This window comes from Vigna angularis, chromosome 8, assembly GCF_016808095.1.
Source record: "Vigna angularis cultivar LongXiaoDou No.4 chromosome 8, ASM1680809v1, whole genome shotgun sequence".
Taxonomy (NCBI): Eukaryota; Viridiplantae; Streptophyta; class Magnoliopsida; order Fabales; family Fabaceae; genus Vigna; species Vigna angularis.
In genome coordinates this window covers 33941552-34006643 of record NC_068977.1, presented here as the reverse complement: position 1 = coordinate 34006643, position 65092 = coordinate 33941552, and the positions used below count along the sequence as shown (strand labels likewise).

General features: G+C 37.1%; 2 protein-coding genes across 4 annotated transcripts; both read left to right on the top strand.

The window, feature by feature from the left end:
* Window positions 1–18294: 18294 nt before the first annotated feature.
* On the top strand, window positions 18295–28921 carry LOC108319535 (LEAF RUST 10 DISEASE-RESISTANCE LOCUS RECEPTOR-LIKE PROTEIN KINASE-like 2.1). Of its 3 annotated transcripts, none has more exons than XM_017550693.2 (3): window positions 18295–19258; window positions 25699–25731; window positions 27069–28921. In XM_017550693.2, the coding sequence occupies exons 1-3, from the start codon at window positions 18442–18444 to the stop codon at window positions 28178–28180; spliced, it is 1962 nt and encodes a 653-aa protein (XP_017406182.1). In that variant the 5' UTR covers window positions 18295–18441; the 3' UTR covers window positions 28181–28921. The 3 variants fall into 3 exon arrangements, with proteins under 3 accessions (XP_017406182.1, XP_052723160.1, XP_017406184.1); XM_052867200.1 differs by lacking the exon at window positions 18295–19258 and adding an exon at window positions 20510–21805; XM_017550695.2 differs by lacking the exon at window positions 18295–19258 and adding an exon at window positions 23761–24936.
* Window positions 28922–32322: 3401 nt separating this feature from the next.
* On the top strand, window positions 32323–34567 carry LOC108319528 (LEAF RUST 10 DISEASE-RESISTANCE LOCUS RECEPTOR-LIKE PROTEIN KINASE-like 2.5). Its single transcript, XM_052867198.1, has 2 exons — window positions 32323–32451; window positions 33359–34567. The coding sequence occupies exons 1-2, from the start codon at window positions 32361–32363 to the stop codon at window positions 34441–34443; spliced, it is 1176 nt and encodes a 391-aa protein (XP_052723158.1). The 5' UTR covers window positions 32323–32360; the 3' UTR covers window positions 34444–34567.
* Window positions 34568–65092: the final 30525 nt, after the last annotated feature.

Genomic DNA, 65092 nt, shown 5'->3' with positions numbered 1-65092 from the left:
ACGTCACTAGCTTGACCCAGACAATTCATGGTTAAGTTGGATTCTTGATGTTAGTGTTCTTTTTCCTTTCATGACACCAACATTTTCTGAGTAACTTTCTTGTCACCAACTTAATTCTTCTTGAATATGGAGCCTCAATTTCGAGTACTCCATTTGCCTTTATGTCCTTGATGACCCATAACCTGTTCTTAAGATTCACAGGTATTCCAGGTTTGAGTTCATCACTTTTCACTTCAATTTGTTGGTGAACTCTTTGCTTCTCCTTATCCTCATCTCTTTCCTTCACTTTTGGATTGAAACAAGTAAGATTCTTCTTGGCCAACTTGGCAACTTGCCTTGGAAGACTAGTAATTGCTAAAACTTCATCTTTTACTTTGGAACTAGTCTTTTCCTCTTGATTTTGCTTCACATCTTCAAAGACATTAAATATCACCTCTTCATCTTGGTCTTTTAATTTCACAGTTCCATCATCAACATGAATGACAACCTTAGCTATCTTCATGAAAGGTCTTCCAAGAATGAGAGGTATATCTACACCTTCCTCCATTTCCATTACTACAAAATCAACAGGGAATTTTAATTTATCAACTTTAATCACCACATCTTCCACTACACCGTAAGGATGCTTAATGGACCTATCTGCCATTTGCAAGATCATTCTGGTTGACTTGACTTCAAGGTCACCAATCTTTTTGAGCATCGATAGGGGCATCAAATTGATGCTAGCCCCTAAGTCAACAAGAGCCTTCCCTATATCATGATTTCCAATGGTGCAAGGGATAGTGAAACTCCCTGGATCTTTGACTTTTGGAGGTAGAGATTTCTGCATAATTGCACTGCAATTTCCCTGCACTTCTATTGTTTCCTCATCTAAATACTTCTTCTTCTTTTTACTGAGGAATTGCTTCACATATTTTGCATAAGCAGGAATTTGTTGCTGTGCTTCAGTCAAGGGCAAAGTAATCTCAGGTTGATTAAATATCTTCTTGAACCGATCCATTTGTCTTTCCTTATCCTTCTGTGAAGTATTTTTAGGATAAGGAAGTTGCTCCACCAACTCTTTCTCTTTTTGTTTTCCATCTTCATTCCTGTTTCTACTTTCTTCTTCTTCAATCACCTCCATTTGATCATCCTCTATGTGTGCTTCAACCTCTTTATTTGTCGGCTTCTCCTTGGAATCAAACCCCACTTCTTTTCCACTTCTGTTTATTATGACATTACATTCCTCCCTGGAGTGAACTTCATTCTTAGCCACAAATTTCTTTTCAGATGTCTCATCCAGCTTCTTTGCAAGTTGACTCACTTGTGTCTCCAAGTTTCTATTAGAAGCTTCAGTGCTTTTATGGTTGGGGATGGATACTTGCATAAATTGTTGCAAAGTTTCTTCAAGCTTGGATGTTCTATCAGAAAGAGTAGGTTGTTGTTGAAACTGTTGTTGTGGTGGTCTACTAGAACTAGCCTGACCCATGCTAGGATGAGGTCTCCATCCTTGATTATAATTTCCATAATTACCCGAACAGCCTTGATTTCCCATGTAATTGACCTCTTCCTTTGCATTAGACTGAATAGCACACTATCCATTTTGGTGCTCTCCACCACACAGTTCACACCCTTGCACAGTATGTTGTGCCTGTGATACATTTTGAATCTGTAATTGTGATACCTTTTTCATCAGAGACTCAAGCTGTTGAGTCATAATTTTATTTTGGGCTAATAAGGCATCTTGGGATTGCAACTCAAACATTCCCTTCTTTTGATTTTGTCCTCTCTCACCCTGAACATCATTGTCGCTTGATGCCATATTTTCAATAATTTCATGAGCTTCATCAGGTGTCTTCCACCTAATGTTACCTCCTGCTGAGGCATCTAGCATCAATTTTGTGTGAGATTTTAAACCTCCTAAGAACAGGTTCAATTGAGTGGGGACATCAAATCCATGTATGGGAGTCTTTCTTAACAATCCCTTAAACCTATCCCATGTCTGACTCAAAGTCTCTTCAGGTTCCTGTTGAAAAAAGGATATCTCTTGCTTGCCTTTGTTTATTTTTGATTGAGGGAAATACTTCTGCAAAAACTTTGACACAACGTCATCCCAACCTGTCAGACTTCTCTCAGGAAAAGAATTTAACCATTTCTTGGCATTGCCTGCCAAGGAAAATGGAAAAAGACTAAGTCTGATTGCCTCCTCTGACACATTCAACATTTTCACAGTGTTGCAATATTCATTAAAAGTTGCCAGATGATCATAGGGATTTTCGTGTGACAATCCTGAAAACTGATTACTTTGAACAAGATGTATCAATGCTGGCTTCATTTCCATGTTAGCCGCAATTATCACAGGTTTGGCTATACTGTTGAAAGATGTAGGTACAGTCACTGAAGCATAATCTTCCAACGTACGCCTTCTTTGTTCATTTTCCTCGTTTTCCTCCATCTTTTTACCCTCTCGGTCAGATGAAGAATAAGCGTTTGAGGATAAGCTGGATTCTCTAGCTTCTTTTTTTCTATTTTCTTTTCTACGCCTACTATTATTTCTACGGGCTGTCCTTTCAATCTCAGAATCAAACAATAAATCCTCAGATTTTGTTCTGCGTGGCATACAGAACAAAAATCTCCAATGACCAACCCAAGAAATAACAACAGGAACAAAACACAATATATACAGATACACAGAAAACTAAAACAATGAATTTACGGAGATGAGAACAAAATTGAAATTGATAAACAACTAATTAAAATAACAAAACAATCAAATTCCCCGGCAACGGCGCCAAAAACTTGATAACTTTTTGGCAAGTATACCAAATCGTTACAAGTAATACAGTGATAAGTAAAGTATCGTTCTCCTCAGGGAATTTGTGTTACGTTATTCAATTAAAATTTATTTATCAAAATCAATTGAACAACAAAATATAAGTGAATTAATAGTCGCAAACTAGATGACAATTTAAAATTTAAAGTAAAGTTTAAAGAAAGCTTCATTGGAATTGACTTCATGACCACATTACAGTAACTCTTCTGAGCAATATAACTTGCGTTCAAACATCAACATCACAGTATCTTGGTTTAATTCCTTAAAACAAGTTCTAAAGAATTATGTTCAATTATTAATTCCTTAAGTAATTAAACATAAACTTTGCATTAAGAACGATGTTATTGATGACCAGGAGAATTGAAACTATTCCTAGCATCTTTCCTTCTGGTTGCTTTTCTTGCGTTAATACTCAAATTTACTTCCCAGTACAATTTGAATATAAAAACAAGTATATTTTACTTCCGTAAAATAAAATAAGAAGTAAACAAGAAAAGCATACGAACACAATTTATATTGAACAGGAAAGATTACATCAAATGTCAGCCATTACAGTCAATTCCAACGAATAAAAGTTTAGCCTATCCTAGACATCACAAACATACTCATTTCTGCAATTCCTTGCATGATGTGCAGTCTTGATGTCTTCAGAGAGATCTCCTGATGGTCTCCTTCTCCAGAGCAGTTCTCCAAACTATTATTCTTTCTCCCCGTCTCAGTCTGCTCTCCTTCTATCCTCCAAAGCACGTCTTTTAAGAGACAGTTTATTTCTCATAAAACTGCTCCATTCGCTCAGCGCACAGAAGCAGATTCGCTGTGCGAATTAAAATTAATTCAGCAATCAACTGCACCAACTCGCTAAGCGCACAGCCTCTGGTGCACTGTACGAATTCAAGACTTGAAATCTCCAAACTGGCATGATTCGCTCAGCGAACCAATGGTGGTGCGCTGTGCGAATGTATTCTCCTGGCTCTGCGAATTTTGCTCCTGCTATGCGAGAATTGGCTGACAAATTCACTTTTGTACAACTTTTCCTGAACAATATTTTACAACACAATCTACTTCCTATTACGACTTTTCACTGGGTAATAACATGAATAATTACAAAATTGAGATCCTTTATAAGTGTCAAAACATCTGTTTTTCACACTTATCAGACGTTGGATGATGCACTGGAAGAAGAGAACCTGGTCGAGGTAGAAGTGAAGACCGAAGAGTAGGACGTTCGATCAGTAGTCTAGTTATAGTAAGGTGGTCGTTCAATCACCTTCCCTTTTGTTAGGTATGACCGTTCGGTATTTTTCTTCTGTAAACTGTTCGATCAGTTTCGTTTATCCTGTACAGTTTAAATTTATAACTCTTTCTGTAAGGTCGTTCGGCTGTGAGCGTACGCTCTACTTTAGTGTAATACTGATCTGGATATTATTAAATGTGAGTATTTTATTATATAGTTTTAGACTATATTTTTGAGATGTTACATTAGGTACCCATTTTGGAGTAAGGAGCAGCGAGGCTACTGTGGGCATCCAAAGTTCAAGCTTGATTGCCAACAAGACAACGCGACAATTGACATCATGTCACAGACATTCCAAGTCATTGACATGAATAAAAAATCCAAGGTTTTGACGATTGCAAGGTTGGATTTATTGGCCGACCCTTGTACTAATGATTATGTGAATGTGAAGTTGGATCCTGAGTTCTTTAACTACACTTCTAATGATGATGAGTACACTTTGTTATATGACTGCCCTTCTCATGGATATAAATCTAGAACTACGAATAGTGGAGGAGCATACCATTTAATTGCTCCATAGATGGTGGTCTTCGAGCTGCATACTTTGTGTTAAGTACTGAAGTGGTTAATTTCAATAGTCTGGGGTGCAAGAACAACATCAATGTTTCTGTTCTAATAGAGGCTGTGAAGAGTGATTAGGTTGTGGGAAATGTTTTAGCAAGTGGATTTGAGGTTGGATGGAGTGGTGTGAACGAAGATGAATGTGATAGTTGCACAAGATCTAGTGGAAGATGTGGATATACAGTTCATCTACGAGTGGATTTATCTGTCTCTGCCCAAATCAGCAATCAGATGCTGAGATTTGTAAACAAATCATAGCAAAGTCTCCAGAACAAACACCCAGAGTAACACCAGCAAAGTCACAGTCATCCCCTTGCTCTCAAACCTTTTCCAAGTCATGCTGATATGGAGTTCCTTCTTCACACCTTCATTTCCATCCTTCGGCTTTGACTCGGTTAATAACCAAATTAAAATCATCTCTCTATTTTCTCTCCACCTATTTATTACTTTCTTTCTCCATTCTCATTTTTTCTTCTTTTTCCCATAAGCGTCAATTCAATCACCTCTCTCAATATATGTATCAACTTTGACTTTTAGTACCATTTTCCTGAAATTTTCCTTTTCAACCATTGAATAATCTTATCAAGCAGTTTCTCTATGAATTACAATCCCTGTTTGGCTCCATTTGTATGCCTAAATTTGTTTTTAACTGTAATTTTGATTGTTCGTGTATCTAGAAAATTGTTTGCCAAATAATTTCAAACATATTATATATAATACCATGCATTTTCCGACCATGCCATCATTAGATTTCCAACTGACACATACCGAGTCGCAGATATAAACTATGATGATGGTTCAATTACACTTCTTGACATAGATGTATTGGACCAACCATGTCCTAGAGCACAACACAATGTTTCCCTACAAAACCTTCCTTTGTCTTTCAGCTCTCTAGATTTGAATCTGAGTTTCTATTTCAACTGCAGCTCTTATCCTGCATCTGTTGAGCACATAGGGTGCATGCAGCAACATGATCATAAGAATCAGTCTTATGTGTTTCTGGCTGGGGATGAAGTTGAAAATGGATACGATTGGGTGAGGCAGTGCGATGAGCATGTTGTGGTGATAGTGAAGCAAGAAGAGATCGATGGTACTAATTTGATCACTGGTTTTGGTGATGCCATTAAGAAAGGGTTTGTGCTTGATTGGGTGAGTGCTAAGGATTGTGCAGCGTGTGAGGATTCTGATGGCTATTGCAGATACAATCATACCACCAAGCAATCAAGTTGCTTATGCAGAGATGGCTGAACTGTTGCCAAAAGTTGCAAAAAAGGTACACTTTAAGCTTCTTGAAACAAATTGCACATTCTTTTATTCATCAAATTCACATGAAAATCAGCTTGCTTAATAGATTTAAAACAATATTATACTTACAACTTGTTGGTTATATTGCGTGCTTTATCTGATATATTTTTGATTGTATTAATTCAGTGTAACGTTGAATACATATGCAATTGTGCTTCTACTACTTCATCTCTTTAAAATATTATTAAAAAGTTTACACCTCATTTATATATTATAAATTTGTCTTATCTTTAGTCGATGTGGGACTTCCAATACACCCTCTTCACGTCGAGGTATAGACATCTCGTGTGTGATGATAAAAATTTGGTGATCCGATAACGGCTCGATAACGGATAGAATAGAAGAATAGAATATCCACTTAGAAGTCGCTAGGATAGACTCTAACCATGGGCTCTGATACTAGTAAATCCACCTTCTAACAAATATTTCATGATTTTATATTTTATTCTGGTTACTCGGCCCATCTTATTGTAACTTTATCGACCACAGATTGAGTATAAAATTTGTGAATTCAAAATGATATTATAATGGAAAAAGTATGTGTTTGTAGGGTAAATAAAAGAGTTCTTTTTCCATCAAAATTCTCATTCCCTTTGTCATCACTACTCCAAGAGTGTTCCTCAACAACTCTCTCATGTCAACTCTCACCATTGCCACCTTAACTTAACAATATATCTCTTTCTTTTTCTTTCCTTTCATTTCATTTATTAACAAATATGATTTACAACAAAGTAATGCCAAGATTCAAAGATACCACGATTTCGTTTATATGACTATGATACATATATCTACAACTACGTGATGATATTTTATTTTCTTTAATTTATGTGACAATTCTGTTGTTATATATATATATATATATATATATATATATATATATGAAGTTTGAGATATTTGATGAAATTGTTGGGAACAAGGGCAATAAAGGAGAGAAGAGAGATTTAAACAACACTAAGAAGTATTTGTTTTGGTGCATTTGTAAACCTTACATAAGCTTTCTTATATAACAAAATGAAGAACACCATCTCACAATACTAAGCAATGTGGGACTAAAACACACTACAAAAAACTAACAATTCTCCCACTTGGAGTTTGATTAACACATAGTGTAATTGCCTTCATCATTAGTTATTCTTGAAGGCCAATTGAGGTACTGCAAAGCCTCAATTTTTCTGTTGTGACAACCTTTGTCAACATATCCGTTGGGTTCTTACTTCCCAGTATCTTCCTCAACGTTAGTGTCAACACTCAATTTCGTCCGGATTGACTAAATAATTTTGTTTTATTGTATTCTCCTCATAAAAAGAAAAATTGAAAAAAAATGTATATATAAAAAAAAAAAAAAAGATGAAAACGTTCGTCCTTCCCCACTGTTACTGTGGCCGCTCGTCCAAACAGTGACCGTTCGTCCTTCCCCATTGTTGCTGTGGCCGCTCGTCCACACAGTGACCGTTCGTCCTTCCCCATTGTTGCTGTGACCGTTCGTCCTCACCCACTGTTTCTGCGACCGTTCGCCCAGAAGCGACTGCTTGAGCGTTCGGTCTTTCACTATTCGGCCGTTCGGCAATGTGTTAATTTAGCACGTTCGTCCTCTGTTTGCAACCGTTCGTCCTATGCCTATTGCGAACGTTCGTCCTCATCTTAAAACGTTCGTCTCGGTCTGTTCAACCGTTCGGCATTTCGTTTCCTCTGGACGTTCGTCATCAACCGTTCGGCCTGACAAGTTTACCGTTCGGTCGTGTTTTGTGTTAGTGAACGTTCGGTCTTGTTTTGTGTTAGTGAACGTTCGGTTTTGAAGTTATTTATTCTCATTTGAACGTTCGGTCTTGATGTATGACTGATGAGCGTTCGGTTTTGGGCGTTCGTTATTGGTGTATGATTGATTTTGAGCGTTCGGTTTATATTGCTTAATGAGCGTTCGGTCTTCTCTTGAACGTTCGGTCTTTCATTTCATGTTTGTTTTCAGCGTTCGTATTTCCTGCGTTTGGTTTTGAACGCTCGTCCTGTGCCTTTCTACCGATCGTCCACTATCCCCTTTTCTACCACTCGTCTAGGGAAATTATTGGTTGGTGTGCGTGGTAATTCATTCGCGTGGAAGCACATGGTTCAACTTTGGGCTGCTGCCACGTCCATAGGAAACGCCATATTCATTCTGTTCTTGGCTTGGAACGTGGTTTTCAATGGAGGAATGAAAAGAATGTTCGCTGATTTTTCATGGCAGAAGCACAAGGCCTTGTTGGAATAGGAAGCATTGATCACGGCCTTGCAGTAGCATGTCATGACCTATACCATTCTAAAGCTGCATGCACAAGGCATGTACATTCAGGAAAATCCAGCAAAGAGTGCACACGGTGATGAGGAAATGGAGAGTTCTATTCTTCATAAAGTGAAGCAAGCATGGCACGGCAAAATGGCTGGAAGTAAAGAAGGAAGACTGTCACGGCCTGCACCAGCTCGGGACAGCAGCAGCTCACTCATTCCGTTCAGCAGCTGTGAAACGTCCGGCCTACACAGCAGCTGCCACCGTCCACCACTCCTCACCGTCTGGCTAGAAGAAGCACTTCACGCTCCAACTCTTTCACGTCCAGAACAGCAACTCCGACCAGCAGCTGTCTTCAACGTCCAACTCCAGCAGAAACCACACCTTAAGATGAGAAGCAACAACTCCCATCTTCCAACACAACAACTGGTTCAGTTTGAAGAAGTGGAAGTGGAAGAGGAGAAGCACGTTGGAGAGATCTCACGGCTTGTATCCAGCAAAGGGTTGCACTTCATGCATCTACCAGCAAAGAGGAAGGTGCTCCATGGTCCAGCGCATCCAGGGGAAGTGTCTCGGCCTAAGTTGATGCAGCTGCCACCTTGATTGAAGTGTGTAAGATGAAGCATCCAGCAAGTCCAGCAGTATGGAGCCCGACATGAATAAGAAGTGGGCAGCCGTCCCCACATTGTCCACCACCATTTAAGAGTAACACGTGAAAGGGTACTAAGCTTTGATGGAAGAAAACTGATCACCACCACTAAAAACCACACGGCTTCTACCAAAGGGACCACCACTTAATTCATGGAAGGCCACGGTTTTTGGATGCAGTAAACAAGGTTTTGGTTTTTAAAATTGTAACACCTGAGAAGCAGCTGCATGTCCAGCTAAAGGAAGCTCATGTCCCACAAAGAAAAATAAATGCTTCATCATGATACATCAAACAAGCAACCTGCACAGTCCGAGAGAAGCTTGGTGAAGCTTGGTCCAGCAGCTTGGAAGGTGTCTCAGATGGAAGGAAGTAGCACATTGAGTAAAGAAGTCACGGCCTCTTTGGGGCAGCCCACGGTCCAGCATCAACAAATCACATGGCAGTCACCGAGAGCAAGGAAAGAAACAGTAGTAGCTCGTCCAGAAACAACCCAAGTCCAGCATCTTGACTTTGGATGGAGAGTGGTGGGGTCATTTGCATTTAACTTTCAGTGCTTCAGTCATTACCGTGAGTGCTCCTCCCATTACAGTGAGTGCTCCACTCACCACCAACCAACCTTCCCGTAATCTTCATCCATTTCCACTATTCCCCACCATCACCAACCTCACACGAATGAGTGCTCCACTCACCATCACCAACCTCCCACTTCTATGAGTGCTCCACTCACCACCACCTTAACAAACTTCCACTACTGTTTCCCACTCATCACCACCAACAGCTTCCACCATCCCACTTCGGACCCACTATTGATTCCCACCAAAATCTCCACTTTCAAGAGGTACCTCGGGAGGGGAGGGCTTCTTTATTTTTTTTCATCACCAACACTTACCATCATTTGGGGGAGACCAGGGCCGAACTCCAGACTCTGGACAGATATCATCTCCAAACACCTACATGCTACTAGTAACTGCCCATCCTCCATATCCACGACCTTCAACTACTAACACCTAAAGGCCACCACCTATCCTCACCCAGATCACCTCCATCCGTATGCACCAGTTGCCATAACTATACTCACTTCATCAGCCCCAACACCCGTAACCGCAGTAAACCACTTCCCTTTTCACTTCCATTTCCTCACCTCCAACATGCACCTACAACAACAACAAAAAAGGGAAAGAAATTGAATCTAGGAGCATCATTTCAAGAACTGGGGAAGGGACGCTTTGTTGCAAAGGAAAGCCAACCAGGAAGAGGAGGAGGAGATCGGAAGCAGGAGGCTAGCAAAGAGTGAACCAAACTTTAAGAGGTAAGTAATGCCTTCCACTCCATTTTTTTTCTGAGTTTGGTTAATTGGCCTTGAATGTGCATCTGTTACTTTGTCCTTGAACATGTCTCTATGGTTGTTGAGTTTGCATGTTGCTGTTGAATAGATGCCTTGTGTTGTAAATATTTGTACATGTCTGTTCTTACTGCACGATTATCTTGACACCCATGGCTATGAGGGCCAACATCCATCTTCATCGTTGCCACACGGCCAACATCATCACTTCCGTTTCCAATACTGTTCCAACACTGAACCTTTAACCCATATACACAGCCAACTCCATCACCTTTATCCCTACACCTCACGACGATCCCTTCATGGCATCACTGATCCCTCTCTGATCATCTTCATCCTTACACATAGCCCATATCATCATCATCAACGGATATACCTTCCAGACGGCCTCCAACACACCATCTTCCACCCCTCGGCTCATCACTCCCGACACACTTCCATTACATTCATCTCTTCCATCTCAACCCATCCCCAAATCACCATCAGCAGCCGCCGCCACCACTATCGTCATCGGTGACTCCTCCATTTCGAAGTGGCAACACCTGGAACAAGTCGCGGAAAAGAAGCCTCCACTAGATGACTCGCGGTGACTGTTCCAGCGGCTGTGGAACGACAAGGATGAGATCGAGCTCCTCCAAGGGTTCATGGACTACAACTCTTAGATGATCCTTTCACCACTTTCGACACCCATCACGCGAGAACAGAAGAGAGGGAGAGAGATCAGAAGCAACTTGCGGCGGTCTGCTTGGAGAAGACGGCGGCCAGGACTGCTCCGACGGGCGTGAGCGACATCGCCGGCAACGGTCCTGGTAGCGCTTGACGTCGCCCGCAAAGCTTCAGACGAGGTAGAGGATCTTCCCGCAGCGGCTGGAACGTGGTTGGCGTAGGTAGTTGTCTCTAGGGTCTCTCGTTCAGAGGAGAAGATGGAATGCTGGTACAAATGAATTGAACTTGGAGGGACCCCTAATGGGTTTTCTGAATCGGGAATAAAGGCTGCGGACCGCATCCCCTTTCTGGCACACACAAATTTCATTTGTATACCTCCATTCTGTTAGGGCTTGAGCCCATGTGTTTTCTCCAAATAAAAATAAAGGGAACTGGACCTGACAAGCAAATATTCAATGACACCTCCAAATTTCATCTTGACACCCCTGACGGATACAAAGACAAAAAAGAGGGGATTTTGGCCCAAACAAAGGAGCTTCAATTTCACTCATCACTCCTGGTTTTATCCATGTACCCTTAATTTTGTTAAGTTTTTCTTCTCTTGTTTTATTTTTTACGCTTTCTTCCTTTCTTTTATTGTTTTTTTATTGTGTAATTCCCTTGTAAGATACCTCCACCCCTTTGTTTTAGTGAATTTGTTCATTTCGTTTTATTTCAAAAAAAGAAAAAAATGATAAATAATAAAAAATATATAAAACTTTAAAAAAAACATTTAATGTAATAAATCTCGGTATGAGTACTCGTGCGATCGTACGCATCAGCCTAGTACTTATTGCCCAAATATAAAATAAATAAAAAGCCGTGTGAGTGCTCGTGCGATCGTACGCATCAGCCTAGTACTCATTACGCAAAACAAAAGAAATAAAAAGTCGTGTGAGTGCTCGTGCGATCGTACGCATCAGCCTAGTACTCATTACGCAAAACAATAAAAGGAAAAAAAAGCCGTGTGAGTGCTCGTGCGATCGTACGCATCAGCCTAGTACTCATTACGCAAAAAATATGTTTCAAAGGTTTAGGCACATGTGTGATCGCACGCATCGTCCTTGTGCTAAAAACCTTTTCTCTTTTCTAAAATTAAAAATCCAAAAAAATATGTTTTAAAGGTTTAGGCACATGTGTGATCGCACGCATCGTCCTTGTGCTAAAAATCTCTTCATTCTCCTAAATAAAAAATATCAAAAAAACATATAAAATCTTCAAAAACTAAAAAACATCTACTTTTCGAACTACAAACAATATCGCCTTGCAGAACTACGTGATCCTTGATTCTCCATCAAAAGTGGAGATACGTAGGAGCAAGGCCAGTCCTTGTCAGGTTCATTTCCCCAAAAATCCAAAATCAATTTCTTCAAGCAAATTTCTCAAACAATTTCTAAACAAATTTCTCAAACAGTTTCAAAAGAACTACGTAACCCTGATTTCTCACATGAGAATACGTAGGAGCAAGGTCAATCCTTGTCGGGCCAAAAAAGCTAAAAAATATTGTTTGTTTCTTTAAAGTTTTATTTTAAGGGAAAGTTAAACGCTTTGAAAACCACATCCACATTCGCGCATTTAGTTAAAGGTACTGCCTTAGGGCAGGCGTTGTAGGGTGCTAATACCTTCCCTACACGTAACCGACTCCCGAACCAAGAATCTGGTTCAATTTGACCATGCCTTATCATTTTATGGTTTTTCCGTAGTTTTCCAGAATAAACTATGGTGGCGACTCCAAAATCTCTTTTTTCAAAATAATAATCGTTCTTTTATTGGATCGTCGTCCCGTCGCGATCCCGGTTGCGACAGTAAGTACTTCATCCTCAAGCAGAAATATGATGAAGTGATAACGGAGATCAATATGCTTCGTTCTGGAGTGAAAGGTTGAATTCTTAGCCAGATGTATTGCACTTTGACTATCACTGTGCAAAACAGTCCTTTCTTGGATGAATCCCAACTCTGTCAACAATCCTTGAAGCCATATCAATTCTTTGCTAGCTTCTGTTACTGCTACATATTCAACCTCTATAGTGGATAGAGTAACGATCTTTTGTATTTGTGACATCCAACTAACAGCTATAGTTCCAACAGTAAATATGTAGCCAGTGGTACTTCTTCGATAATCAATTTCTCCAGCAAAGTCTGCATCTACGTAACCTTGTACTTTTAGTTCACCTTTACTAAAGCACAAACACTTCTCCTTAGTTTTTCGTAGATATCGCAAAATCCATTTCACAGCTTCCCAGTGAGCTTTTCCTGGATTTGACATAAACCTCCTTACAACTCCCACTGCATAGCCAATGTCTGGCCTTATGCATACCATCGCGTACATCAGACTTCCAATGGCTGAAGCATACGGAATCTTATCCATAATCTCTTCTTCTTCTTTTGTCTGAGGAGACTGATCCTTGGATAGACGAAAATGATTGGCCAAAGGAGTACTGACTAGTTTGGCCTTGTCCACGTTAAATCTTTGCAAAACACGGTTGATGTACTCTGCCTGAGATAACTGCAAAACTCCTTTTTGCTTATCTCTCATGATTTGCATTCCAAGAATCTTCTTTGCTGGGCATAAGTCCTTCATGTCAAATTCTTTTGACAATTGCATCTTCAAATTTCTGATGTTTGTTATATCTGATCCTACTACTAACATGTCATCAACATAAAGTAGCAAAATGACATAGCTGGACTTGTACCTTTTGAAGAAACAACAATGATCAGCATTGCACTTCTGGAAACCTTCCTTCTGCATGAAGCTTTCAAACTTTTTATACCATTGTCTTGGAGCTTGTTTCAGGCCATACAGGCTCTTCTTCAATTTGCACACCATGTTTTTCTTCTTTCCTTCTGAAAAACCTTCAGGCTGGTGCATGTAAATCTCCTAATCTAGATCTCCATGAAGAAATGCAGTCTTCACATCTAATTGCTCTAGGTAGAGCTCCTCACTAGCCACAATACTTAGCACAGTCCTGATAGTATTGAGCTTGACAACTGGAGCAAAGATTTCAGTGTAGTCAACTCCTTCTTTCTGCTGAAATTCTTTGACAACCAGTCGGGCCTTGTATCGCTTGAAACCATCATGGTCTTCCTTCACTCGATACACCCATTTGTTGTGAAGTGCTTTCTTTCCCATAGGTAACTCAACTAGTTCCCATGTCTGATTTGAGATCAAAGACTTTATCTCGTCTTTCATAGCAAGCTCCCACTTGTCGGCATCCGTGGTTTGACAAGCTTCCATATAATCTTCAGGCTCCCCTCCATCAGTTAGTAACATGTAGTCTATATATCTCCTGTTAGGCACATGGGGCCGAGAGGATCTTCTTAATACAGGAGTTGGAGTAGGAGGTTCTAATTGCTCATTGTTTTCTTCATTTGATTCCTCTGGCTGAGGACTCCTCAATATAGGACTTTCTGGGATATCTTCCACCTCTGCATAAACTGGTCCACTCGTTTATGAGTTTCTGGTGTCAGTATTATGCATGTCCTTGTACATCACTTTTTCATTGAAGATTACATCTCTGCTGCGGATCATCCTTTTGTTTTCATCATCGCATATGCGGTAGCCAAACTCATCTTCACCATAACCAAGAAAAGTACACTTCTTTGATCTTGGATCAAGTTTGTTTCTAACTTGATCGCTGATATGCACATATGCTACACAGCCGAAAACTCTAAGATGTGAGAGTTTTACCTCCTTTCCGCTCCATACCTCTTCCGATATCTTGTGCTCCAATAGTACCGATGGACTTCGGTTGATCAAGTAAGCTGCTGTGTTGACTGCTTCTGCCCAAAACTGTTTTGGTAAGCCTGACTGTACACGCATGCTTCTGGCTCTTTCAGTCAACGTTCGATTCATACGCTCAGCTACACCATTGTGTTGAGGCGTACCGGGCACGGTTCTCTCCATTCTAATTCCATGCTCATAGCAAAACTTCTTGAATCTGGTGTCTACATACTCACCACCATTGTCGGATCTGAGCTTCTTAATCTTCAATCCTGTCTCATTCTCCACCATAGCTTTCCAAATCTTGAAAGCTTCAAATACTTCAGACTTGTGTTTCAGAAAGTAAACCCATACCTTTCTGGAGTGATCATCGATAAAAGTCACGAAGTATTGCTTCCCACCAACGAATGGGACAATCGTTGGTCCCCAAACATCGAAGTGGATGAGCTCAATCCTTTCTTTCTTTGGGGTTCTTCTACTTGTCTGAAAGCTCACTCTCTTCTGCTTTCCAAGTATACAGTCTTCACACATGTCAATTTTTACTGACTGAAGACCTGGTAGTTTTCCTTTTGAGTGCATGACCTTCATCCCCTTCTCACTTATATGCCCAAGTCTTTGGTGCCATAGATTAGGACTTTCATTTGTTGCAACTGCAATCAAATGACATGCTCCTGCTGTCTTGTAAAGAGTACCACTCTTTTTGCCTCGAGCAATTGTCATCGCACCTTTTGAAATCTTCCAATCATCACTTTGGAAGATTGTCGTGTAGCCTTCACTAGCTAGCTGACCCACTGAGATTAAGTTCTTCGTCAGGTCGGGAATATGTCTTAAATTTTTCAATTCCCATACAGACCCGCTCAACTTAATCTTTACTGCACTTTTTCCTACAATCTCACATGACTGTTCATTACCAAGGTAAACCTTACCAAGATTTCCAGGAACATAATTCTCGAATAGTTCTTTCTGTGAGGTTGCATGGAAGGATCCTCCAGAGTCTAACACCCAAGACTCTTCCTTGTTTTCCAACGAACATATCAGCGCATCACCTCCTCCTGAGGTCATAGCAATGTTTGCTTCATCTTTCACCTCCTGTTTCTTCGAGGCATTCCTGCATTGATTTTTGTAGTGACCAGTCTTCCCACAATTCCAACATTCGATAGTTTTCGATTTGTTAGAGCTTTGATGATTTCTAGATTTGGACTGTCTCTCCTTTGATTTGCCACATCCAGTTTCTCTGGTTGAACTTCTACCTCTTGACTCTGTATGCAATACTGAAGAGGTTGAGGGTTCACCCGACTCTCTCCGTCGAATCTCTTCACTGAGAACTAAGTCACGAACATCATCAAACTTTAACTTGTTGCTTCCTGAGGAGCTACTCACAGCTGTGACAGTAGCATTCCAACTTTCTGGTAGGGAAGAAAGAAGTATTAGAGCTCGTACTTCTTCATCGAAATTGATGCCAACTGAACTCAACTGGATTGTAATTGTGTTGAGTTCGTTTATATGTTGCGCTGTTGATGTGCCTTCTGTCATCCGTAGGTTGAACAACCGCCTCATCAAATGAACTTTGTTTGCGGCCGACGGCTTTTCATACATGCTGGAAAGGGCCGCCATAAGACTAACTGTAGTCTTTTCTTTTGCAATGTTGAAAGCAACATTACGAGATAACGTCAAACGGATGGCTCCGAGAGCTTTTCTATCTAGAAAGCTCCACTCATCTTCCTTCATAACTTCTGGTTTCCTGCCTGTGAGAGGTTCTTGCATGCCTTTCTGATACAGGTAGTCCTCTATTTGCATCTTCCAAAAGCCAAAGTCCACACCATCGATCTTTTCAATCTTCATCTTGCCTTCGTCCATTGCCATTGCTCCTACTGTTTTTGAAGAAAAGCCCCCACTAGTTCTCTAAACTGAGATCCCAAGAACAAGAGAAAAAATATTTTCTGATGTGGAAGATCAGACACAACTGCAGCCACAGAGCATACTAAGAAAAATTACTCTGACCAAATCTTTTCTGATGTGGAAGATCAAACGTTGTTGCAACCATAGAGCATACTAAGAAATGGGCTCTTGATACCAATTGTTGGGAACAAGGGCAATAAAGGAGAGAAGAGAGATTTAAACAACACTAAGAAGTATTTGTTTTGGTGCATTTGTAAACCTTACATAAGTTTTCTTATATAACAAAATGAAGAACATCATCTCACAATACTAAGCAATGTGAGACTAAAACACACTACAAAAACTTAATCAAACTACACAAAAAAACTAACAGAAATATCTATGAAAAACATAAGAAGCAACACAGTGAGAAAAAATTACTATTTTAGATTTTAATAGCTCGCAAAACAATTCTCCTTAATTAACGTCTGTTGTAAAACTACGTATAATAAGTCCAAAGTAATCAACATAAACAAAGTTCTACACAACAATAATCGTTTATTTTAAATTAGTATACTTTTTTTTATATTGTTATTCAATTCAAGAAGATTGCAGATTTTTATAATAATTATTCTAAAGATAGTTCTATTATTGATTGTATAATTTTTTTTAATGACACTATGAGACCATTACACAAAATAATGTTTACATATTTTTTAAAATTATAATATTAATTATTCCAAAACTGATATTTGGGGTATATTCTAACCTTTGAATTTGAGTTCAAAACTGACTCCAAACCGACTAAACTTTTTTGCCCCATCGACATTATTAAAATTAGTTATGATATTTAAAATATGGTACATAATTTATCGTGTTATTTAAAAATTATCAGCCAAGAAAATTGTTTAATTTGATTTATTAATTGAGTGATAAATTATTTTTAAATTGACTTTTTTATCATCAATAGTTAAACCCTGTATTATAAATTACTAATCTTATAGCTAGTAAGAAAATGGACTGATTAGGTATATGGGTTGGGAACATGGAACTATATTTGGGCTTGGGCTCAATAGTTTTCAGAACTATTGGGCTGTCCATCTACTATGGCCGACTAGTTTGAATTCATAAGCCATTGATATTCCATCATTACAACTTGCAATGTAAAATACTATAAAAAAAAGTTTTTAATTTTTGTGGTTTGACTAGACTGAGGACAACCATATCTTAAAATCAGAACTATAGAATAATTATTTAGTTTAAAGATTTTGGTTCTTCCTCTGACATCGTAATAGAAATTGTGTAGACATAAACCCTGCTATATTTTAATCTCCTTTACCTAACTCTGTATTAATATTTCTAAAATCCTTTCTATAATAAAAACATGTTCTTTCAGAAGAGCATACTATGAACATAAATTAAATAAACTCTTAACATCAAAAGGAAAAAGGTAGAAAAGTAGAGAGACTCATTCGCTTATAACATTATCCCAAATGGTTTTCTTTTAATAAAGGGGAAAGATTAAAATATTTAAATAATATTTTCTAGATAGATACACAAACCATTTTACAGACATGGATCCATTGTTTTATTCTGATCTTGTACTTTTCTTCTAGTTTATCATTCCCCTGTGTGAAGTTAGTCTTATTCATTGAATAAACTTCATAAACAAAAATAAATAAATCTAATCATGACATCACTTACGTGAGAAAGAAACCGCATCCGGTGAATAAATCACTTTTCTTTTAATGTTTTACCGACTTGTCAACACCATTTTTATTAAAGACACCATGCTAGTTATACGTCATTTAGTTTGACTAAGATATATAGATTGTTGTTGTGTAGTTGATCATTAAACAAGGCCTCTGACATTGTTCTCCGGCAAATTAAGGCCCCTCTCAGATTTCTGTCATGCCTCTTTCTCTTGTTCCTCTTTCTCTTGTTCCACTTTCTTCTTCTCTCATAAACACCCTTTTCTTCTTCTCGCTCTTATTCCCAACTTATGCATCTAGTGATGCTGAACAGTACGCAGCATGTGAGCCTTTTAGCTGTGGGAAATTCAACAATATTAGTTACCCATTTTGGAGTAAGGACCAGCCAGGCTACTGTGGGCATCCAAAGTTCAAGCTTGATTGCCAGCAAGACAACGCGACAATTGACATCATGTCACAGACATTCCAAGTCATTGACATGAATAAAAAATCCAACAAGGTTTTGACGATTGCAAGGTTGGATTTATTGGCCGACCCTTGTACTAAAGATTATGTGAATGTGAAGTTGGATCCTGAGTTCTTTATCTACACTTCTAACGATGATGAGTACACTTTGTTATATGACTGCGGTTCTCTTGGATATACGTCTGGTAGTGTGAATTTTGGAGGAGCAATAGCATTTAATTGCCCCATTGGTGGTCAAGATGCATTTTTTGTGAAGAATACCGAAGGGGTTAATCTCATTAGTCTGGGGTGCAAGAACAGCATCAATGTTTCTGTTCTAAGAGAGGCTGTGAAGAATGATTCGGTTGTGGGAAATGTTTTAGCAAGGGGATTTGAGGTTGGATGGAGTGGTGTGAATGAAGATGAATGTGATGGTTGCACAAAAACTAGTGGGAGATGTGGATACAATTCATCTACGAGTGGATTTATCTGTCTCTGCCCAAATCACCAATCAGATGCTGAGATTTGTAAACAAATCATAGCAAGGTCTCCAGAGTCTCCACATGCTCCGAGTATGCTTTCTTCCATCTCTTGTTTAGATTAAATTCTCCAACTATATAATCTTATTCTTTTGGATGGTGGCATTCAACTTTTTCTGAGCATCCAAATACCTTACATGCTTGTTTAGAACACGAGTTGACAAGTTAAAAATCACGTTTAGGGTATGAAAGGCCGCAAAGTTATAAATACCAGCTTCTTAATAAGCGTAATAAGATCATATCTGAAACGTGAATCAAACAAGTTACTATAATCCCCTCTGGTTTAGGCAGGTTGAACTTCACATTATAAACTAGGAATGGATATGTTTATTTGATATACGTGTTAGAAAGAGATCTTGATTTTTTTCCCCCTCCATTGTGTTCACAATTTTTATCATATAGATCGAACTATTGTAGAACGCGTTCTGAGATAACGTGTAAAATTTTATAATGTCCTATTTCTGCTTCCTAGGGGAGTGTTTTGCTTTCGTTGACTTATAAATATTTACAAGTGATAATAATGAGTATAAGTTTTTAAAAGTCTGCATATAACAACAATATGGTAATGGACATTGCCATTTTGGTGATTATATGTCAAAATTTATTATTTTCGTGGAAAGATGACAGCACCAGTTACCTAACAAGCTGTAATATTTTTTTATTACAATTTTCCGAATGAACCAATTCTTCTCAGCTGATTGATTGCCTTGATTCCAAATAAGTGACTTCATTGCTTTGTCCCTGCTCAGCTCTTTATGATAAATGTTCCAATTGAATCTCAAAATTTCACAGTGAAGGATATCGACAACACCACTTACACCATGAAACTGATGCTAAGAACCCCTGTCAACCATGTCTGTTCTCCTCACTTTTTTCACAGTTATTAGGTGTTTGCTTCTATCTTGTTTCACTTGACAAGTCAACTATCAAATTATCAAATTACCAAATTTTCGTTCTAGTTTTAGTTAATTGTACAATTCGTTTACTATATTTGTTTTGAGCAGATTTTAATCAAAGTAAATTTATTTCTGTTCTGGTAATTCAAAACTTGATTGGATTGAACATTTTTTCCTTTCTAGATTCAAAATTTATATATTTTACAGGTACAACTCTTTACTTATTTCAGTGTCTATTCTCTAATTACCACTATAGGTTTTATCTTAATATCTCAAATAAGCCTTTTTAATTATAAACTAGGTTAATCAGGTGGAACTTTCATTTTTAAGATTTTGCTTCTACATTTACACTATTTTATATATTTTATTTGAAATTTAAGAGTCAGAATTTTCAAAGTTTACTACCATATCCTCAACACCATTTATTTTAATAGCCGTGAATGTAGTTAGGAACTTGTGTTAGTTTGACTTATAAAGAGATAGTCGTTGTGTAGTTGATCATTTTCCTCACTGACAAACAAGGACTCTGACATTGTTCTCCTGCAAATTAAGACCACTCTCAGATTTCGACCATGCCTCTTCCTCTTGTTTCACCTCCTTCTGCCAGCACCCTTTTTTTCTTACCACTCCTCTTCCCAACTTATTTATCTACTGATGCTGAAGGGTACACAGCATGTGAGCCTTTTATCTGTGGGAGACTGGGTCGTGTTTGGGGAATGTTGAAATGTAAATGGTTTGGGAGTGAAGAAAGTAAGAGGAAAGAAGGAGGTAGCTTCGTGGGAGAAGTGAGAAGAACTGCTTCCATAGCTTTCTTTTATGAGAGAGAGGCTTGTGAGGGAACTGAGAAAAATTGTGAGCATGGATGATAAACATAGTCACGTCTACACCTCGCCCCTTGCCTTCGCACTCACCGTCTCTTGCTTCCTCTGCATCGCTTTGCCACGTTCCCACTCTCAACCATCTCCACCGTCACCGCCACTTCCACCTCCACCGCCCCAGCTTTGTTCTCATCAGTTATACCGGTGCAACATAAGTGTCTCCGCCATCTTCGATCCTCCCTGGGAAAAGATTCCACCCTCTCAATGTAACGGCGCCGACCCATCATCCCTGCTCAGCTGCCATAGTGGCTATGGATTTCAAAATTTCACAGTGAAGGATATCGACAACACCACTCACACCATGAAACTGATGCCAAGACCCCCTGTCGACCATGTCTGTTCTTCTCAATTTTTTGACGGCTACCAGAACTTCGATTACGACAGCTTCAACTATTCTCTGCTCCCGTATAAGGCGTCAGTGCATAAAATCATCATATACGAAGATTGTCATACAATCCCAAATTTCCCTTCAAAACGAAACTTTACGTGCGGGGATGTTCTGTATTATTTTGAAGAGGGGTACACGGAAAAGGAGATGCTCGACAGATACCCAAAGCTACAAAATTGCAAGAATCATTGGGACGTGCATGCTGCCCGTCCTCTGGATCGTTACGAGGATACTGATGACGGTGCTGGAGTTCTGGAAGAAGCTCTCAATGATGCGTTTGAGGTCAACTACAGTATTCCTGATGGTTGCACAAGATGCAGTGAAAGTGACGAAAGTTGCTCGCCATATGTTTATGACTATGATAAACATGTTTTATGCAACTACTATTGCCTAAATGAACAGTGTTCTCCCAAAAAAAGTAAGTCTTCTCTCTGTTTTTTCAATTTTCCCTCAATCGCCTCTCATGTCTTACATATCAATGCCACAAAATCCTCTTTTTAGGTACCCACTTCCCATCCTCGCTCTGTAATCTATTACTATCGTTTATTCAGCACACATTTTTCATTCGACAATTACGTCAAAATTAGTACAACAAAAACTGCAATTCGACCAACCCACTCTTACTCTCATCCTCAAATTTTCAATCTCCACCACCCACTCACCGATCATCACTTCCTTTTTATTTTTATAAAAAATTCCTTTTTTTCTTCACAAATTATCATCTTTCTTTTACAATGACTTATATCCTTTCTCCCCGCTTTCTTTCCCCACCAATTCCCATAAAGCAGGGCTTTGCATTCTTCGTATATCAATTGTTCTAACTCGGCTTCATCAACCCAAAAATAAAAACAGAGTGGAATTACATCAATTTCGATTGGATTCTTCTTTATCAGTATTCTGTGACACTTGTGAAAATAATTTCAAAGAGTTCTTTTTAATTAAACATTACAAGAAAGAGTATTTTACATACATTATTTTAAATTTTGACTGACAAGATTCTGTCTAGCAGTGTTTGTTTAGAAGAAAAAAAAATATGTGATGCATCATAGCGATAGCCAGTTGGTATATGTAGTATGTTTCTAATTATGGTCAAGTTAAGTTTTGTATTTTAAAGACCTTGATGATTTTTTTAATAAAAGAAGTACTTTGATAAACAAAAACAAAACACGTGTTGCTTCATAGATATGAATTAATAATAAACAGTACTGGTAAAGATTGAAGTTAGCCATTGTATTCATGATGAAAATAATTATTAATAATTCAAATTTACTGAATAGTATATGGAGGTTTCGATGAGAACTAAGTTGTTGACCCGATGAGCATGAGAAAAACAAGTGTTACTGACTGCACCTTTTCCAAGTCATGCCGAGATGTCGTTCCTTCTTCACACCTTCATTTCCATCCTTCAGCTTTGACTCGGTCAATAACCAAATTAAAATCATCTCTCTATTTTCTCTCCAACTATTTATTACTTTCTTTCTCCTTTCTCATTTTTTCTTCCTTTTCCCATACGCGTCAATTCAATCACCTCTCAAAATATGCATCAACTTTGACTTTTAGTACCATTTTCCTGAAATTTTTCCTTTGTAACCATTGAATAATGTTATCAAGTTGTTTCTCTATGAATTACAATCCCTGTTTGGCTCTATTTGTATGCCTAAATTTGTTTTTAACTGTAATTCTGATTGCTCGTGTTTCTAAATATTGTTTGCCGAATAATATTATAAATATATAATTATTAAGAAAAGACATGGAAAATAGAATAAATCAAGACAAAATTTCCTGTATATCCTTTTAAGAGGGGCAAATTTGATCTATTATGAAATTATTATTTATATATAAGTCACAGTCTAAGCATAAATGATGTATATTTGTCTTGTTTTTTTGGCTGTAAAACACTTGGCAGTCACATTTGCTATTTTTTGTGGTCTAAAATTATTGCGACCTCCTTAACATCATACACGACAACAAAGTATGATCCATCCTTTTTCTACTTTTCCTTCTTTTACTTTGATTTTACGGATGCATGTGCATGTAACCCCAATCATTCACAAGAGGAACACTTTTTCATTAATAATATACTTTCTAATTTAGCAGCTCATTTCGGATAAGTGATCATTTAAAAATTAAATCAACAATGATATTTTGACAATTTTTATTTCATATATAACTATTTGGCACATTTATTATTATAATAATTTCATAATATAATATTTAAAAATTATTTATTAACTTAGATATCTATATTGTTATAATTAGTTATGAAGAAATTCTATATATATATATATATATATATATATGTATATGTATATATATTAAGGGTATAATTGTGATTTTAGTTTTGAACAGAGTTGTTGATTGCATTTGTAAATATAGATGTTTTCCTTCTTTTGTGATCCAACACGTTTTTCACCGTCATGGACATCATTTTCTGCTTTCATCACTTCTTTTGTTGATTTATTTATCCACCTGCAATGTCATAGTGATTTCACCATTACTGGAGATGATGTGGTTTTCATCCTTATTGGTATTCCATTTGTGTTGATGGTTGTTATATAACTACAAAAAATGAAGCCTGCAATCTGTTGCTTGAACTTTTATTTTGTTTTCATCTATATTTTCAAGCTTCAATCATAAACCCCATTATAAAATAGTAGCATGTTTTTGTGTAAGAATTTCCACACTACACACCTACCGACTACTTTGAAGTTTCTCCTAAATGTCAGCCTTACATTCCACACTAATACTCTTCTCTTCTCTCTTCTTCATTCTTTTCAAATCCCCAGAACCAAATGATCCTTCCAATCTCCTTCCATTACCTGAAGCCTCAGCTATGTATTATTACCACAATCTTCTTCTTTGCTACCACTGTTCTATCTTCTAATCCAAAATTTAAGGTCTGCACACCTAAAAGTTGTGGAAATGGCCCGTCCATTAAGTACCCTTTCTGGATTTCTTATGAACAGGAATCTTTTTGTGGCTATCCCCACTTTGAGATCACTTGTATGGATAAAAATCCAATTCTCAGTACTCCTAGTTATGATTTTCTAGTGAAAGATATCTCTTATTCTAACTCCTCATTTACTGTGGCCAACATGGCTGCCTACGAGGACAATTGTCCTGTTCCTTTATCTAATTACAGCTTTGATCAAACTCCCTTTACCTACAGTTCAGAAAATTGGAATCTCTCTTTCTTCTACAACTGTACCACAGAACCCATAGATTACCCCACTTACCAAGTAGATTGTGCTAAAAATGCTTCACTTTATTCTTTTGCGGTTTTTCATAAGGAGAAACTAGAGAACAAAAACTATTCCTTGAATGAGTGTCAGCTTATGGTTAATGCGCCATTTATCATGAATGCTTCTGTTAATTTCACTGGCTTATTGAGAATGAATTACATTGAGATTTTAAAGATGGGGTTTCTTTTGAATTGGACTGCACCTGATTGCGAGTACTGTGAGAAAAGTGGTGGACGTTGTGGATTTGATGGCAATCAGTTTCTCTGTTTCTGCAAGGATAAGACCTACTTAAGAAGTTGTGGTAGTGGTAATAATATATTTTGAAATATTGATAATTATTTTTGTTGTTTATTCAGATCCCTGTGATAATTCTATTCCTTTCATGTTTTCTTTCCCCATTTCCCTCTTTTGGGTACAGATGCAATTTCAGAATATGCTAGCCAAATTAGTATACGAACTTTTGCTAAGTATCTTCATAGATCAGATGATGATATTGTTTCACAATATATATATATATATATATATATATATATATATATATATATATATATATATATATATATATATATATATATATATATATATATATATATAAGTTGCAGACACAGTAACAAAATCAGCTGTGCAATTCTTTTGATAAAATTATTAATTAACTGTCTCATGAAAAGGTTCAGCTACGTATAATCATGTCATTGTCTCGATGTGATGATATCTTTATCAGTTGTCATGCATTATATGCTTATCATCAAAATATGCAGAAAAATACTGGAATTGAGTATTCTTTATCCTTGGATTTTAAGAAAACGGACCAAATTCTATACTCAGTTAGAAACTAGTCATTATAAATTTGAACTGGAAAACAAGTATAGTATGATACCAGTGCAGATTACACTTATTCACTTATTGGTAATTCCCATTTTGCCTCATAAGGATGTCATGCCATTTTATCATGCCATAACCCTTAGCGAGTACTTTGGTAAAATTGTACGTGTGTTTATGTTTTCTATATTATCATCCTTGAATTGGGAGAATGCTAACGCATCTTTGCTTTCCCTTCTATCCGTTGCAGGACTAGTGAATTGGAAAGCGAAAATCGTTATAGGTAAGAGGTTCAGTTTTTCTTTCATATTTTTCTTTATTTTTTTCACATTTATTTCGTTAAAAGTCATATAATAATGGAAATATGATATGCTTGCTCTTTGTGAATTAATCAAATCTCAATCCGTATATACGGAAATTGTATGAACAATTTCGGTAATCTTTAAATAAATTATCACCTTGATTGTTTTGTATTCAAGATTTGTCCTTATCTTATTGAAAAAAATTCACTTGTGATACATGTCAATTTTAAATCTGTTCTAAATTTAACTAAATTTTATTAGCATTTTGCATTTGTTTTAAGGTTACACTAAATAAAAATGATTATCAACTACAATCAAAATCAAATATATATTTGAAGATCAATACAAAATACAATTGATAAATTTTAAAATAGCTATATTAAAATTAATATATATATATATATATATATATATATATATATATATATATATATACTAATAAACTAAGAAAAAATTATTAATCTTATCCAACACTACAATTCAAGATTCAATACACAATTAGTATTGTTTTCTTTTATATTAATTTTCAAAAAAAATTAATATTTTCATAAATTTGAAAACAATACATAATTTTTGTATTAAATTTTAAACAAGAAACTAAGACTAATTTAATAAAAAATTTCAAATAAACAAAATTCAAGTACATGTAATTACGAATTATAAAAAAAAAATACATTAAACATAAAAAAATACTTATATACAAATATACATTACGTGGGAGTGTGAAACTAGTTATTTAAGGTATGAAGAGAGGAACTAGAAACCTGAAAATAAAAATACACAAGCATTTTAGCAGATGCCAAAAATTAAAAACAAAAAAAAAATACATGGACCAACGTTTGTAACAATGGTAGGTGGCGGTAAGAGGGTGACAATGACAAACATTTTATTCATCCTTAGTACAAGAACAAGGAACAGTCACATATCAATCTTAAAAATCTAGGTGTTTCGGTTTTGTTGTTAAAATTTGCTTTGGCAAAAAAATTATGAAAGAATTGGAAAATATAAATTTGTTTTTCATTTTCTAAAATATAGGTCACGAAACCTACTATCTTACATAAGATTTTGATGATGATTTTAAGCCTTACATTTTTGCGTCTCTTCAACACTTGTATGAAAAACAACATTTAAAATTAACAAATACAAAATTGACTAATATAACGTGTTGTTCTTATATCATCATATCTAAATAGTTGAATTTCCCAAGCATTGGAAATTAGCTTAAGTGTTTTCATTCTTATTTCTTTTGGTTAAGTTTATAGAAGGCAGTTAATGTTTCTTATAACTCGTAACTCCTCTAATATATCTATTAACACAGGTACTACAAGTGCAGCAACTGCAGTATTCATGCTATGCCTCATAATAATAGGCTGTAGAAAATGCATGTCATCAAGAAGAAAGTTAAATTTTCAGATGACTAATGAGCAAGATATTGAAGTATTCTTAAAAGATCATGGAACTCTAGCACAAAAGAAATACAGATTTTCAGAAGTCAAAAAAATGACTAACAACTTCACAGTTAAATTGGGTGAAGGTGGGTTTGGTGTTGTATACAAAGGAGAGTTAAGCAATGGTTACCATGTGGCTGTAAAATTATTAAGGGCATCCAAAGGAAATGGCAAAGACTTTATCAATGAGGTTGCCAGCATTAGTAGAACATCTCATGTTAATGTTGTCCAACTTCTTGGGTTCTGTTTGGAAGGAAAAAAGAAAGCCCTTATTTATGAATTCATGCCTAATGGTTCCCTCGACAAGTTCATCAGTAATAAGGGACTAGAAAGAACTTCATCTTTGACTTGGGATAATCTGCTGCAAATTGCAAAAGGTATAGCCAAAGGATTAGAGTACTTGCACAAGGGATGCAACACTCGTATTTTACATTTTGACATAAAACCACATAACATTCTTTTGGATGAGAACTTCTGTCCCAAGATATCAGACTTTGGGCTTGCAAAACTTTGTCCTGGGAAAGAGAGCACTATTTCAGTTTCATATGCGAGAGGAACAATAGGATATGTAGCTCCAGAAGTGTGCAACAAACATTTTGGTGGAGTATCACAAAAATCTGATGTGTATAGTTATGGAATGATGCTACTAGAAATAGTGGGAGTGAGGAATAATATTAATGTTGAAGCCACCGAAACAAGTGAATACTTCCCAGATTGGATATACCGAAAGCTGGAGCAAGACCAAGATTTGAAAAGTGATGATGTGACAGCCACAAAAGAAAAAGAGACAGAAAGGAGAATGATTGCAGTAAGTTTGTGGTGCATTCAAACATTTCCAAAGGATAGACCTACTATGAGTAGAGTAATAGAAATGTTAGAAGGCAACATGAATTCCCAAGAAATACCCCCAAAACCTGTTCTTTCTTCTCCCACAATTGGATTGGTTCCAGAATTGACCACTAGTTCCTTGCAGTCTGAGTAGATCTTAAAAGTTGTTTTTTAAAGAAGATCTGTCAACTTAATTATGTTTCAGTTGTAATATTATATATATATATATATATATATATATATATATATATATATATATATATATATATATATATATAAGTTGTGGACCAAGCTGAGGGGTGTATTGTACATGATGCAACGAAAATAGAAGTTGCTGGGGGCGACGGTTATGATGAATATGTAGTTTCGTGCAGCTATCGCCCAAATGAATCTGATGCTCTCCAAGAGTGCAGCTATTACCAATCAATACTTCATTTTTATTTATAAAAAATTTCCTTTTCTCTTGACAAATTATCGTGTTTCTTTTATGACTTGTATCCTTCCTTCCAAGGTTTCTTTCCCACCAAGTCTCATAAAGCTTGGGTTTGGTATTGTTGGTATATCAATTGTCCTAACTCTTCGTATACCTTGAAACCAACACAGTGGAATTAGTATTTTATTAGGGATATATGTTGAGGGAATCGAGAAAATAATTGAATTGAAGAAATCATCTTACACATTGTTATAGGGATGGAAAATAATTGTGTCAAGAAGCTAAGTAGGATCAAGATGAAGAATCGGACATTGTTAAGACATAAAAAAAACTTGACTAGGATAAAAAGACATGGAAAGAAACTAAATCAAAGTAGAGAAACATAAAGAGAAGAGCAATTGAAGCATAGATTAAAGTTAATTCGAGAAAAAGGTTGTATACATTAAAGGCTACAGATCGTGAAATCAATTAGGATATCTAACCTTAGGTGGATAGTTTAAGGTTGTTATTTTAATATATGTATTTTATCTTTTTTTTTTATTGGGTCGAGTAACTCACAAGATAAGAGAAAAATATAAATAGATAGATCTAATATAAACAGAAGGTGAAAAATTGTGAATAAAGTTTCAAACACTTTAAGAACGTCACAAACAGAAAGAAATGACAAATCCAATTTTGATTGTTACAATTCGAATAATCACTTTTATTGATTTAATTTACTAGTTCTTGTTTTATCTTTGAAAATTTATTTTTCTGCAAACCCTTCACTTCCATTATCTTCTTCCTCTATGATTCTTCATTTTTACTTTTTTCGTCTCACTTGTGAAAAGATAACAGAAACACAAAAAATATGAGTATTGAAAATAAATGTGTTGATTGAAGTCTATATTAAAAGGAAATTCATTAATTTAAAGATCTTGATAATTGTGATTCATATAAGTGGATTGTTCATCATATTCAATCCAACAGTGGATTGTTCATCATATTCACTTTGTGCAATGTTCAGTTTTGAAAAACTAGGCATATGACAGAAGTGCTGACTTCTGATTTTAAGTGCATTTTAGATTTTTAGTGTCAAGCAAAAATTTGGTTTCTTAACATAAATTATACCATTGATGACTTGGGTGATAGATTATCCGTTGATGGAGTTGACTGATATGAGAACATTCAAAGATTCACATTAAAAAAAACTGTGCAAAAATTTCAGCTAGCTATCCACTTATTTGTACTATGCTACCCAGTTAATTGTGAAGTTTGTTGTTATGAGGTTTTTTTCTTTAAAGAGTGAGTACGTTGATACAGTTTGTGTTTATAATTGGTGCCACCCATGACCTTAGTAGTAAATTAGTAGTTAATGAAATTAGTTGATGTAAGAACCTTTAAAGATTCACGTTAAGGAAAAGTTGTGCAAAAATTACAACATACCTATCCACTTATTTATACTATGCTACCCTATTAATGCTCATGTCTGATATGACACAGTCAGTGCACTGATGAAGTTTGTGGATTCCATTTCTTATATGTCTTCCTTACGTCACACTTAATTGTCATGAGTGTATTAATAGTTTTCTTCTTAGAGTTTTAATAGATATATAATAGATTGTGTCATGGATTTCACTTTACTTACTACAAACTGTTCCAAACAATGAAAATGAACCAATCACCGAAGAATCAGATTGTCACTCAAAACGAAAAACTGATAAAACCAAAAGAGTTCGCTCCTAATAACCTAGATTTTGGGAGCTCAATAAAAGCGAATCAGAGAGCAACCATAAAACACACGAATGAGGTATGGTCGACTGCAAAGGAAGATTTGCAAAAGGAGAAGTCGAAAGTTTGAAACCAGGGCATTCGTTTCCTAAAATTTCATTTCCACGTCAATATAAAATAAATTCAAAAATATAATAAAATGTACTAATCAGTACACGTGGTCATATCAAAATCTTGTTGTGTGTTAACATATTTTTTTCCAGATAATGATCATACCCCCACAATACCTAACACTACTGCACCAAGGGTGGTGCATTTCATGATTGTGATTACTGTATGGGACATTGACGTTGGCCACATTAAAGTTTATTCAACAGTTGGTGCTGACAAAAAGTGCTTCTGTAGCCTTCATTTACGAGAGAGAGAGAGAGTTGGGAGGGAAATGAGAAGAAGTGTGAGAATGGATGATAAGTATAGTCACATCCACACCTCTCCCCTTGCCTTCGCGCTCACCGTCTCTTTATTACTCTTCATCGCTTTGCCATACTCCCACTCTCAACCACCACCACCGCTCTGTGCTCAGCAGTTATACCGGTGCAACTGGAACGTTTCCGCCATCTTCGATCCTCCCTGGGAAAAGATTCCACCCTCTCAATGTAACGGCCCCAACAAATCATTCCTGCTCACCTGCCATGCTCATTATGAATCTCAAAATTTCACAGTGAAAGATATCGACAACACCACTCACACCATGAAACTGATGCCAAGACCCCCTGTCGACCATGTATGTTCTACTCACCTTTTTGACGGCTACCAGAACTTCGATTACGATAACTTCAACAGCACTCTGCTCCAGTATAACGCGTCAGTGCGTAAAATCATCATATATGAGCATTGTCCTACAATCCCAAATTTCCCTTTAAAACGCAAGTTTACGTCCGCGGATGTTGTGTATTATTTTGAGGAGGGGTACACGGAAAAGGAGATGCTCCACAAATACCCACCGCTTAAGGATTGCAATAGACGTTTGAACGTGCCTGCTGCCGGTCCTCTGGATCGTTACGATGACACTGATGATGGAGCTGGAGTTCTGGAAGAAGCTCTCAATGATGCGTTTAAGGTCAACTATAGTATTCCTCGTGGCTGCACAAGATGCAGAGAAAGTGACGAAAGTTGCTCACCATATGGTTATGGTTATGATGAACATCTAGTTTCATGCAACTATTGCCCAAATGAACAGTGTTCTCTCGACTCAGGTAAGTCTTCTTTCTCTTTTTTTCAATTTTCCGCCTCTCATATCTTACGTATCAGTGCCACAAAACAAGGACATGTAAAATGGGATGTGGTTAGTAATAATGAGAGTGCAAAAAGAAAAACCGCACTTAATTATCACTTGGGTGGAACTAAACCAAACTAGGGTCCAATCAATCATGATGCTTTCTTCCTGATATCATTAAAGAATTAATATTGCTAAACTATTTCTCCACTTATTCTTGTTTACTTTAACTTGGTGCTCAAACCAAATCATCCATTCGTGCTAAATCACAGAATATTACTCAATATTTAAATATTTCTCTTTAGACTTTTCATAACTTATCAATTATACGATCCAGATTGCTCTACCTATATTTATTCTTATATTTATTTCTTAAAAATATCTATAAAAAAAATTTCTTCAAACATTTCCACATGCACACCATAATAAAATCTCATAGTTGATTTATTGCATTTGAATTAATCCATTGCATTTATTGACGTCAAACTTGAGTACGAAGTCGAACATTAGATATAAATGAGAAATAAATACAAAATTACATATAAACATATATGAATTTATTCTAATAACTATCCTATATAAATTTGGATAATTCATTGTGGGGGTAGCATTGTCATTGTTGCCATAGTTTCATTTTTATTATTTACATCATTGTTATAATTGTAATTGTAGTACATAGCCATTATTGTTATCTTATTGTTCTTAAAAATATCAATAATCACTACCGTCGTTATTACAAGTTATTAATATTTAGTGTTTATCAAGTTGCACAATAAACATCACATACGATTACGGTTTATCTTATATTGTTGTTATCTTATTCCTTTTTCGTATTCTATCATATTATAGTGTTATCTTCATTCTATCCTATTGTATCCTATCCTGTTATTAAAAAGTCACGTCATATTATTCATTATGTATTATTTGTATATATTTCTTTTAACTACTTGCGTTTTTCTTTCCCTCAATGTTGTAGATGTCATTTTATACGCGATAATCGTCATAGGTAATGACACAATTTCCATTCATACATATTGTTTTTTGTTTGGTATGTTTCATATATATTCATTGTTGACTTTTGTAGAATAAAACTATTTGTTAATTGAGAAATATAAAATTGATTTAGTGATAAAAATGGGAAGAGAGAACGTGAGAGGTTTGAATTCAACTTTTTCACTGTTAATTTAGAAATATAAGATTGATATAGTAGGTTTAGAAGAAAAGTTACGAGAAATTATAGATTCAAATTTCTCACTAATAAGTTATAAAAAAATTTAAATATCTGGAAAAAAATATAAAAAAAATCTTGAGAGACCTAGACAAAAACCCATCTATAAAAAAGGTTAAGATAAACGAAAAGCTAGAAGCCTACTTCTATTTCCCTAGAAGCCATACCTATCAAATTAGGACAGTTCGTCCACAGTGGTTAAGTTATTAGTTGGCCAATATATTAACCTAGGTATGACCTTCCAGAAAATTTTGGGAGCAAAAAAGAAAAAGATAAAGATGCATGTACTTTATTAGATATAAGAGGAGTTTAGAAGTTTATTAGGATCAAAGTATCATGGTCCAAAAATTAAATAAAAAGCTAAAATGTTGTTTAAGGAAAACAGATATATAACATATTAAGCCCATAGAAAATTTAACAATGACAAATCTTTTATTCATCCTTAGTACCAGAACAATGACAGTCACATACCAATCTTAAAAATCTAGGTGTTTCGATTTTGATTTTCAAAAAAAGCTTTGACAAAAAAAATTATGAAAGAATTGGAAAATATAATTTTTTTTTTAATTTTCTAAAATAAAGGTCATGAAACGTACTATCTTACATAAGATTTTGATGATGATTTTCTAAAATTAGCTACCGTATTTTTTTTTATCGTAACTCCTGTAATTATATATTAACACAGGTACTTTCATTGGAGCAATAGGAATATTCATATGCCTCATAATAGGTTGTAGAAAATGTATGTCATCAAGAAGAACGGCTAATGAGCAAGATATTGAAGTATTCTTAAGAGATCATGGAACTCTAGCACAAAAGAAATATAAATTTTCAGAAGTCAAGAAAATGACCAAGAACTTCACAATTAAACTGGGTGAAGGTGGGTTTGGTGTTGTATACAAAGGAGAGTTACGCAATGGTTACCATGTGGCTGTAAAAATATTAACGACATCAAAAGGAAATGGCAAAGACTTTATCAATGAGGTTGCCAGCATCAGTAGAACATCTCATGTTAATGTTGTCCAACTTCTTGGATTCTGTTTAGAAGGAAAGAAGAAAGCCCTTATTTATGAATTCATGCCTAATGGTTCCCTCGACAAGTTTATCGGTAATAAGGGACTAGAAAGCACTTCATCTTTGAGTTGGGATAATCTGTTGCAAATTGCGAAAGGGATAGCCAGAGGATTAGAGTACCTGCACAAGGGATGCAACACTCGTATTTTACACTTTGACATAAAACCACATAACATTCTTTTGGATGAGAACTTTTGTCCCAAGATATCAGATTTTGGGCTTGCAAAACTTTGTCCTGGGAAAGAGAGCACTATTTCAGTTTCAGATGCGAGAGGAACAATAGGATATGTAGCTCCTGAAGTGTGCAACAAACATTTTGGTGGAGTATCACAAAAATCTGATGTGTATAGCTATGGAATGATGCTACTAGATATTGTGGGAGTGAGGAACAATGTTAATGAAGAAACCACTGAAACAAGTGAATACTTCCCAGATTGGATATACCGAAAGCTGGAGCAAGACCAAGATTTGAGAAGTGATATAGTCACAGAAGAAAAAGAGACAGAAAGGAGAATGATTACAGTTAGTTTGTGGTGCATTCAAACGTTTCCAAAGGATAGACCTACTATGAGTAGAGTAATAGAAATGTTAGAAGGCAACATGAATTCCCAAGAAATACCCCCAAAACCTGTTCTTTCTTATCCCTCCGCTGGATTGGTGCCAGAATGGACCACTACTTCCTTGCAGTCTGAGTAGATCTTAAAAGTTATTATTCAAAGAAGATCACTCAACATAATTATGTTTTATTTGTAACATCTCAAGTCAACGTTCAATATTGACTTTTATAACACCTTCTGTTTGATATATATGCTATAGAATTTTCAACGTTTTCCCCATATCTTCAACGCCATTTATTTTAATAGCCATCAATGTAGTTGGGAACTTGAGTTAGTTTGAGTTATAAAGAGATTGTCGTTGTGTAGTTGATCATTTGCTCACTGACAAACGAGGCCTCTGACATTGTTCTCCTGCAAATTAAGGCCCCTCTCAGATTTCTACCATGCCTCTTCCTCTTGTTTCATCTCCTTCTACCATCATCAGCACCCTTTTCTTCTTATCACTCCCCTTCCAAACATATTTATCTAGTCATGCTGCAAGGTCTCCAGCACCAACACCTACAGTAATACCAGAAAATTCACCGTTACTACCCTTTTTCCCTTATTATTATTTCTCTCCACCAGAGTCTCCACGTGCTCACAGTATGTTTTCTTCCTTCTCTAGTTTTTATTATGTTCTCCTGCTATAATCTTATTCTTTTCAATGGTGCCATTCAACTTCTTTTTCATAAGGATCTAAATACCTTACATGTTAAACATGTTGAGAAGTGAAAAATCACGTTCAGGATGTAAAAGGCCGCTAATTTATGAATACTAAATAGACTCCATTGCTTTCTCCCATACAAATTTCGATGATCGGGCAGCATCTACCTGGGATTTTGTAAATCAACACTGAAACTATAATAATTTTTTTAGACACAAAAAATAAAGTATGGAAGATATTGAAATAAGCGTATGAAAAGACATGTAGTGCATATATTATTGTATGTCTAAATTTGTTTTTAACTGCAATTCTGATTGTTCGTATGTATCTAAAAATTGTTCATGTAGTGCATATATTATTGTAAGATATATAATTATTAAGAAAAGACATGGAAAAGAGAATAGCTCAAGACAAACTTTCTTGTATATCCTTTTAAGAGGGGCAAAGTTTGATCTATTGTATTTCCTTCTTTTACTTTCGTTTTACAAGATGCATGAGCATGTAACACCAATCATTCAGAAGAGGAAGAATTTTTCATTAATAATATAGTTTCTAGTTTAGCAGCTCATCTCGACAAGTGATCATTTAAAAATTAAATCAACGATGATATTTTGACAATTTTTATTTCATATATAACAATTTCACACTTTTATTATTATAATAATAAATTGATAATATAATATTTAAAAATTATTTATTAACTTAGATATATTATTATAATTAGTTATGAAGTAATTGTATATTCGTAAAAAGAAACCTTTATTGAAATTAAACAGCATCGTAAGTGATATATATATATATATATATATATATATATATATATATATATATATATATATATATATATATATATATATATATATATATATATAAGTAGATGTTTTCCTCCTTTTGTGGTCCAACACGTATTTCACCATCATGGACATCATTTTCTGCTTTCTGCTACTTTTGAGATTTTTTAAAGTATCAAAATTGCGAAGTAGACTTTGATTTCTTCAATTATTCTTATTTTTCCTAAAATATGGTTGCTCAAACAAAATCATCCACTATTTTGATTTTCCCCTTGTAGTAACGAAACATTAATAAATTTTAAAATATTATTCTTTAGTGCTTTTTTTATAGCTTTTAGTCATCATGACCTTGCAATATTTGTAAACATGGCTATATATCTAAATTCTTATCTATTCAATGGAGCTATATACATACGGTTGCATTCCGATACAAAAGCTATTCCTTGAACGAGTGTCAGCTTATGGTCAATGCGCCATTTAGCATGAATGCTTCTGTTAATTTCACTGGCTTATTGAGAATGAATTACATTGAGAGTAGATTTTGAAGATAGGGTTTCTTTTGAATTGGACTGCACCTTATTGCGAGTACTGTGAGAAAAGTGGTGGACGTTGTGGATTTGATGGCAATCAGTTTCTCTGTTTCTGCAAGGATAAGTCCTAGTTAAGAAGTTGTGGTAGTGGTCATAATATATTTTGAAATATTGATCCTTTTTGTTGTTGTTTATTCAGATCCCTGATGCTTCTATTCCTGTCATGTTTTCTTTCCCCATTTCCCTCGTTTGGGTAAAGATGCAATTTCAGAATATGCTAGCCAAATTAGTATGCCAGAACTTTGGCTAAAGTATCTTCATATATCAGATGACGATGGTTTCAATATATATATATATATATATATATATATATATATATATATATATATATATATATATATATATATATATATATATATATAAATGTATTTGGTTTACATAAACATATCTAGCCACATTAATTGTTGGAAGTCTCATGTCGATTAGAGATAAAATAAAATAATAATATATAAGCGGGAGGCAAACCTTACCTTACAAGTCGGTTTTATAGGTTGAATTAGACTTAAAAACCATTTTTTAATATGATATCAGAGTCATGATTAAAGCATATCCTACCAATATCTTTTTCAATTGTCATGTATTATATACTTATCATCAAAATATGCAGAGGACCAAATTCTATACTAAGTTAGAAACTAATCATCATAGATTTGAATCGAAAAACAAGTATAGAACTTCTAAGTTGTTTGATAACAGTGCAACTCAAACTAATTGGTAATTCCCATTTTGCCTCATAATGTCATGCCATAACCCTTAGCGCGTACTTTCTTCTTGAGGCATTGGTGAAATTGTATGTTTGTATCTATGTGTTTATGTTTACTATATTATCATCCTTGCATTGGGAGAATGCTAACTCATCTTTGCTTTCCCTTCTATCCGTTGCAGGACGAATGAATTGGAGAACGAAAATCATTATAGGTAATTAGGTTTAGTTTTCTTTCATTTTTTTTCTTAATTTTTTTCACATATATTTCATTAATAGTCATATAATAATTGAAATTTGCTATGCTTGCCGTCGTAATGAGTGTGGATGCATGATAAATTAATTCAATCTCGATCCATACGAATAATGCAATCTCATAATTTACACAATATCAATAATTTTTAAATGAATGATCACTTCAATCACTTTTGTATTCAAGATTTGATCCTATTTCACTTAAAAGATTCACTTTTGTTTTAGTGGTACATATCAATTTTAAACATGTCTTAAATTTAACAAAATTTTGTTAGGATTTTGAGTTATCCAAAGTGATTATCAACCATAATCAAATATGATTCAAAAATCTGTAAAAAACACAATTGATATATTTTAATGAAATTTAAGATATGTATATTAAAATATGTATGTATCAATAAACTAAAAAAAGTGATAAATCTTCTTAAATAATTCAACCGGACAATTCAAGATTCAATATATAATTAATACGATTTTCTCTTATATTACTTTTTAAAAAATTCAATTTTTTCATAAAATTTGGAGATAGTATATAACTTTTGTATTAAATCTCAACCAAAAAACGAAGGCAAACTTAATAAAAATTCTCAAATAAACAAAATACAACCACATATAATTATAATTGCGAATATTTTTCAAATTTCCTTTTATACCTATTGTTTCGTTATGCTTCATACCCACGCACTCTCACACACATATACCAATCTTAAAAGTCAAGGGGTTTCCATTTTTGTTTTCAAAAAAGCTTTTGTGAAAGCTTTGGAAAGAATAAATCTGTTTTCCATTTTCCCAATTAAAGTTAATGAAAAATGCTATTTTATATAATATTTTTAGTCATAGAAGGCAGTTCAAATGTTTCTTATAGCTCGTAACTCCTCTAATATATCTATTAATGCAGGTACTGCAAGTGGAGCAATGGGAATATTCATGATATGCCTCATAATAGGTTGTAGAAAACGTATCTCATCAATAAGAAAGACAAAATTTCATATTACTAATGAGCAAGATATTGAAGTATTCTTAAAAGATCATGGAACTCTAGCACAAAAGAAATATACATTTTCAGAAGTCAAGAAAATCACCAAGAACTTCACCGTTAAGCTGGGTGAAGGTGGGTTTGGTGTTGTATACAAAGGAGAGTTACGCAATGGTTACCATGTGGCTGTAAAAATATTAAGGGCATCTAAAGGAAATGGCAAAGACTTTATCAATGAGGTTGCCAGCATCAGTAGAACTTCTCATGTTAATGTTGTCCAACTTCTTGGGTTCTGTTTGGAAGGAAAAAAGAAAGCCCTTATTTATGAATTTGTACTAATAAGACCTCCCGGCATAAACCGAGCGCCCAGACATCTGATAAATGCACGTCCGCCCAATATGGAACGTTCGCCCGAAGCAGAACGTCCGCCCAATGTGAGACGTCCGCCCAAGAGCTGGACGTCCGCCCAAGAAGGGACGTTCGCCCATGAGCTGGACGTCCGCCCAATATGGAACGTTCGTCCGAAGCAGAACGTCCGCCCAATGTGAGACGTCCGCCCAAGAGCTGGACGTCCGCCCAAGAAGGGACGTTCGCCCATGAGCTGGACGTCCGCCCAATATGGAACGTTCGCCCGAAGCAGAACGTCCACCCAATGTGAGACGTCCGCCCAAAAGCTGCACGTTCGCCCAAGAAGGGACGTCCGCCAAAGAGCTGGACGTCCGCCCAAGAGCTGGACGTCCGCCCAAGAAGGGACGTCCGCCCAAGGGCTGGACGTCCGCCCAAGAACTGGACGCACACCCAGGGTAACATCCCTGGCCGACCACCATTCCCAACCGATCCGCACGTTGCTGATTACACAGTTAAGTGCTAATGACACGTTAGAGTCCTAAATAAAGATTAAGGCATTATTGGGCCGTTCCCAGGCCCCCAAAAGGTAAAAGCCCATTACAATTCACTATAAATAAAGGTCTCAGGTATGAACTCTAGACTGACTTGAATAACGATGCATACACGCATCACAATCGCTCTGTCATATCACTGACTTGAGCGTCGGAGTTCCTTTAGCAGGTACCCGGCCCCTCCCCAACTCGGAGTGTGGAGCAGCGCCAGGAGAGGAAGGACGCCCGTCAAACTTGAAGCAGAGAGCGAGCGTCCAGAGTAGGAGGACGTCCGCCGGGCTTGGAGCAGAGAGCGAGCGTCCGTGAGTAGGAGGACGTCCGCCCGGTTTGGAGGGTGGAGCCGCGATCGCCAATCTTCTCGTCCGCCCGGTCCATGCGTCTTCATCGGATACCTGCCCCGCCAGAGCGTCCGGAGTAGGAGGACGTCCGCCGGGCTTGGAGCAGAGAGCGAGCGTCCGTGAGTAGGAGGACGTCCGCCCGGTTTGGAGGGTGGAGCCGCGATCGCCAATCTTCTCGTCCGCCCGGTCCATGCGTCTTCATCGTTCACCTGCCCGCCAGAGCGTCCGGAGTAGGAGGACGTCCGCCGGGCTTGGAGCAGAGAGCGAGCGTCCGTGAGTAGGAGGACGTCCGCCCGGTTTGGAGGGTGGAGCCGCGATCGCCAATCTTCTCGTCCGCCCGGTGTTATGACTTTGGCAAGTGTACCAAATCGTTCAAGTAATAAAACCGGTAAGACCGGATATCGTTTCCCAAGAGACTCGTGTCCTAGACAATCGTATAATATCTAACTAATTTAGACTAAAGAATGATTCCATATTTTTGTGGTTTTAATACGATTAAAGTAAAGATAATGCAGGAATGATAAAAGTTGATCTTTGATAACTTAAACGCTAGAAATGCGAGTGATTAGAAATGGTATGAAATGGTATTATTGGGGGTATGATCTCATCTACTTCACTTTTGCGCATACAATTCACTTTCTTTCCATTAATTATCCAATGTCAATCAACTAAATTACTCCAACCCAATCCCTTGGTAGAAAGAGCCTAGACTTACTTCTTAAACTCTAATTCCTTAGAAACTTTAACAAGTTCATCCGCTTTAAGAGTTGAGATTTAAGACAACCAAAGGTCCAAGTTCTATCCCTAGATACAATTTCCCTTAGGTATTTAATCCAATTTCAGATTTACACAACATTTCCCAATATCAAGCAAACCCTAGAATCATGCAATGGTGGAACACAACATCACAAGCTTTAAGAGAAGGAATTAAACACTAGAAATCAATGGAATAGACATATAATCAATCAATTCAACTGTAATTAGCACAAAAGATCCGTGATTACATCAACCCCCAACAATAATGAAACTAGCTCTCCATTGTCATGGAGAGCTTGATCTTACAAATTGATGAAATGGAAGAAGGGAGAAGACCCAAGGTGGAAGGAGAAGTGTTTCCATAGCTCCAAGATCGCCTCCAGCTGCTCCAAGGTGTAGAAATCGCGTCTGGGCTGCCAAAGATGCCAACCCCTTTGCGTTCCAGAACTAAATAAGCCGTTTCTGCCACATCAGCAAAAGTCGCGCCCGGCGGCCCGACAGACAGGCGCCAGGCGCGCTCTCGGTCAGGCTCGTCACGCCCGGCGCCGCCTCGGTCACCAGGCGCCCGGCGTGACTCTCTGCAGCAGACTTGGATCTTCATCTTTTCAGCTCCTCTTCTCTCTTTTCTTGGGTTTTGGCATTGTTCTTTTTGTGAGTAGCTTCTCCAGCTTCTTTGAATGGAGATTAGCCATCAAATGGGCTATTTACAACTTACAATGTAATCACTTACAAACAACAGAAATTGAGTTAAACAAGACTAAAAGTAAAGGAAGAGTTGACAATTTCCATCAATTTGATGTTGGATAATGAAGTAAAATTGGTCATTATCAACTCCCCCAAACTTAGAACCTTGCTTGTCCTCAAGCAAAAGGTAACTATCCTAAAATACAATCATTCAAATGCATTGGTTTCAAATTTGAGATATCCTTTAAGCTCATGAAGTAAAAATCCTGTGTTTGCATCTAATGGAAAGAACATAATGGATGTAAACAGCTTTCATCAATCAAGCACAACAGTGTTGTTCACCTATCAACAATTATGATCACAATGCAAAGGGTGAAAAGAAGTCAACAAACATGACAGAGTGTTTCACATGATGTATGGAATCAATCCTCACCCGGAAAGTGTTTCACTCTAATGCACTGGTGTATATGGGTGTATAAAGCTCACTCTGCAATCATATTATCACACAATTTAACTTTGCCTTTCGTTTCAATCAATTCAAAAGAATTTACAAGCAAGTTGATATCACAAGGACTTTGATTGGCTTGTATTGTGGTTAGGCTAAGAAAAAGTCATGGTTTTTCTGGAAATCAAAGGTTCTTGAGCTGAGAGATTACATAATTCACTTCATGTATATAAGGTTCTCCTTTGCTCCTCATGGATCATTACCAATTTCAAACTTACACCCAACTATTTTTCCTTCAGTACTTTTCTTTTTCTCTTTTTCTTACTTTTCCATTTTTTTCTTTTTCTCAATACACCATAGTTTCCCCCCAAACTTGGATTATTCTCCTGTAATGTCGATGCATGTTCTATTCAGCTCAAGGTACAAAGTTCAGGGAATTTTCAATAAGCTTAAGGTACAAAGAGGAAAGATCTTTTTACATATATGATTGAATGGCTAATGTGTATGTAAGGTGAGAAAAGAATGCCTTGATCAAATTCAACAAACAAGCAGATAGTTCAAATCATAGAAACTCAGGCAAAGTCAATTGTGATCTAGCATGATAGCATTCGCACATAAAAAAATCTGAGGCACAAATTCTCACCCTGTTAATCAAGATTCCATACTTTGCCAAAAACAATGTCATGAATATTGACTGCAATTGATTCCCTAAGCATTAGCATAACTCAGTGAAAACATCTACAATAAATGCTCAATTAACTCAACTATTTCCACACATTCAATCACATAAAGAAAGCATAACAACCAGATTTTCACATATCATCAACTCATACTGTCAAACCAAATGCATAGAAGATGTTTATGAAAAGGTATGAAAAGGTTCCTAAAAGTAAAATAAAGACTGAAAAAAGAAAATAAGAATAAAGAAGGTCGACTACTGCTGTGATGGCCCATCAATCAGTCTGAGTCCTCCTCATCGACCTCATCATCGTCCTCCTCCTCCTCGTCATCATCATCCTCATCCATAGCAGCAGTGCCTTCCTGAGGTCTACCCCCCCCAGAAGGAAAGGACTGGTCCCCAGGCCAGGCAACGAAGGTGCTGTACTGGTCGGATGTCATAAAACCTGGATGGGATGCTGCATAAATATGCCTCATCATCTCTGCATGGGCCTGACCGATCCGGTTCACCGCCTCCAACTTTGATTCAATCAGTGCAAGTCTCATGTCCATCATCTGGTAAGGATCGGACGTAGGTGTTGGTGGTGGTGGCTGAGGACGTCTGGGGATAGGTCGCTGTCTGGCATGTCTCCTCGGCGATCTCGGTGGTGGACTGGCAGCTCCATCATCTGCATCCAAACAAAATTGGGTATAATACCCCATATCAATAGGTCTCCTAGGATGCTCGAATGGTGGAATAGTGATGTCCACTCCTTCTTGTTTGCAGAGATGGGTGATAAGAGAGGGATGTCCAAGGGGAGCTTTTGTGGAGTTCGCACAGTTGCGTATCTCATTTGCGATTAGCTTCCCCAAGTTCACAGAGCGTCCAGTGAGAATGGCATAAAGGAGGACCGCTCTGTTAACCGTGACGTCAGAGACATGCGTGCACGGTGAAATGTTGGAATGCACCAGAGGCATCCATAGGCGGCTGAGAGAATGCAAGTGCACTCTCTTGATATGAAGAGGTTGCTGCTGCCTATTTCGTTGAAATGATCCTCTTGCAATACATAGGGTCTGTTCAATCTCTTCATGATCTAACTCAGTCGCCATCAGCTCGGCGTACCCGCATAGCTCATCATCATCTTCCTACTCTGTGTTTAGGAACTCATTAATAGCGTCAGCACTAAATGATATCAGCTGACCACGCACATAGCTCCAGAAAGGTTCTGAGTCCGGAGAGAAGGATTTAGCATTGGCATAAAACTCCTGGACAATTGCAATATTGGCGGGCTCTGGGTACGTGCATAAGGAGCTCCATTGCCTCTCCAAAATCTCATTGGAGAATTCTGGCACATCTTGAGGTAGAAGGGTCACTTTCCTCTTCATCAAAAGTTTTCTGTTCTGGACATTGGAGAAATGCTTCTGATGGTCCTTAGTTAAGAAGATATCAGAGTATATCTTCTCTTTCCTTCTATTTTCCCTGAGACCAGCAGTGGTCTTAGTTCTCTTGGACCCAGATGAAGAAGCCATATCTGCAAAATAAGGTAGAGTCAAAGAAGTTACATGTTATTAGATTCATGAATGAATTCATCAATAACTTTAATCTTCATGCACCCAATACATTCAATGATATTCACACTAATTATACATTTAAAATTGAGCAAAGAAGGACCATGATCAGTGCAAATTGGAAGCCAAAACAGAAAAACAACAAGAAACAATGAAGCTGTCAGGATCAGTCACGCCGGGCGCCGCCTCAGTCAGTAGGCGCCGGGCGTGACAGCAGTTTATGCAGATTTTGATTGCAGCCTCACAGTTGCTAGCTCAGTTTCCAGACATTGAAATAAGCTTAAGCATTTTAACTATGCATCCTTTAATAAACCAATCAGCACAAGTCAAGTTACAAGCTTAAATTCTCATGAATCAACACATGTTCTCAACTTTATATAGCTCAAACTCAAATATAATCACAGTTCAGGCAAGAATTCAAAACAATTAACATTGAACCAATACACACAAGCTGTAGGACACACCACAACAAACATCAAAACTGGGCAGGGAAAGTCGCGCCGGGCGCCACCTCAGTTAGCAGGCGCCGGGCGCGACATGCAGTTTTGGGGTAAACCCAGATTCTGCATCCTAGCCACTATGCGTGTGTGTATTTGTTCAAACAGGTCAATAAGGCCACGAAATTAATGCAACAAAGCAGCAATAACAAACCACACTCAATTTGAATTGAATTAAACTACCCTAGGTCACATTCAAACCATGTACATGATGAACAACCAAGGCTAAGTGTTGTGAAGGAATGTACAATAGAAAAGAGTGAAAAGCCTACTTGATGTGTAGAGAATGTGATTAGCTTGGTGTGGAGACGTTTGCAGTGGAGGAGTGCTTGGGTGGAGAGGTGCCGAGAGTGAGCCAAGAATGATGAGCAGTGGAGGCAGCAGCAATAAGGTGTGGTGAATGAGAAATTATGAGAATGGAGTGATTGTGATGGTAGAGAGTGAAGAAATAGAGGGGCCTTGAAGTGGGACGGGGTTAGAGTGAGTGAGAGTGTGCGTGTGAGGCAGAGGTGGGGAATGGGTTTAGGTTTAGGTTATTTTAATTGGGCCTCTCCACTGTGCACTCAGGGAAGAAAATAGCTGCAGAAGTTGCGCCCGGCGCCTAATGGATCATGCGGCGCCGGGCGTGGGATCGTGACCCAGCCAGATGCTGAATCTGAGAAATGTGTGGCCAAACTGGACGATCTGGCGCCGGCGCCCCCTAGTGCTTGCAGCGCCGGGCGTGAGTTTCTGCAGAATTATGCAGAAACTGGTTTTTCAAGTTACCTAACACGGGTTTTTGAGAATTTGAACTTCAAATCACTTGAGATGCTCCAGAATCTCATATTATCATTAAACAAACTTGTTCAAAACCTAAGGAATTGAATTTGAGCATTCAAGTGGCAAATTGAAGTCATTCTTTTAAAACTTTAAAATTCCACAAGTTAGGCAACATTTTTGGCTTTTGGCTTGAGTAAGGTGATTTGAAATCATGTAAAAACAGCCCAGAAAATAGCCAAAACAGTTTCACATCTCACATTCACATCAATTCACTATAGCCTTCACATATTTAACAATCAACTCTACAAATCACCTTGGTTGTTCCTCACACAAACATGCTTCAAAAACAAATAAATCACACCACACATTACAACATACAAACAACTAATCAAACAACACTCAAGAATTAAAATCACACAAGAGAAAAGGTTAGAAAACTGGGTTGCCTCCCAGTAAGCGCTTGTTTAACGTCATTAGCTTGACACCATTTAGCTCAAGGGTCAGAGAGGTGGATGATTGTAGTGAGACGTTGGATCTCACCACCTAGGTAATGTTTCAATCTCTGCCCATTAACCACCCAACTTCTTGCTGGATCATCTGAAGCAGGGTCAACCAATTCGACTGCTCCATGAGGTTTTACTTCCTTGATGGTGAAGGGTCCAAACCACTTTGACTTCAACTTTCCTTGAAAGATCTTGAATTTAGAATTGAAAAGGAGAACTTGTTGGCCAGGTTGAAATTCTCTCTTTAAGATCTTTTTGTCATGATACAACTTGACCTTCTCTTTGTAATTCTTGGAGTTATCATAAGCTGTCAATCTCATTTCTTCCAACTCCTGTAATTGCAGCTTCCTCTTTTCTGCAGACAAGGTAGAATCAAAGTTCAAGAACTTCAGGGCCCAATAAGCTTTATGTTCCATCTCCACCGGTAAATGACAAGATTTGCCATAGACTAGTTGAAAGGGAGTCATCCCAACAGGTGTTTTCATTGCAGTCCTGTAAGCCCACAGAGCATCATCCAGCTTTAATGACCAATCCTTTCTTGAAGAAGAAACAGTTTTCTCAAGAATCCTCTTGATTTCTCTATTTGATACTTCCGCTTGCCCATTGGTTTGAGGGTGATATGGGGAAGCAACTTTATGTTTCACCTCATAGTGTTTTAGTATCTTATCCAGCTGATAGTTGCAGAAATGTGATCCTCCATCGCTGATAAGAATTCTTGGCACCCCAAATCTTGAGAATATATTCTTCCTCAAGAATTTAATCACAGTGGTTGCATCATTCTTCTGACATGCTACTGCTTCCACCCATTTGCTGACATAGTCCACTGCAACCAGAATATACTCATTAGTATAAGATGAAGGTAGGGGACCAACAAAATCAATACCCCAGCAATCAAAAACCTCTACTTCTAGGATGTTTTGTAGTGGCATTTCATGCCTTCTTGAGATAGTGCCCATTCTTTGACATTTATCACAACGCTTGGCGTGGGCATAAGCATCCTTGAATATAGTAGGCCAGTAAAATCCAGATTGGAGGACTTTGGCAGCTGTTCTTTCACCATTGAAGTGTCCTCCATAGGGTGAGTTATGGCAATGCCACAAGATTCCTGCTGATTCTTCTTCAGTAACACACCGCCTCAAGAGATTGTCAGCTCCTAGTTTGAATAAATAGGGGTCATCCCAAATAAACTGCTTAGCATCATTTAGGAATTTCTTCTTTTGTTGCCATGAAAGATCATCTGGAAGGATGCCCGCAGCTTTGAAATTAGCTATGTCAGCAAACCAAGGCCTTTGTTGGACCATCATCAAGTTCTCATCATAAAATTCTTCACGGATTTCTCTTTCTTTAGTTGTAACTTCATCATTGACAAGTCTTGAGAGATGATCCGCAATGACATTTTCGCTTCCTTTCTTATCCCTGATCTCCAAATCAAATTCTTGCAACATAAGAACCCATCTTATCAATCTTGGTTTGGAATCAGGCTTGGTAAGCAAGTACTTGATAGCAGCATGATCAGTGTAAATAATCACCTTTGATCCGATGAGATAAGGTCTGAACTTCTCTAATGCATACACTATTGCCAAGAATTCTTTCTCAGTTGTGGCATAGTTCAATTGAGCTCCATTCAACACCTTGCTGGCATAATAAATGCTGTGAAACACCTTTCCTCTTCTTTGGCCTAGGACAGCACCTATGGCATAATCACTGGCGTCACACATCAACTCAAATTCTTGTTCCCAATTTGGACCAATTATCACTGGTGCAGAAATTAACTTGTCCTTGAGAACCTTAAATGCAGTTAGACACTCTTTATCCAACACAAAAGGAGTGTCTTTTACTAAGAGGCTGCAGAGTGGCTTGGCAATCTTGGAGAAATCTTTGATGAATCTTCTATAGAAACCGGCATGACCAAGAAAGCTTCTTGATGAGCGGGTCGCACCGCTCACAAAAGTTGATTGCAGATATGAATGCAGTATAGTTTACTAGGAAGTGACTCCTAGGTCGTCTCTCAAGGACCAATTTTTGGTGGTTCAATCTCAGATTTTTTTACACAAAGTGGGGGGGGTTTTGTGATATGGTTTTGTGCAGTAAAATTAAAGTGGACTGGAATTTAAACGAGACAGAATTTAAAATACTGAAATAAATTTTAACAATGGTAAAAACAAGCGGTAAAAGATGGTAAAAACTGAACGGTAAAATTAAACGCATAAATAAAAACATCAGTGAAAATACGTTGATAGAAAATAAACCGTAAAAATGACGTTGAAAATAAACTGAACGGTAAAAAGCAATGACTGAATTTAACAGTACAGAAAATACTGAACGATAAATTTAACAGATAAAAACATTTAACTGAAAATGGAATTCATCACAAATTGAACACTTAAATTAAAATTCTGGACAGTAAAAAGGAAACGAGCAAAGGTGACACATTCAGAAATGAAAACTATATTTTGGCACTGTTGAAAATAAATTACAGAGAGCTTTGAAAGAAGAAGAGGCAAGAGCCTCTTCCAGGGACCGTGAGGGGTTCCTAAACTACTCTAAATTCTACTACTAAAATCTAATTCCCTTCATTCTCTGCTGCTCCATTTTATAAGCAATTCTCTCACCAATCTCCTCCCGTGAGCATCTCCCTGTTTGTTCAGAATCCTTCCCGTGAGAAAATAGGGTGAGGGCCCTCCATGTTTGTCTTCTTCTTCAGCTGTGTACATTCCAGCACTCTTCTCCCTTCTCAACGTGACTGCTGGACGTGAAACCATCCAGGCCGTGGAGTGTGAAGCTTCTTCCGTGTGCACTTTCCAGCCACGGTACTGCTGCTGGAACGGATGCTTCCTGTTGCCATGGATTTGAAGATAGCTGGACGGTGCAGCTGGACATCACGCCTCCCAGCTGGATGCTTCTGTGTTGCCATGGATTTGCAGGCCGTGAATGGAAGTTGGCTGGACGGTGCAGCTGCTGGTGGAGGTCGTGAATCTCTCTTCATTTTGCAGCCCCCAAGCTTCTCATGTGGCTTCTTCATACACCCTCCAACGCTGCTTTCTTTTGGTGGTGGCTGCACCTTCATTCTCCTTGCCACCATCTCCCGTACACACCCTTTCCGTAACAGCCCAAGGAATGGTGAGATGTTCAATCACTTGGACGTGTGGCCCTCCTCTTTTCCATCCATTCTAAACCAAATTCTCGGCCTCCCACTTACTAGAAGTCGTATGTTGTTGTTGCAAGCTAATAATGGCCCCACTTTAATTGGCAGCATGTGGTTAAATAATGTGGCAATTGCAATAAAACTTGTTGGTAGTGGACGTAGCTTTTTTAGAAGAAAGTAGAATAAAATTCCTTTTACTTCAACATGTGAACGGGAGACCTTGCTCCAAAATGTCCAAAATGTCCTAGACGTGGCAGCTACTCACTTCAAGTGTCACTTCTTCGATTGTTAATTGTTGGACAATTATTGGACAAAAGCAATGAGTGAGGGCGTGGAGCAATTTGCATCTAGCAACAATAAAACCGAAACTTCATTAAGCTTCATGAGCCAAACATAATTTTCATTTCTTTTTTTTTTTTTCACTTCAACACACAGAAATAAATCAATGGAGCGTAGCATCTCCCAATTAAATAACACCGTGTACAAATGAATGTTTTTCAAATGTCCCAAAATATTATCCAACAATTTTCCTGTAAATAATTAATCTCAGATAATTCAAATTAATTAAAATTAGAATTACTGGTCAATTTAATCACAATTAGTGAAAAGAGGAAAATATCAGACATTTTAGCACAATTCCCTGATTAATTCTATTAAAATAAACTAAGTGAAGTGAAGAAAATATTGATTCATCAAAATAGACCACACTTAGTCTTTTGCACTCCTGGGCAAAATTAAGACGCAAATCAGGGAATGGTTCAAAGGACTTTTAGGGATGGTGACACAAAATGCAGCATACAGAAAAATAAAAACTCACGAGAAAAATAAACCAAATTTACACAGTTCTCAAGAATTCTAGACAGATAAAAGAAGTAGAAAATATCCGACACAAAATCAAATAAAGCAGATACTTACAGAAATCTTCCAAGCAATTCAATACACGGAAAAATAATCAATCAGCTTAAGAGGTGATTTAAAAATAACAAAACCTTACAGATGCACTCACAGTGTTTCTCTCAAGTGTCAAGGGTAAATAAATTCAACTCGATGTACTCAAGAAAACAAACACAAGTAGACTTGGGAAGTTTCTAATATCAACACTTAAAACATATGCATGTTCAGATCTAAAGGTCTTTACTGGGTTGTAATGGGGCCAAGGACAGGGGAGGATAAAATATAGATAAGTAGCTACAGCTCAGAAGAAATAGAGGAGCAATGGGGAAAAAGTGTAAACACAGTGAAATCTCACCCAAACCTCTAATTCAATCCTCTTCTTGACTCCATTGTTCTCAAAATTGTTTTTCATTTTGCTCTCTTTTTCTCATCAATTTCAATTTTTTTTTCATCCTGTCTGTTTCCTTTTCTCTCTCTATCACACAACAGGATATAATTTATATTTTAAGAACATGATGAGGAACCAACTAGCCAATTCATCACAATTCCCAAGGAGACCACACTTATTCACAAAACACTTCTATAGCTCCAGACTTCCCTAAGGTTTAGGTAATCATTTGTTTTTCACTTAGGATCAGTGTATGAGCTTTAACACAAAGAAATGGATACAGTATAGGCTCAAAAGGGGTATCAAAGGATAATAACAAGGTAGGCTTATTTGGCTAAAGAGGCTCAAGAAATAAAATGCCTTTATCATTTCTAAACATGCATATCCATCAAGAATTATCAAAAAGAATCAAGCCAAGGCATATGTGCAAGCAATCAAGAGACATATCACACACAAGAAAGAACATTAAGTGGCTCAAATCTCACACAGGGTGTTCGTCACAATAAAATCAACCTCTTAAACATTTATAATCATCTTCCAAGCAGAGAAAAGCAAGGATTTCAAACCATAAGTATTAAGTAAGTGAAGGAAAAATCTACAACTTAGACATCATCCAGAAATCAAGAGAAAAATGTAAAATTTATTGCACACAAAACACACTAAAAATAACTTAAAACAACTTAAAACAGAAAAAATTTAACACTCAAAAACAAAAAAATTTCACACACAAAACAAATAAAATTCAGAATCTCTCCCAATAGACCACACTTAAACTACACATTGTCCTCAATGTGTTCTAAGCATACATCAGCAATCAAAACAGGAAACATATTATGGACAAGTGCAATAAAAGTAAGGAAAAAGGGAGAGAAAGAAAATGCAAACTCCCGCAGGTTATGGTGGAAGCTGCCAATTTTGGACTTTCAGGGAGATGTCTTCAGAATCCAGCAAGGAAGTTTTGAGGACGAACTGCTTCATCCTCCAGATTTGATCAAGCAGTGAAATGTCCTCCACCGCCGGATCTAAGCAGCAAATATTGTTACTGAGCGGATTCAGTAGGTGCTTGTTGATCTTTGAACTGTCAGTGTCAGCACCTTTGTTTTCCACTGTGGGTGTATGTTGATCAAATTTATACGTACCTCCTGCAACATGGTTAGTGCAATGTGGTTCCGCAGAAATTTCATGCAGGGGTATGACACCCAATTCTAGTGTAATAGGCTGAACCTCAGATAAATCCTCATAACATGAATCGGTTTCAAATGTAGAAATAATATCTTTAACAGGCTCAGATTCATGTTCAGAGGGAGAATTAAAAACATGCTCAGCAACAATATGATTACAAGCATACCTATCATCAGCATAATCTTTAATAACACAGTCAACAGAATAATCAATTTGCGGTATGCTTACCTCCACTTCCTTGAAGATTGGTAAAGTAGTGGAGGATGAAGGTGGTCTACCTGGTTCAGGATTACTGCTTACTTCTGCCCGGTCCCCAAAATTTTCATCAGTCTCCTCAGGTACAAGAGTGGCCATCTGCCTGATCTGATCACTCAGATTCTGTATGGCAGCTTGAGTTTCCTGCTGGAACTCCATGCTCTCTTGCTTGAACTGCATGTTCCCTTTCTGAAACTGAATGTTCTGCATTGTCATCTGCTCTAGTAACTCCTTTAATGTAGGTTCAGAAGTAGAAGGCTGAGGAGTTATTTGAATAGGAGAATCATACTGCTGACTCTCATATTGTGGAACTGGCTCCCAAAGAGAGCTCTCAGAAATTGGATGATGGAACATATTGTTCTCATCATAAAAATCAGCAGATTTAAAATCAAAGTAATATGCAGAATAAGAATCATAATCACAGACATTGGCAGAATAAGCATTATTCACAACATTAAAATAGGTAGACATGGAAAAATAAAAAGTAAAAACTAAAAACTAAAAATTACGAATCAGATAAAACAAAACACATTTATACATGCTACAAGCACACACAAGACAGAACATCAATAGTAAAAATTTTTAATTAATTTTTTTTTTTTAATTTTAAATTTTTTTTTTAATAACAACTAAATACAGAACATAGCACAATTAAACACATATATACACAATATATATTAACACAGTAAAAATCTAAAACAAAAACCTGGATCTGAAGTGACAACGCTGCCAAAATTTGCTGAAGGTGTCGTTGTCTCCTACAAAAATACAACAGACAGAACACACAAAACAAACATATTAACAGAACAAAACTTTATACAACAAAAATCTAAAACCAAACCTCCATTGATTGGTCCCCGGCAACGGCGCCATTTTTTGATGAGCGGGTCGCACCGCTCACAAAAGTTGATTGCAGATATGAATGCAGTATAGTTTACTAGGAAGTGACTCCTAGGTCGTCTCTCAAGGACCAATTTTTGGTGGTTCAATCTCAGATTTTTTTACACAAAGTGGGGGGGGGGGGGGGGTTTGTGATATGGTTTTGTGCAGTAAAATTAAAGTGGACTGGAATTTAAACGAGACAGAATTTAAAATACTGAAATAAATTTTAACAATGGTAAAAACAAGCGGTAAAAGATGGTAAAAACTGAACGGTAAAATTAAACGCATAAATAAAAACATCAGTGAAAATACGTTGATAGAAAATAAACCGTAAAAATGACGTTGAAAATAAACTGAACGGTAAAAAGCAATGACTGAATTTAACAGTACAGAAAATACTGAACGATAAATTTAACAGATAAAAACATTTAACTGAAAATGGAATTCATCACAAATTGAACACTTAAATTAAAATTCTGGACAGTAAAAAGGAAACGAGCAAAGGTGACACATTCAGAAATGAAAACTATATTTTGGCACTGTTGAAAATAAATTACAGAGAGCTTTGAAAGAAGAAGAGGCAAGAGCCTCTTCCAGGGACCGTGAGGGGTTCCTAAACTACTCTAAATTCTACTACTAAAATCTAATTCCCTTCATTCTCTGCTGCTCCATTTTATAAGCAATTCTCTCACCAATCTCCTCTCGTGAGCATCTCCCTGTTTGTTCAGAATCCTTCCCGTGAGAAAATAGGGTGAGGGCCCTCCATGTTTGTCTTCTTCTTCAGCTGTGTACATTCCAGCACTCTTCTCCCTTCTCAACGTGACTGCTGGACGTGAAACCATCCAGGCCGTGGAGTGTGAAGCTTCTTCCGTGTGCACTTTCCAGCCACGGTACTGCTGCTGGAACGGATGCTTCCTGTTGCCATGGATTTGAAGATAGCTGGACGGTGCAGCTGGACATCACGCCTCCCAGCTGGATGCTTCTGTGTTGCCATGGATTTGCAGGCCGTGAATGGAAGTTGGCTGGACGGTGCAGCTGCTGGTGGAGGTCGTGAATCTCTCTTCATTTTGCAGCCCCCAAGCTTCTCATGTGGCTTCTTCATACACCCTCCAACGCTGCTTTCTTTTGGTGGTGGCTGCACCTTCATTCTCCTTGCCACCATCTCCCGTACACACCCTTTCCGTAACAGCCCAAGGAATGGTGAGATGTTCAATCACTTGGACGTGTGGCCCTCCTTTTTTCCATCCATTCTAAACCAAATTCTCGGCCTCCCACTTACTAGAAATCGTATGTTGTTGTTGCAAGCTAATAATGGCCCCACTTTAATTGGCAGCATGTGGTTAAATAATGTGGCAATTGCAATAAAACTTGTTGGTAGTGGACGTAGCTTTTTTAGAAGAAAGTAGAATAAAATTCCTTTTACTTCAACATGTGAACGGGAGACCTTGCTCCAAAATGTCCAAAATGTCCTAGACGTGGCAGCTACTCACTTCAAGTGTCACTTCTTCGATTGTTAATTGTTGGACAATTATTGGACAAAAGCAATGAGTGAGGGCGTGGAGCAATTTGCATCTAGCAACAATAAAACCGAAACTTCATTAAGCTTCATGAGCCAAACATAATTTTCATTTCTTTTTTTTTTTTTCACTTCAACACACAGAAATAAATCAATGGAGCGTAGCATCTCCCAATTAAATAACACCGTGTACAAATGAATGTTTTTCAAATGTCCCAAAATATTATCCAACAATTTTCCTGTAAATAATTAATCTCAGATAATTCAAATTAATTAAAATTAGAATTACTGGTCAATTTAATCACAATTAGTGAAAAGAGGAAAATATCAGACATTTTAGCACAATTCCCTGATTAATTCTATTAAAATAAACTAAGTGAAGTGAAGAAAATATTGATTCATCACTTCTGATTCCTTTCACATTTGTTGGTGGTGGCAGTTTTTCAATAACTTCCACTTTAGCTTTGTCAACTTCAATTCCCCTAGAAGAAATCTTATGACCTAGAACAATACCTTCAGTAACCATGAAATGGCATTTTTCCCAATTGAGAATAAGGTTTGTTTGAATGCATCTTTCAAGCACAATCTCCAGGTTTGATAAACACAAGTTAAATGAGCTACCAAACACTGAAAAGTCATCCATAAATACTTCAATGCATTTTTCCACTAGGTCAGCAAAAATGGCTTGCATACATCTCTGAAACGTTGCTGGTGCATTGCATAATCCAAAAGGCATCTTCCTGTAAGCGAAAACACCAAAAGGACAAGTAAAAGCAGTCTTTTCTTGGTCTTTAGGATCCACCACAATTTGGTTATAACCAGAATAACCATCCAAGAAGCAATAGAAAGCTTGACCAGCTAACCTTTCTAACATTTGATCCATGAAAGGAAGGGGAAAATGATCCTTCCTTGTAGCCTTGTTCAGCTTTCTATAGTCAATGCACATCCTCCACCCAGTTACTATTCTCATAGGTATGAGCTCATTTTTATCATTACACACTACGGTCATACCACCTTTCTTTGGCACTACTTGTACTGGACTCACCCATGTGCTATCAGAAATAGGATATATGATTCCAGCTTCTAGCAATTTCAGAACCTCTTTTCTAACTTCTTCTTTCATTACAGGGTTCAATCTCCTCTGCGGTTGAGCTACTGGTTTGAAATCCTCCTCCATGAATATCCTGTGCATGCAGTAAGAAGGACTTATTCCTTTTAGATCAGATATTGACCACCCGATGGCTCCCTTATTGGCTTTGAGAACTTCAATTAATTTCTCCTCTTCTGCAGGAGATAAAGAATTGCTGATGATGACTGGTTTGCTACCAACTTCTTCTAGAAACACATACTTCAAATGAGGGGGTAACATTTTCAACTCAAGTTTGCCATCTTTGACTTTTTCCTTGGAATTTATATCTTCAATCTTTGCTTCATGAGGGGGAATTTCCTTCAGAGCATCCAAGTTAGTCAGGCATTCATCAATCAATTTTTCTTCTTCTTCATTAAGAGCTTCACAAGCATCAATAAGTGTCTTCTCCAGAGGGGATGAAACATACGCTATTTTCTCATTATTTGAGCATACCTCATCCAGAACATCAACTTGAAAACATGCTTCATCATCATTGGGGTGAGACATAGCTTCAAAAACATTGAAATTCACTTCTTCATCCTGTACTCTCACCTTGAGTTTGCCATTATCTACATCAATTAGAACTCTTGCAGTCTTCATGAATGGTCTACCCAGAATGAGAGGAACCTCAGTATCCTCCTCCATCTCCATTATTACAAAGTCCACTGGAAAGACAAATTTGTCAACTTTAACAAGCACATCTTCCACCACCCCATGAGGGTATTTAATAGATCTGTCTGCTAATTGTAAAGTCATCCTTGTAGGTTTCAGATCTAACTCTCCAATCTTTCTGAACATAGAGAGGGGCATTAGATTGATGCTTGCTCCCAAATCAATCAGAGCTTTCCCAATAGCTAGATTCCTTATAGTGCAAGGAATAGTAAAACTACCCGGATCTTTGAATTTATGTGGGAGAAGCTTTTGGATGATAGCACTACAGTTGCCTTGTACTTCAATGGTCTCTGCTTCAATATACTTTTTCTTCTTCGTGAGTAAATCCTTCATGAAGCGAGAATAGGCTGGAATCTGTTGAAGAGCTTCAGAGAAGGGAATTTTTATTTCCAGCTTCTTGAATATATCTAAGAATCGCTCAAATTGCTTCTCCTTCTCCTTTCTTGTATACACCTTTGGATATGGAAGGTGTTTCACTATTTCTTTTTCTTTTTGAGGTATTTCTTTTTCTTGTCTTTTATTAGTCTCTTCTTCTTTTCTAAGATCCTCTTCTTCATTTTCTCTTTCATTTTGATTTTCTTCTTCTATCTTATTCTTCTCTTCTCTTCTTGTACTTTCTTCCTCAATTATTCTTATTTCCTTCCCACTTCTGGTGGTTATAGCTTTGCATTCTTCCTTTGGATTTGTTTGAGTATTAGCAGAGAATTGACCACCCTGTTGATTTGCCAATTGCTTGGCCAACTGACCTACTTGCACTTCTAAATTTTTGATTGAAGCGTCAGTGTTTTTCTGATTTTGGATGGATTGCTGTATAAACATCTGCAAAGCATCTTCTAATTTTGCTGTTCGGTCATTTTGAGATGCATACTGTTGCCCAGGTTGGTAAGGATTTCTACTACCTGAAGCTCCCTGTGCTTGTCTCCATCCTTGATTTGCAGGATTAGGAAAAGGATTGTTGAAGAAATTTTGACGTCCTTGGTTCCCCATATAGTTGACTTCTTCAGATTGGGAACTACCAGGAACTTGACAATGACCGTTAGGATGATCATCTCCACAGAAATCACATCTCATGACTTGCTGATGTGGTTGTGAATGAGCTTGCAGTGCTTGTAACTGCTGAGGTAACTTAGCCATGCTTTGAGTTAACAACTCCATTTGTTGAGAAAGAAGCTTGTTTTGAGCAAGTAGTGTATCCTGGGCACTCAGTTCATACACTTCTCTCTTCTGTGCTGGAATTCTCCCATGTTGGCTCCTCAAATCAGTGGAAGCCATATTTTCTATCACAGCAATGGCTTCATCAGCAGTCTTAAAAAGTACTGAACCACCAAAGGATGCGTCTAATATCATCTTTGTATGAGGTTGCAAACCATTACAGAAAGTTTGCACTTGCATTTCTAAACTGAATCCATGGCTGGGACACTTTCTCAATAAAGATTTAAATCTTTCCCATGCTTCACAAAGTGGTTCATCTACTCCTTGGACAAATGTAGCAATGGCAGCTTTCACCTCTGTGCTCTTTGATGGTGGAAAGAAGCGTGCTAGAAATTTGTATTCCACATCCTCCCAGCTCGTAAGACTTTGATTAGGCTGTGACTGGAGCCAAGCCTTTGCTTTGCCATTCAGAGAAAATGGGAAGAGTCTCATGTACAATGCTTCTTCATCCTCCCCTTGTACACCCATAGTACCACATAGCTCATAGAAAGTGACCAAATGAGCATGGGGGTCTTCATTGTCCAGGCCAGAGAATTAGTTTGAACTGATGAGCTGGAGTAGAGCAGGCTTCATTTCTGCCAACTTGTCACTCATAGTGTGCCTCACAATGCTAGAGAAATTTCTCGGGCTTTTGTAAGTGATTGAGTCCCCTATGGTTCTCCTTGGAGGTGGTCCTGCGCCAGCCATCCCGTTCACAGAAGAAGAATCAAAAGATTCTATGATTTGATTGTTGAAAGAAGTTGAGGATTCAAGAGCGGCTTGTGCTGCTAGAGCTTTTCTTTTCCTAGTGTCACTATTGTTCCTTCTAGCTGCTTTCTCAATCTCAGGATCCACAAGGAGTGGTTCAGATGACACAGTCCTCCTTGTACGGATGTTTCCCTGCATACACTAGAAAACAACCAAACTCGTGCCACAAGTCAGCCCAAAAATAAAGATAATAATTACAACAAAATAGAAACTTATACACAAAAAGATAAAGCCTAAATCGGTTAAAAATCACACAAAAGTCTAGTTTAACACGGGTCCCCGGCAACGGCGCCAAAAACTTGTTGTGACTTTGGCAAGTGTACCAAATCGTTTAAGTAATAAAACCGGTAAGACCGGATATCGTTTCCCAAGAGACTCGTGTCCTAGACAATCGTATAATATCTAACTAATTTAGACTAAAGAATGATTCCATATTTTTGTGGTTTTAATACGATTAAAGTAAAGATAATGCAGGAATGATAAAAGTTGATCTTTGATAACTTAAACGCTAGAAATGCGAGTGATTAGAAATGGTATGAAATGGTATTATTGGGGGTATGATCTCATCTACTTCACTTTTGCGCATACAATTCACTTTCTTTCCATTAATTATCCAATGTCAATCAACTAAATTACTCCAACCCAATCCCTTGGTAGAAAGAGCCTAGACTTACTTCTTAAACTCTAATTCCTTAGAAACTTTAACAAGTTCATCCGCTTTAAGAGTTGAGATTTAAGACAACCAAAGGTCCAAGTTCTATCCCTAGATACAATTTCCCTTAGGTATTTAATCCAATTTCAGATTTACACAACATTTCCCAATATCAAGCAAACCCTAGAATCATGCAATGGTGGAACACAACATCACAAGCTTTAAGAGAAGGAATTAAACACTAGAAATCAATGGAATAGACATATAATCAATCAATTCAACTGTAATTAGCACAAAAGATCCGTGATTACATCAACCCCCAACAATAATGAAACTAGCTCTCCATTGTCATGGAGAGCTTGATCTTACAAATTGATGAAATGGAAGAAGGGAGAAGACCCAAGGTGGAAGGAGAAGTGTTTCCACAGCTCCAAGATCGCCTCCAGCTGCTCCAAGGTGTAGAAATCGCGTCTGGGCTGCCAAAGATGCCAACCCCTTCGCGTTCCAGAACTAAATAAGCTGTTTCTGCCACATCAGCAAAAGTCGCGCCCGGCGGCCCGACAGACAGGCGCCAGGCGCGCTCTCGGTCAGGCTCGTCACGCCCGGCGCCGCCTCGGTCACCAGGCGCCCGGCGTGACTCTCTGCAGCAGACTTGGATCTTCATCTTTTCAGCTCCTCTTCTCTCTTTTCTTGGGTTTTGGCATTGTTCTTTTTGTGAGTAGCTTCTCCAGCTTCTTTGAATGGAGATTAGCCATCAAATGGGCTATTTACAACTTACAATGTAATCACTTACAAACAACAGAAATTGAGTTAAACAAGACTAAAAGTAAAGGAAGAGTTGACAATTTCCATCAATTTGATGTTGGATAATGAAGTAAAATTGGTCATTATCACCCGGTCCATGCGTCTTCATCGTTCACCTGCCCGTCTTCGACAGTAAGCTAGTGTCCGCCCGGCCTGGAGTGAGGAACAGCGTTCGTCCAACACAAGACCGTCCGCTCGGTCTGCATCACCTGGAGAGAAAGTGATAGCGTCCTCCTCGAGCTAGGTTGGTGATACGACTATCGCGGTCATACAAATTGATTGCACGAAATTAATGCAGTATATTTTACTAGGAAGTGACTCCTAGGTCGTCTCTCAAGGACCAAATTTGGTTCAGTTTCAGATTAAACACGAAAGGGGGGGTTGTGAATGTTTTTGTTTTTATGCGAAAAAATTAAAACGAACTGGAATTTAAATAACACCAAATTAAATACGGTGAAGTAAAATGCAGTACAGTAAAAACCCAATGGTAAAAGACATCAAAATAAAATAAACGCGGGAACATTAAACGTATAAAAAACGTTAAACATTAAACACAAAAATAAAAGCATAATTAAAAACAATACGTAAAATTTAAAACTAAAATGGTAAAAACGAAATTAAAACAGTAAAACAAATTTAAAACAGTAAAAATGATTTTGCTACAGTAAAAACGAAAATACAGTAAGGTAAAATAGTAAAAAATAAATCTGGAACAGAAAACTAAAATACAGAAATCGAAAATACAGAAAAACGAAAATACAGTACATAGTAAATACAGAATACAGTAGAAAGAGTAAAACAGTAAATTTTAGAAACAGAAAACGAAAATACAGTAACATGAAACAGTGAAAATAAATCTAAAACAGTAAAAACGAAAATACAGAAAAACATAAAATACAGAAAATGGAAAATACAGAAAATAGTAAAAACAGTGAAACATCAAAAACAAAAATATGAAATTACAGCAGTAAACAATAACAGTAAAAACAGTGAATACAGAATTTCAAAATCAGTAAAGCAGTAAAAGTAAAATACAGAAAATAAAAATACAGAAAACAGGAAATACAGAAAAACAGTAAATTTCAAAAACAGTAAAAACAAATTCAAAATTACTGCAGTAAAATACACAGAACAGAATTAATCAACATGCAAAAGATAAACAGCAGCAGAAATTAAATTGCATAAAAAATGTAATACAGAAATTAAAATACAGCAGAAATTAAATTACAGCAGTAAAATAGAAACAGTAAAACAGAATTGAAAATTCAGAAACAGTAAATGAAATCAAACTTTGAATTGAATTTAACTTGTTCACAAATTTATTACAGCAAAGAAAATAAAATTTGATACGTACATTGCTCAACCATATCCTTCCATCTTTGTACTGTGCTATTCTTCACTGTTCCAGCCCCTTTACTGTCCAGCCCTCTTGCTCTTTTCTGGACTGAAAATTCCAGCCCTTCTCTCCACTGTCCAGCCCTCTGCTGGTCTTCTTCCCCCCTCCCTTGAACCTCACGGCACTCCCCTTACTTATACTCCAAAACCAATCCATTTTCCATTTGGAAGCATGCCAACAAAATAAGTGATAGGGCCCTCCATAATTGTTGTCCGTGAGCTTCTCATCCTCTGGACCGTTCCATTCTCTTTATTCTCTCCATTCTCCAATTGCTCTATGTCACCATACACCATGCAGCAAGATTAAAACAAAGAAAGCCCACTTTTAAGTTTTGTCCTTTTTTTCTTTTTGACTTTCTTATCACCACATATTTGTGATTCTACGTACTAAAAACACCAAAGGGACCCTCCAATTCTCATATTGCTCCAAAATGAAAGAAAAACCACATCATGCACGTAACAAAAGGAAGAAAGGGGGGCCCTCCATAATTTCACTTGCCAATGGGAATTGTACACATAGGACCATGCTATTCTCTTTCACTACTTAAAAGAAACCGTGAGCTCTTTCATTTTAAATCAAGTTACCAAATTGAGTTGGCAGTGTTGTGCTTATCTTCCGCATATATCTCTTGAAATTTTTCTTCAATTACTTTTGATCAAAACATGAAAAAGGAGGCCATGTGTCCGTGTGATTTGGTGGATGCTAGGATGTGATCAAATTCTTACTCAGTGCACACCAAAATAATTACTTTCGTAGTCCACATTCACGTGCATACCACACTTAGCACCCTTTCTCTCCATTGCTACCAAACATCAAAATGAAGGTCACTTGCTGCCATTGACAGTGATCAATTAAATGCTCTCCATACCCAAAATTACTGAAATGCAAATTCCTTTTAGTTTTAAAATAAAATTTATGTCACATTTATCTTGAAGTCCCAAAATATTATCCAACAATTTCCCTGCAACTAATAATGAAAATAATAAGTTCAGATAATTCGAATTAATCAAAATAAGAATTTTTGATCAAATTAAGCACAATCAGTAAAAACGGAAAAATACCGGACATTTAAGCACAATTCCCTGATTAATTATAGCACAATAAACTAAGTGAAGTGAAGTAAATAATGATTCATCAAAATAGACCACACTTAGTCTTTTGCACTCCTGGGCAAAATCAAGACGCAAATCAGGGAATAGGACATCAAAGGAGTGACACAAATGCAATCATACAGAAAATAAAGACTCACAAGAAAACAAAGATAATTTACAGAGTTCTCAAGAAGTATGGACCAATGAAAGAAGTAGAAATTTTCCAACACAAAATCAAGAAAAGCACATACTTACAGAAATCATCCAAGCAATTCACAGTATGGCAAAATAATTAATCAGCTCAAGAGGTGATTTAAAAATAACATAACCTCACAGATGCACTAATAGTGTTTCTCTCAAGTGTTTAAGGTAAATAATTTCAACTCAATGTACTCAAGAAAACAAACACAAGTAGACTTGGCAAGCTTCTAATATCAACACTTAAAACATATGCATGTTCAGATCCAAAGGTCTTTTAGGGTTGTAATGGGGCCAAGGACAATGAAGGATAAATATGGATAAGTAGGTATAGCCCAAAAGAAATAGAGGAGCAATGGGGAATAAGTGGAAATACAGTAAAATTTCGCCCAAACCTCTAATTCAATCCTCAGATCGACTCCATTCTTCACAAAATTATTTTTCATTTTTCTCTTTTTCTCATCATCATTTTTTTCCATCCTGTCTTTTTTTTTTCTTTATCACGCAACAGGATATAATTCATATTTTCAGCACAAGATGAGGAACCAACTAGCCAATTCATCATACTCCCCAATGAGACCACACTTATTCTCAAAATACTTCTATAGCTCCAGACTTTCCTAAGGTTAAGGTAATCATTTGTTTTTCACTTAGGATCAGTGTATGAGCTTCAACACAAATAAATATATACAGTATAGGCTCAAAGGGGTTATCAAAGGATAATAACAAGGTAGGCTTATTTGGCTAAAGAGGCTCAAGAACAAAAATGCCTTTATCACGTCTGAACATGCATATCAATCAAGTATATCAAAAAGAATCAAGCCAAGGCATATGTGCAAGCATTCAAGATACATATCACACACAAGAAAGAAAATTAAGTGGCTCAAATCTCACACAGGGCATTCGTTACAATCAAATCAACCTCTTAAACATTATAATCATCTTCCAAGCAGAGAAAAGCAAGGATTTCAAACCATAAGTATTAAGTAAGTGAAGGAAAAATCTACAACTTAAACATCATCCAGAAATCAAAAGAAAAATGTAAAATTTATTGCACACAAAACTCGATAAAAATAACTTAAAAGAGAAAAAATTTAACACTCAAAAACAAAAAATTTAACACATAAAATACAATCTAACAGAAAAATCAGAATTTCTCCCCAGTAGACCACACTTAAATCACACAATGTCCTCAGTGTGTTACAATCATCAGATGATCAAATTCAGAGCAGTCAAATAATATAGACAAGTGCAATAAAAAGTTAGGAAAAATGGGAAGAAATTTTTCAGTAACATCCATCAGTAGATGTTATCATTGACATCCATCAGCAGATGTCTAAATCACCTAGCACCCATCAGTAGATGCTAACTAATTTAATTAATTTTTTTTTTATTTTTAGAAAAAGGGGATGACCGGTACTGTGACAACAGTTTCGGTGGCAATGACCGGAACTGTTGCTACAGTGGAAAGCAATTCTGCTATAAAAGGGTCACTCCTCCGCCTCGAGCAACATTTCTGACTCTCACTCTCTCCTCTCTGCTTCTCTCTCAACTCTCTCTCTGCTCTCTTCTCTCTCTGCTCTCTCCTGAGCGTCTGGATCTGTGAGGAAGCTCTGTCCCCGCGCCTTCTGAAGATCTGAGGTCTGCGCAGAGCCCCTGTCCCTGCGTCTTCTGAAGAGTCTGAGTGAGATCCGCGAGGAGCCTCTGCAAGCCTACTTCCCCAGGTAAGTCCTTCTTCACTAAGGATCTCCCTCTCTTTCTGCTTGCTTGTTCTGCTTCTCTTTCCCTTGTCCATTTCTTTAAGCTTTCTGTTCTTTCATTTCAGTTCATCCTTCCTTTTCGCTTTCCCTGCTTGCTTGCTCATCTTTATTATTATATTTTTTTTTTTCTGCAATACTTGTCCTCTCCCCCTGCCCGATCTATCTTCTTTCTTCTCCTACAATTTGTTTTTCATTTTTTTTTAAACTTAAAACACTTAAAACACATAAAACACAATTGTCATAAAACTTAAGGGGTATATCGGCTGGAAACCAGACGTTAATCTCCCTTCGATTGAAGGTATGGCAGAGACAATCGGGTAGAACAACGCCACGTACCCCACTTAAAATTAAATAAAACACAGAAACATAAGAACAATATGGACAAGGACAACTGGACATAGATCCGTTTAGGACCCTTTGCAAGGACCGTGAAACAGATCTGAGACCAGACACAAAAACAATCAAAGACAGACAGGACAAAATAAATCTAAAAGGAAACAAGAACAAACAATTAAAGAAAATACTGAACTAAGAATCTAATATATTTTTACGCTTTTTTTTTTTATGTTTTGTTTTTCTTTTTTATGTTTTTGTTCTTTTTATTATTATTATTTTTTTTTTTATTAAGTTTTAGAATATTTCAAGAGGAATGATGACGAGTGAGATGGAATCAGAGAGATACACTAGTCAGCGATGGCGTCCTACAGATGATCAGATCAAGATGATGACCAACATCTACAACTATGGGGTCACACACCCAAGCCGAGCGCAAGTCGTCGAGATCGCGTCTCGACTAAGGACCTTCGCAGATGCCACCGAATATAACGTGCACTGCTGGTTTAACAACCATGGCAATCGGGTCAGGCGCTGGCAAGCGGAGATAGACCCCACTGGCACTCTCTTTTCACAACTGCCGCTGTATATGTATGGTAAGAACTCTCATCATACCTCCATTTTTATTGAAATTTTTTTTTTTCACTTCCTCTTCTATAATTAACACAAATTTTTTTTTTTGTTTGAAAGAAAACAACTGGGTGATAATGAGGGCACCGAGGCTGCTGGATTTGTTTCCAGTTCCGATCATTATCGATCCAGAAACAGAGTTTCCTCCGCCTCCGCTCGTGACTTTTCGAACCAGAGCTCCCTCAACGGAGCTCTCCCTTAGACCACCACAACCAGCTCGTGAATTCTTTCATTATTAATGTTTTTTTTTTATGTTTTCGTTGTGGTCTGTAATATTAACGATCAGAAATGATCGAACCCCGAACATCTTTGTTATGCTTTTTATGTATTTTATTTTTGTTATTATTATTTTTTTTTGTTGGACTGTAATCCTTAACGATCATTACTGATCGATCACTGCCCGAGTTTTATTATGTTTTTATGTATTTTTATGTATTTTTGTTATATTTGCTTTTTTTTATTATTATTAATAAATGCACTCAGATTAGTATCTGCTCAAACTACACATCTCTGCCCTATTACTGCAACTTTACTCTCTGATTTTTTTTTTTTTATTATTATAACAAAAAACTAAATAAATAAATAAAAACAGAACACATATTAACGAAACAAAAGACCTAATACTGAATCAAAATATCAAACCAAATAAAACACATATTTCAAAAATAGCAAACAAAACACATATTTACAAAATATAAATTAACAAAATAACAGACCTAAAACAGAACACAAAATTTTTTATTTTTTATTTTATTTTTATTTTATTTTTATTTTATT

What these genes read in the sequence shown, in the direction of transcription:
- LOC108319535 (XM_052867200.1), top strand. Translation starts at nt 20,938, where the DNA reads ATGAGAGAGAGGCTTGTGAGGGAACTGAGAAAAATTGTGAGCATGGAT. An exon ending in ACAGTGTTCTCCCAAAAAAA is followed by an intron (nt 21,806 to 25,698) that starts GTAAGTCTTCTC and finishes TATCCGTTGCAG; the next exon opens with GACTAGTGAATTGGAAAGCG. An exon ending in GAAAGCGAAAATCGTTATAG is followed by an intron (nt 25,732 to 27,068) that starts GTAAGAGGTTCA and finishes CTATTAACACAG; the next exon opens with GTACTACAAGTGCAGCAACT.
- LOC108319528 (XM_052867198.1), top strand. Translation starts at nt 32,361, where the DNA reads ATGTATTATTTGTATATATTTCTTTTAACTACTTGCGTTTTTCTTTCC. An exon ending in ATACGCGATAATCGTCATAG is followed by an intron (nt 32,452 to 33,358) that starts GTAATGACACAA and finishes ATATTAACACAG; the next exon opens with GTACTTTCATTGGAGCAATA.